Source organism: Terrapene carolina, unplaced genomic scaffold (genome assembly GCF_002925995.2).
Source record: "Terrapene carolina triunguis isolate 2854851 unplaced genomic scaffold, T_m_triunguis-2.0 Scaffold95, whole genome shotgun sequence".
Lineage (NCBI taxonomy): Eukaryota > Metazoa > Chordata > Testudines > Emydidae > Terrapene > Terrapene triunguis.
This window is the reverse complement of record NW_020664446.1, coordinates 44,060,234-44,132,322: the sequence shown is the minus strand read 5'-3', so window position 1 is coordinate 44,132,322 and position 72,089 is coordinate 44,060,234. Positions and strand designations below refer to the sequence as shown.

Sequence of the window (72,089 nt, the reverse complement as noted above, 5' to 3'; positions counted from 1 at the left end):
TAGATTTTAGGACTGGAATGGACCTCGAGAGGTCATCGAGTCCAGTCCCCTGCCCTCATGGCAGGACCAAATAGTGTCTAGACCATCCCTGATAGACATGTATCTAACCTACTCGTAAATATCTCCAGAGATGGAGATTCCACAACCTCCCTAGGCAATTTATTCCAATTTATTCTTTGTTGATGAAGATATTGAACAGAGCCGGTCCCAAAACAAACCCCTGCAGAACCCCACTTGTTATACCTTTCCAGCAGGATTGGGAACCATTAATAACTACTCTCTGAGTATGGTTATCCAGCCAGTTATGCACCGACCTTATAGTAGCCCCATCTAAGTTGTATTTGCCTAGTTTATTGATAAGAATATCATGCGAGACCATATCAAATGCCTTACTAAAGTCTAGGTATACCACATCTACCGCTTCTCCCTTATGCACAAGACTCGTTATCCTATCAAAGAAAGCTATCAGATTGGTTTGACATGATCTGTTCTTTACAAATCCATGCTGGCTATTCCCTATCACCTTACCACCTTCCAAGTGTTTGCAGATGATTTCCTTAATTACTTGCTCCATTATCTTCCCTGGCACAGAAGTTAAACTAACTGGTCTGTAGTTTCCTGGGTTGTTTTTATTTCCCTTTTTATAGATGGGCACTATATTTGCCCTTTTCCAGTCTTCTGGAATCTCTCCTGTCGCCCATGATTTTCCAAAGATAATAGCTAGAGGCTCAGATACCTCCTCTATTAGGTCCTTGAGTATTCTAGGATGCATTTCATCAGGCCCTGGTGACTTGCAGGCATCTAACTTTTCTAAGTGATTTTTAACTTGTTCTTTTTTTATTTTATCTTCCAAACCTACCCCCTTCCCATTAGCATTCACTATGTTAGGCATTCCTTCAGACTTCTCGGTGAAGACCAAAACAAAGAAGTCATTGAGCATCTCTGCCATTTCCAGGTTTCATAAGAACATACATAAAAACATAAGAACGGCCGTACCGGGTCTGACCAAAGGTCCATCTAGCCCAGTATCCTGTCTACCGACAGTGGCCAATGCCAGGTGCCCCTGAGGGAGTGGACCTAACAGGCAATGATCAAGTTACCTCTCTCCTGCCATCCATCTCCATCCTCTGACAAACAGAGGCTAGGGACACCATTCCTTACCCATCCTGGCTAATAGCCATTAATGGACTTAACCACCATGAATTCATCCAGTTCTCTTTTAAACGCTGTTGTAGTCCTAGCCTTCACAACCTCCTCAGGTAAGGAGTTCCACAAGTTGACTGTGCGCTGCGTGAAGAAGAACTTCCTTGTATTTGTTTTAAACTTGCTGCCTATTAATTTCATTTGGTGACCCCTAGTTCTTGTATTATGGGAATAAGTAAATAACTTTTCCTTATCCACTTTCTCCACATCACTCATGATTTTATATACCTCTATCATATCCCCCCTTAGTCTCCTCTTTTCCAAGCTGAAGATTCCTAGCCTCTTTAATCTCTCCTCATATGGGACCCGTTCCAAACTCCTAATCATTTTAGTTGCCCTTTTCTGAACCTTTTCTAGTGCCAGTATATCTTTTTTGAGATGAGGAGACCGCATCTGTACGCAGTATTCGAGATGCAGGCGTACCATCGATTTATATAAGGGCAATAATATATTCTCTGTCTTATTCTCTATCCCCTTTTTAATAATTCCTAACATCCTGTTTGCTTTTTTGACTGCCTCTGCACACTGCGTGGACATCTTCAGAGAACTATCCATGATGACTCCAAGATCTTTTTCCTGACTTGTTGTAGCTAAATTAGCCCCCATCATATTGTATGTATAGTTGGGGTTATTTTTTCCAATGTGCATTACTTTACATTTATCCACATTAAATTTCATTTGCCATTTTGTTGCCCAATCATTTAGTTTTGTGAGATCTTTTTGAAGTTCGTCACAGTCTGCTTTGGTCTTAACTATCTTGAGCAGTTTAGTATCATCTGCAAACTTTGCCACCTCACTGTTTACCCCTTTCTCCAGATCATTTATGAATAAGTTGAATAGGATTGGTCTGAGGACTGACCCCTGGGGAACACCACTAGTTACCCCTCTCCATTCTCAGAATTTACCATTCATTCCTACCCTTTGTTCCCTGTCTTTTAACCAGTTCTCAATCCATGAACGGACCTTCTCTTTTATCCCATGACAGCTTAATTTACATAAGAGCCTTTGGTGAGGGACCTTGTCAAAGGCTTTCTGGAAATCTAAGTATCAGAGGGGTAGCTGTGTTAGTCTGAATCTGTAAAAAGCAACAGAGGGTCCTGTGGCACCTTTAAGACTAACAGAAGTATTGGAGCATAAGCTTTCGTGGGTGAATGCCCGCTTCATCAGTATGCTCCAATACTTCTGTTAGTCTTAAAGGTGCCACAGGACCCTCTGGAAATCTAAGTACACTATGTCCACCGGATCCCCCTTGTCCACATGTTTATTGACCCCTTCAAAGAACTCTAAGGGTATGTCTACACTACGAGAGTAGTTCGATTTTAGTTAAATCGAATATGTGCAATCGATATTAGAAAGTCGAACGTGTGTGTCTACACTAAGGACAGTAATTCGACTTTGTCAGTCCACACTACCAGGGAAAGCGTCGACATTGGAAGCAGTGCACTGTGGGCAGCTATCCCACAGTTCCCGCAGTCCCCGCTGCCCATTGGAATTCTGGGTCGAGCCCCCAATGCCTTCTGGGTAAAAAAATGTGGCGAGGGTGCTTTTGGGTAACTGTCGTCATCCGTCAGTCACTACCGCCCTGCCTCCCTCCCTGAAAGCGCCGGCGGGAAATCAGTTCGCGCACTTTTTGATCAGTGACAGCGCGGACGCCACAGCACTGCGATCATGGATCCCGCTGCGACCATCGCTGCAGTTGTGGCCGTTCTCAACACCTCGCAGCTTATCATACACCTTTCCCTGAGGCAGATGCAGAGAAATCAGGCGAGGAGGCTACGGCACCGCCGTGAGGGCCTGAAGTCGGAGAGTAGCACAGAGCTGTCAGAAACCACGAGCCCCAGCACCCAGGACATCACGGTGGCAATGGGGCATGTGGATTTTGTTGAACGGCGATTCTGGGCCCGGGAAACAAGCACGGACTGGTGGGACCGCATAGTGCTTCAGGTCTGGGATGAATCCCAGTGGCTGCGAAACTTTCGCATGCGGAAGGGGACTTTCCTGGAACTTTGTGACTTGCTGTCCCCTGCCCTGAAGCGCAAGGACACCCGCATGCGAGCAGCCCTGACTGTCCAGAAGCGAGTGGCCATAGCCCTCTGGAAGCTTGCAACGCCGGACAGCTACCGGTCAGTCGCGAACCACTTTGGCGTGGGCAAATCTACCGTGGGGGTTGTTGTCATGCAAGTAGCCAAGGCAATCGTCAAGGTACTGCTGTCAAAGGTAGTGACCCTGGGAAACGCGCAGGCCATCATAGATGGCTTCGCTGCGATGGGATTCCCAAACTGCGGTGGGGCTATAGATGGGACTCACATCCCTATCCTGGGACCGGGCCACCAGGCCAGCCAGTACATCAACCGAAAGGGCTACTTTTCAATGGTGCTGCAAGCACTGGTGGACCATCGGGGACGGTTTACAAACATCTACGTCGGATGGCCGGGCAAGGTTCATGACGCTCGCGTGTTCAGGAACTCTGGTCTGTTTAGACGGCTGCAGGAAGGTATTTACTTCCCGGACCACAAGATAACTGTTGGGGATGTGGAGATGCCTACAGTGATCCTCGGGGACCCAGCCTACCCGCTAATGCCCTGGCTCATGAAGCCCTATACTGGCGCCCTGGACACAGAAAAAGAACTCTTCAACTACCGGCTGAGCAAGTGCAGAATGGTGGTGGAGTGTGCTTTTGGCCGTCTCAAAGGGAGATGGAGAAGCTTACTCACTCGCTGTGATCTCAGCGAAACCAATATCCCCATCGTTATTGCAGCTTGCTGTGTGCTCCACAATCTGTGTGAGAGCAAGGGGGAGACCTTTATGACGGGGTGGGAGGTTGAGGCAAATAGCCTGGCTGCTGATTACGCCCAGCCAGACAGCCGGGCGATTAGAAGAGCCCAGCGGGACGCGCTGTGCATCCGGGAGGCTTTGAAAGCCAGTTTCAAGGCTGAGCAGGGTACCCAGTGACTTTTAAGTTTGTGGACACAGAGGCAGAACTTGCCCCCGTTTCTTTACCCAGTTGCCGTCGACTATCCTCTCCACTTACATACCCCCTTCGCCCCCTTCCCAAAAAATAAAATCTGTTCTGTTTTGTTCATGGACACCGTTGTCTTTATTACTGTTTTCGCAGGAATGTTTTAAACCTGGGACGCAGACTGTGGCGGGGGGCGGGTTTAGGGTTGTGATGCAAATGATGCTTCTAAACTCCAGGAATGACAGGCTCCGCGGTGGTGGACTGGTTGTTTCAACGGAGCCTGCCAGCCCTCCTGGCCGGGACTGCGTGTATATGTCGGCTATGTGACTGTCTTGCAGGGGGAGGAGGGTTACAGATCCCCTGCTGCGCGGCTCTGTGATGCAGGGTAAGGACCGCTGCATAAGATCTGTAACTGCCCTCCCCCGCCACCAAGTCAGAGAGCAACACCACCGCCCCCACCACACAAAACATGAAAACCACCTCCCAGACTAACCAGGATAACTAGTCACTGCACTGTATATGTGCCCTGCTGCTGCACCTGCCCCCTGCTAAAGGTGACTGTCCTGTCCAATGACCAAGCCCCTTCCCCCCCCTTCAGACAGACTCCCCTCCAAAAGAAGAGGATGGAAACAGAAATGAACAGAAACGTATTCTTTATTAACAACCGCACATGGAACGGGGGGGTGAAACTTGGACGGGGTCTTGTGTGAGGCGGGTAGGAAAGGACTTTTCAAATTTTAGGGAATGAGAGCCTTCTAGTGCTAGAGCAGTCCGCAGGGGTGGAGTGAAATTTTTCACGGCCCCTTCCACCCCTCCGTGTTTGGACTTTGGGTGAGGGGGGTATGGGACTTGGTGGCGGGGCAGGGCAGTTACAGAGAGACTGCAGCGGGGCTCTCTCCTCCTGCCTCCGGTCCTGCAGAACATCCACAAGGCGGCGGAGCGTGTCCGTTTGCTCCCTCATTAGTCCAAGCAGCGTTTGAGTAGCCTGCCTGTCCTCCTGTCGCCACCTCTCCTCCCGTTCCATGTTTGCCCGGTGCATTTGGGACAAGTTCTCCCTCCACTGTGTCTGCTGGGCTGCCTGTGCTCGGGAGCATTCCATTAGTTCAGCAAACATGTCTTCCCGTGTCCTCTTCTTCCTCCTCCTAATGTGCGCTAGCCTCTGGGCAGATGTGGCTGTGGGAATTGGAAAAAGGGAGTGAATTCCTGAGACAGAGCAATGTATCTGTGAACAGAGAACATAGTCTTGCTCCGTGAACAAGACCATGCAGAGCACCTATCACACGCGCACTGAGGACAAGGTCAAATTTTCGGCCCTCGCCTACAGTGCCTGCGGTCTTGCTGTGGCGAGCTGAGGAGCAGGGCAGGACACCGGACTTTGTCTAGATGGCAAACATGGTAAGCCGTAGACTTGTGGCCGCTTAAAACTTTAAGAGTGGCACTGGCCTCCTTTCACATAGAAAGCAATGCGAGTCTCTGCTGGCAGCAATCCTGCAAGCATGAACTCTGGCCCTGTCCCACCCCCTCGCGGCTGTAAACCGCGTGGCTGTAAACCGGCGGTTGCAGTTCTGTAAAGGGACGAGCAAGCAGTCCCAATACTAACTTTCCCCTACCTAATTCACAGCAGGGAGTCATGCCTGACATCACCCTCCTGAAGGTCTCCGAGAGCCAGAAGGAGAAGATGCTACGGGACAGCCTGCAGAAACCGGGGCCATTTGCTGCACTGCTGTGCAAGGCCATGATCCCGGAGTACCTGCTGGCGTTGTGGCAGGGAAACGTGTCCTACCACGGGGGGCCTAATAAGCTCTCCCTGCCCAGGAACCTGCTGATGAGGCTGGAAAAACACCTGCAGGAGGTGTATGAGGAGTTCTCCCCGGAGGATCTCGCCTCTATCCCCGGTTACATTGACCAGTTCCTGGCTTAGGTGCCCTTGGAGGGACAAATGACTGCAGGGTTTTGGGCACTATAATCATGAAGCGGACATTGTGCAATTTTTTGAAAATGGTTCGGACTATATATTGAGGCGCCCAAAAAAAGACAAATCATGATACACTTTGCACTGATTCCCCTTTTGTTTGACTTTCCTGTTTACATGTTTTGAAGCACTTTACCCACTGTTCATATTTTCAATCTTCCTGTTTTGTTGCAAATAAATGTTTACATGTTTTAAAGCACTTTAGCTAATGTTAATATTTTAAATACGCCAGTTATGTTGTAAATAAATATTTAGATATTTAAAACACTTACAGCTTGATCCTTCCCCTGAATCTGTGTCTGGGGTAACGGCTGGGGAGGGTTGGTAGGGGATCTCTGTCAGGGTGATGAAGAGCTCCTGGCTGTCGGGCAAATCAGTGTTGTAAGCGCTGTCTACTGCCTCGTCCTCCTCATCTCCTTCCTCCTCTTCCCCGTCCGCTGAGGAACCGGTCGCGGACAATATCCCATCCTCCGAGTCCACGGTCACTGGTGGGGTAGTGGTGGCGGCCGCACCTAGGATGGAATGCAGTGCCTCGTAGAAACGGGATGTGTGGGGCTGGGATCCAGAGCGTCCGTTTGCCTCTTTGGTCTTCTGGTAGCCTTGTCTCAGCTCCTTGATTTTCACGCGGCACTGCGTTGCATCCCGGCTGTAGCCTCTCTCTGCCATGGCTTTAGAGATCTTCTCATAGATCTTTGCATTCCGTCTTTTGGAGCGCAGCTCTGAAAGCACGGACTCATCGCCCCACACTGCGATGAGATCCAAGACTTCCCGATCCGTCCATGCTGGGGCCCTCTTTCTATTGGATTGCACGGCCATCTCTGCTGGAGAGCTCTGCATCGTTGCCACTGCTGCTGAGCTCACCACGGTGTCCAAACAGAAACTGCGCTTCAAACTGCCCAGACAGGAAAAGGAATTCAAATTTTCCCGGGGGAGTGGCTGGTCAGAGCATCCGAGCTCGGACTGCTGTCCAGAGCGTCAACAGAGTGGTGCACTGTGGGATAGCTCCCGGAGCTATTAGCGTCGATTTCCATCCACACCTAGCCTAATTCGACATGGCCATGTCGAATTTAGCGCTACTCCTCTCGTTGGGGAGGATTACAGAAATCGATTTAAAGAGAGCTCTATGTCGAACTAAATGGCTTCCTGGTGTGGACGGGTGCAGGGTTAATTCGATATAACGGCGCTAAATTCGACATAAAAGCCTAGTGTAGACCAGGCCTAATAGATTAGTAAGACACGATTTCCCTTTACAGAAACCATGTTGACTATTGCTCAACAGTTTATGTTTTTCTATGTGTCTGACAATTTTATTCTTAACTATTGTTTTGACTAATTTGCCCGGTACCGACGTTAGACTTACCGGTCTGTAATTGCCGGGATCACCTCTAGAGCCCTTTTTAAATATTGGTGTTACATTAGCTAACTTCCAGTCATTGGGTACAGAAGCCGATTTAAAGGACAGGTTACTAAGGTTAATAGTTCCGCAACTTCACATTTGAGTTCTTTCAGAACTCTTGGGTGAATGCCATCTGGTCCCGGTGACTTGTTAATGTTAAGTTTATCAATTAATTCCAAAACCTCTAGTGACACTTCAATCTGTGACAGTTCCTCAGATTTGTCACCTACAAAAGCTGGCTCAGGTTTGGGAATCTCCCTAACATCCTCAGCCGTGAAGACTGAAGCAAAGAATCCATTTAGTTTCTCCGCGATGACTTTATCGTCTTTAAGCGCTCCTTTTCTATCTCTATCATCAAGGGGCCCCACTGGTTGTTTAGCAGGCTTCCTGCTTCTGATGTACTTAAAAAACATTTTGTTATTACCTTTGGAGTTTTTGGCTAGCCGTTCTTCAAACTCCTCTTTGGCTTTTCTTATTACATTCTTGCACTTAATTTGGCAGTGTTTATGCTCCTTTCTATTTGCCTCACTAGGATTTGACTTCCACTTTTTAAAGGAAGTCTTTTTATCTCTCACTGCTTCTTTTACATGGTTGTTAAGCCACGGTGGCTCTTTTTTAGTTCTTTTACTGTGTTTCTTAATTTGGGGTTTTACTGTGTTTCCTGTTACTGTTTCTCCCTCCTAACTGAGCAGTGGGCCTACCCTGTCCTTGATCTTCCTCTTGCTTCTAATGTATTGATAAAGTCATTTAAATTTATGATACTTCCAGTCTTTTACCTGAATCTGGTGTTTCTCTTCCCCTCCAAGGTTTTATTTCTTCTTTGTGGCGGTCAGGAGGGTCACTTCATTTCCAAACAGACTTCCGAGAGCACAATAGAGCATCCCTCTGTGAAACCTTGTATTTCACACAGACTCTTTGCATTGGGCGAATCAGATTTGTTTTCTGATGTTGCAAGATTGGTTGCATTGGGTTTTGTTATTCCTCTTTTGGCTAGACACTTCCCTCTTTATTTGAACCTTGCTTTTCCTTTTTAATGTTTACTATCTTTTTGGATAGTTAAACCTGTTATGATAACCCTCCTACAAAAACCTCTTTATACAGCAGGAATAAGGGAGCTCGGTTTTATAAAAAATATCTAGAATGCTTTTAAAATTTCTAGATGTTTTGTGAAACCTTCTAGGCCTTTTAATTTTAAAAAACTTAAATGTGTTTATGTTAATTTTCATTTTTAAAGGATGTGGATTCATATATCCATCGGTCTGGGCGCACAGGAAGAGCTGGACGGACTGGAATGTGTATCTGTTTTTATCAGCGAAAGGAAGAAGATCAATTAAGACACGTAGAACAAAAAGCGGTAAGAGTCTAGCTTTCTTTGGGGTTTGTTTTGTTTAATCAGTCATTGAACATCTAAAAATACAGTGTGCGCATATATTCTTGGGGACCTCACAGTCAAGTGCTGTGTAAGGCCAAACGGTTCCAACCCGGAAATAGGCAGGGCCTAAAATGGTAATACTAGTCTTTGAAAAGTTTTTATGTACTGTGCTGTGTTGTCTTTTGCAGGTTTTCTTATTCTTCAAATATAACTTTGAATATCCTTTCAAATATAACTTTGCCAAGGCTTGTTCATGTGAAACTTCATGTGTATACTTGTAGCAATTGGTGTCCGATAGATTGTGGAATGATTACATGTTCTTTCTGTGTACTACAAAAATCTATCTTTAAAGGAGAACTTGAAAGGCTGTTCTGAAAACAATGTCAAAGCATTGAAGGTACTGAATCAGTAATGTGCAGGCTTTTAAATTTACAAATTAAAATGAAATACTTGAAAATCCTCTCCTGTTTCACTTATCTGCCGAGGCTTGCATTTAGAGTTGTGTAATCCCTACAAAGATTAGATGGTAGAAATCCCACTTTTTGCATTTCTTGTTCTGTTTCAGGGTGTCATTAGCTGCTGAAGGCTAAACAGAGAATTTTGAACCCTAGGTTCTTTCTTTTTGGCATGTATTAAACATTCATCTTAGAACTTTACTTACTTCAGGAGTGTTTAATGGAAAGAGGTAAAAATTACACAATAAAAGTAGAGCCTTGAACCAACTATTGTCTCAGTTCCCTGGCTTAATTCTGTCCCTCATGTTTTCAGTTTCCTTTGAGGATTAAATACTCTTGCTCTGTAGGATTAAATTGTTTTCAGTGTCAATCCATTGACATTGCACAAACTATTATACTGGCTTTTGGCGAAGATCATTGTTATGTCTAAATCTGATACGTCTTGTGTTGTGGGGCTAGACTCTGATCTAATGAGTCTTTTCCATTTCTAATGTCTTTGATTCAAATATGTGATCATGACACAGGTACCCACACATGAACAAAGATAAGATTAATTTTAATGTATTCTATTTTATACAAGAGAGGCTTTTTATAGTTTTTAAATTATGGTTAAATAAAGATTGAACAAAGGATTTCCTGCTTAGGACTAGTAAGGGAATGGTGGCCTTGGAAACAGGACTTGACGAGAATTTGGTTCTGTTGAGTAATGTAGGGAAAAGACCTTGAGCTGTAATTCATTTTCTCTTCTCAATTTCAGGGCATTACATTTAAGCGTGTAGGTGTGCCTACAGCAACAGATATAATTAAAGCTTCCAGTAAAGATGCTATCAGGTAAGTTCATTATCTGTCCACAGTTACAAGATGTCTTGAACTTGTAGAAGAAAAATATTGATGCTAATATGGAGATGTAAGACTCAATCCTGTTACATATACAGTCATACATCTCTGTCTCTTATAAAATCAGTTGCCTTACATATGTACGCTGTCTGATTTTAGTAAGATATTAGCAGTAAGCCCCTGTGTATTTCATCCCCTCACACAGCAAAATGTCCTTTTTAAAAATATATGTTGTTAGGTTATAACTGAAAGTTACTTTTAACTACAAGTAATAGAATAGAAAATTACTTACATATAGGGAAACTGACTTATTCCTAGCAGTTGCTATTGATTTTTAAGAATTGTTACTATATTTAGTATAACTAGAGTAGCCTTTTAGTTAATGTGTCTGTTGCAGCTCACACTCTGCATTTTGTATCAGATTCATTATTAGTGTTGCTGTTTTCACTCTGTTCAGCTTCAGTCCTAGCTTTGTACACATCTAACACCTAGTTGGTGGAAATCGCTTCCAGGTGGCATTTTCCTCATGCTTCCCTGCAGGGGCGTGCACAGGAATAAAAATTTTACCCCCTTTAGGGAGGGCACATTCTGTGCTCCTGCCAGGACTGGAGGCGCTTGCTCTCGCCCTGGGGCCCCACTGGGGACCCTGTGCTCCCCTCTCCTACCCACCCCCACTACTGGGAACCCTGTGCTCCCCCTCGACTGACCCCTTCCTTGCCTGCACCACCCCCAGAAACTCTGTTCACTGACCCGCTACTATTGATTAGGAGGATTTTTGCACCATATCATCTCAGCTGCTGATTGGTGGAGGCAGAGAAGAGGGTGGGGTGGATGAGCTCCGGAGAACGCGACTCCTGGAGGAGGGAATCTGGCAGCCCAGCACTGCAGCTGAGAGCTCTGCCTGGGTGTACAGTGTGAGCAGACATCCAGTACGAAGTGGGGGTGGAGGGGACGACAGATACCCTCCCTAAATGGTGCCCCTGCCCTGGGGCCGGAGGAGCTTTCTCTTCCCCTGGGACCAGAGGAGTTTTCCCAAGAGAGATAATAATTGGTGGGGTCCATGCCCGTGCTTGGAAACCCTCCCGCCTCCTCTCCCCCCCCCATTCACGCCCCTACTTCGCTGTCTTGAAAGCTTTTTCCCCTGCGTATTTGTGAGTGATGTGTTGATGCTTTCCATACATCATTTTCATACAAGAGAGAGGTGGTTTACCACTAGTCAGTGTCAAATCTGACGTTCTTGAACATACATATCTGATACTTGTAAGTTTGGACCCAAATCAGCCTTCAGTTGTGCATCTACAACAGCCACTGAAGTCAATGATCGCTGCACCTATGTAACTGAGGGTCTCCTGTATCCATCAATAACTGCAGCGATAGGATCGACTAGCCAGCCAAATAGGCCCTTTCTAAATGTAATATTTATGACTCTTAACTAAGATGACTAGGTATAACATTTTATATTTCTAAGAATTTCCTTGAATACAGTCTAATAGTATGTATTTGCTGTATATCAAGAATAGACTTTGCCAGTGTAGTATGATTTAGAAATATTTGTTCAGTCTGAGATTAGCAGAGGTTTAATAATATAACTTGAGGGGCTTGATCTGGGGTTGTGACCACCCTACTCTTCCCATGTTGCTAAATGGGACTGGGAGTTCCAGCATGGAAGAGGTTGAGAACCATTTGCCTAGTGAGCTATTGGTATGCACTGCCGTGTTGGAGATGCAGGTTTAACCCCTCCACCTTCCCTCCCCCAGCTTCGCTCCCTGTGTCAGTGGTAAGTGTCAGTGTGTTGAAGCAGCCTCCTCTGGGAGTGGGAAGTACTTTGCTCAGCTCATCAGTGACATTATGGTGTGCTACAAAAGGCCATTGATAGATGCTAAACAGGGATCTATTTATTGCTCGTGATGAAATGATGGTCACTACATGATCTTCTGTGTGGAGCATAAAAGGAGGGAATCGGCTTCACTGGCAATACAGAGTATTCTTGGGGCAAAGGGCACTCTCTGCATATGTTATAGCCTTCTCTTGGGTGGTTAGCTCAAGATTTTCCAAGTGACTGTTTGGGTGCCAAACTAGGAGACACCTTAAAGAGGCTGGATTATCAGAAGATGGGGACTTGCCACTTGCAGAGTATCAGGCCCCTTTGAAGGTACCCAAGATTGGTGCACAAAAATTGAAGCACCCAACAATAACTAGTCACTTCTGAAATTCTTGGCCTTAACCTTTGAATTAGTCTTAACAAGTTAATGAAATTTCTCTCACACAATTGAATTTTGTAATGTTGGCTTTCTGTATATTGACCTATCAAATCTTTGCTGTAAATATGTAGGTTTTTGGATTCCGTTCCTCCTTCTGCCATCGACTATTTCAAACAATCAGCTCAGCGGCTGATAGAGGAAAAGGGGGCAGTGGAAGCTCTGGCTGCAGCATTAGCCCATATTTCTGGGGCTACTTCCATTGAACAGCGTTCCTTGCTCAACTCAGATGCGGTAAATAATAATGTTGCATGTCACTACTGTGCTCAGAGCACTGTATGAACTAATCCTCATAACACTTCTGAGAGAGGGGTAAATATTCTATCCATTTTAGAGAGAGAGATTATGTATTGAATGGTAAGCAGTGTTGCAAATTTACTGAATAAGTGTAACAAGGCCTGATGCCCTTCAGCTCCCTGTGTCTGAAACTAGCCTTCACCATCACTTTCTGGCACCGTTTAGTTATAGAGATTGTTGCCTCCATTCTCCTTTAATGAGGTACTCTCAAGTTGTTAGCCCAGTCCAAACAGAGCTTCCTTGTTGCTTTCCCAACTAGGTGCCTGAGCTGCAGCTATTGTTGACCTTGCATCAAATTCCAGTTTTCTTAACTAAAATCAAATCTTAGTGGCATAGTACAGAAAACAGAGGAACTTGAAACTAGTTAGTATATTTTGCTTTAACCGGCACTAAGAAAAGGACGCCTAAATTGTCTCAGATCTTAACTACAGAAAAGTGTGATACCATAATGGAAAACTTTAGTAAAGTTTCTTGAGCCAATAGGATGGTTTCTGCTGGTTTAGTCTGTCTTTCTGGAAAATGAAGTCCCAGCATATTTTAAGGAAAAAGAGAGTCCAGCAGGTAGTCTCTGGGAGTATCTTGTTACAGGAAAGACCCTGTAGAAAAAGCTCTCTTTGATGTGGGCAGAGGCTACCCAACTCCGGTTCATCTTTGGATGGTAACTGTTTTGAAGTCAGTACAGTAGATTTCATCTTGTTACATTGCCATCTGGATTTCCTTTCCTTATATTGGCCTGTACTAAGTTCTCATGTCTCTTCCTTTCGTTATTTTATAAATGGATATTGATGTGCACCTAATAACTGATCCCCCACTTCCAACGAATATATTCAGTCTAAAGACTGATACCAATGTGTGTTTCTAGCCAGTCTTCATTTTCTCTTGAAGGCTTTTATTATCATGTGAATGGAGGGTGCCTTTATTCCAGACAGCCTACTTGTTAGCGGAACAGTAGAGCCTTAAATATTACAGTAGTCACAAAGATTTATATAGGAATTAATATTCGACAGATTGGACACTATCTGCCACAGTCTGGTTTAGTCCTTCATTGTAAACACATTTCACTGTTTGTTTGTTTTTAAAGGGCTATGTGACAATGACATTACAATGTTCGGTAGAGATGCACAACCTTGGCTATGCCTGGCGAGGACTAAAAGAACAGCTTGGTGATGAAATAGACAATAAAGTTATCAGAATGCGTTTTCTCAAGGGAAAGATGGTGAGATGGTTTATCCTATTGTTTTGTATGATTGGTTTATTTGGGGCATTTAAGGGCATCTTCTCCTTTTAATGCAGGTGTTGGCTTCTACCATGACCGCATCAAAGTTGTCTATGAGGAGGGTTGTTTTTCTACATTTTTGCCTCTATTGTAATCCAATGACAGAGAAGTTAGGAAATTCACTTCATATAGGAACCCATCATGTTACACTAATGGGTTGAAATAGCTTCTCTTTCATCAATAAAATAGACAAGTAGTTCTTATTGCCCACACTCATCTGTAAATACTTTGCAATCAGCAGTTTAGGGACTTGGCTCAGTTGGGTCACTTGACTCCTGCGCAAAGAGCTTTGACAAAGAAGTTGCATTGCAGGAAGTTCATGCCCTACCTTTGAACAGATACCTTACTTTAGGGAAGTGGGGCTTCTGTCAGCACCAAGCATTTGATTCCTCATTTTTTGGCAAATCTAAAATTTTTATTTCCCACAGAATATAAAAAGGCACTCTCAAAATAGAGCAGGCACTCTGCTACAGTGTTACCTTCATACTTACTTGGAATTAATAAGCAGTGTTTCAGATGTAGTCTGTTATCTGAAGTTAGTGTTCCAATGTCTCTCTTTTTGGATGCCAGCTTGGAGAGTAAATGAATATTCTCTCTGTTGTGTTTAGGGTGTGTGCTTCGATGTCCCTACAGCTGAGCTAAATCGTATACAGGTATGTTCTTATTGCTGGAGGAATCCTTTAGAATCCTTTTTGGGTCGTTTAAGCCAAATACTGTAGCTGCTACTTATATGGTTAGACTATGGTAGTACACCTCTACCCCGATATAACGCTATCCTCGGGAGCCAAAAAATCTTACCGCGTTATAGATGAAACCGCATTATATTGAACTTGCTTTGATCCGCCAGAGTGCGCAGCCCCCCCGCCTGCCTCCGGAGCGCTGCTTTACCGCGTTATATCCGAATTCATGTTATATCGGGGTAGAGGTGTATTAAGGCTTGCAGTTTAATGCAGAGAGTCCAAAACTTTTGTGCATGAAGGGGGCTGCATATTCATTACAAAATATACTCTTTCCTGCTGTTCTCGTTAACTGAACATATTTTGCTGCTTCTGACTTTTTGCTTGTCTGTCCATTGCCTTCCTCCTCTTTACAAAATCCTGCGTTGTTTTCTACATTGTGTCTTGGCCTTTCGGTTGCTGCCAACCCCCCTAACTGAGGGCATTAATAACCCTGTGGTTATTAACTTACCCTGTGGTTATTCTCTCCTCTGTCCCATGACTGTGAATTGTAAGGGTTTTAAAGACTAATGTTGACCCTTGTCCATAAGATGGATCTGATGAACTAGTTTGGTGAGGATGAGGTTGGTTTTGAAATAACTTCTCTGAATGTGCTTGCATGCAAATTCAGTTCCTACGTTTTCATGATTTCTTTAAATGAATGCATTAAACTTGTTTGATCAGGAGCAATGGCAAGATTCAAGACGCTGGCAGCTGTCCATAGCAACGGAGTTACCTGAGCTAGAAGAAACTCCGCGTGAAGCAGGCCGAGGTTTCTCTAACTTCAGGAACGGGAGGCAAGGAGGCGGTGGCTTTAACAAAAATAACAGATTCAAAAACGGAGGCCAGAAACGAAGTTTTCACAGAGCATTTTAGTAACTAATTCAGTTCATGTAGCTATGGGACTACATAATGCCTGCTTTATTGAAATTAAAATCTCTTGAACTTTCCCGTTTGTTTTTGTTACTTGCTTAAACGAGTCACTTGTCTGTAAGTGAGGATGGCAACAAAATCTACTTGTTGAAGTGACATAACGTTCATTTTAAAAGAAGATCTTGCTGTTTTCTTCCACTGACTTCCACTCCTGATGGACATGTTTGAAATGTGTAGTTCTAAAAATATAAGCCAACAATTCACATTTTTGAATGAAATTTCTTTCTGCCTATATGTATCAGGACTGACTGTCACACTAAGAACCTGCCTCTTTGGGTATGTCTACACAGCAGCTGTGAATGACTGACTTGCATTAAAACAGTAAAAATAGCAGCATGGAGGTTGCATAGCCCAAGCTCCAGCCCAAGCCACCATGTCCACAGTGCTGTTTTTAGCACGAGCCCTACTAGTGCAAGTCTGCCTTCTCAGGCTGGGAGCTCGCTCCAAGCTGCAGTGTAAGTATATACTTTAAGAGGCAAATGGTATAGAATTGGTATACTGATAACGTGAATTTCCTTTGTTACAGTCTCTTCTACTATGCTTATGCTGTGTTAAGTGGACAAATTTGAACATAGCTGCCATAACAGACTTCATTTTTTCATTTTCTTTTAATGTTACAATTTAAAGTCTTTCTTAAAAATACCCCTGTGGGATAAAGAGACATCCCGGCCCCTGCAGGCATTAAAGCTTACCCTGAGAGTTCTCTAATCTGATGCTATTTTCTCACCATACTGTAGCTTAGCTCCTGCTCTCCTTTGGCGTCTGATGCAATCTGGATTTTAAATTGACAATTCTCAAGGTTCTCAGTGAAATTGACTGTTTGCCTTGCCATCCCATCCTCACAAAACATCCACAAAGGTGAAAGATGTGGATAATTTTAAAAATCATGGGATCTGAGGGCCACCAGGGGGCCCTTGAAGAACATGGTAGAACGAACCCCTGAGTGCTCTGGGGCAGTCCATCAGCATCCACCCCTATCTGCCACTGGTCACGCACCATCCTTTCTTCTCTACAAGCAAAAAACATACACCTTAAATCTCAAACTGGGGGTCAGGACCCTTCAGGGGGTCGCAAGGTTATTACATGGGGCGTCGCAAGCTGTCAGCCACCATCCCAAACCCCCCATTGCCTCCAGCATTTATAATGGTGTTAAATATATTAAAAAGTGTTTTTAATTTATAAGGGGGGTCGCACTCAGAGGCTTGCTATGTGAAAGGGGTCACCAGTACAAAAGTTTGAGAACCGCTGCCTTAAACTGTGCTCATGCCATCTAGTGGCTCAACAGCAAAAGCAAGCTCCTCTTCGATCTGCAGATCCAGGAAAGAGAGATGCCCCTAGCCAAGATGTCCGCCACTGAAGCCAGCGAGAGAGTGCTCACTCTACTGAAAAAGGCGGCTGCAGACACCCTTACAATTAAAGCTACAGTCGCCACGCTCCAACCAACAGTGTTTGCTATTGAATCTTCCTTGCAGCTACTATCAGATAGTATGTCAAAAGCCAAGGACCCTATTTCCTCAGTAGAAGATCAAATGCAGGGCATGGCTGCCCAAACTGAGAAACACCTCAAAAAATTAATTAAAGGGAATTAGCTGATCTGGAAAGCAGATCATGCAGAAACAACCTTAGAATCAGAGGAGTTCCTGAGGGAGCAGAACAACGGAAACCTCTGGATTTTATCTCCAGCCTTTTAACAGAAATTCTTGATCTGCCTGAGGAAGAACCTGCAGGTATTCGTCACCAAAGCCTGCCCCTGGGGCTAAGCCCAGAGCACTGATCATTAAATTTCTCAGGTTTACAACCAAACAATCCATCTATTCAAGGCCAGGGGGAAGAAAGCTCTGGGGCAATGGTTTCTCAAGATTTTGCAAGGGATATTGTGGATAGAGGGCAGTTTTGTCAGGCCTAGGGGAGAACAAAAAGGGCTAACATACTGCATGGTGGTTTTCTCCATTGTTTCATGTAGTATCGGGAGGAGTGACCTAATCATTCCAAAAACCTCAGGAGGTGGAAAGCTTCATAAATAAACGATAAACTACTTTTGATGTAGTTTGTTTCTGATTATTCTAACTGCTGGCACTTTTTCTTTGACAGCCGTGCAGATCTAACTAGCCCCCATTATGTTTACTCTCCACATACTTTGCCCAGAACTGGGTGTGGTGAAGTTGGATCCCATATATATACGCTGTGTGTTTTCTCTATGGGGGTTTTGCTGAATCCTGAATGCCACAGCCTTGCTAACTGTAAATCATCATGCCTGTGATTGCTTTAATGAGCTGCCTGATGCTGAGGGAGTAGAAACATAAAACTCCCTCATCCAAACCCTGCACTGGTAGGCAACAGGAATCCTGACTGAACCATTTCCTAACAACCACTAGGTTGCTTTATGCATGGAAAGCTGGCGTCTAGTAAAGGTAGTGATGTTGAAAAGCTGCTTCTGCTGCTGCACAGAGGAGCTGAGGAATCTGAAGACACAGAGACTACAGTGAACAGCGGTGACTCAGGGCTGTCTGCACATTGTTGGGAATCCTGAGAACAGATCTCTGATTTAGATTGTCGTTCCATTGCTGGTGGATAGCTGCAGCATGGACCTAGGGATGATAGTAAGGGAAGTTCCCATGCTCGCTTTTGCTTATCTCCTTACATTGTTGCAAGATAGTAATGTAACCATCAAACACCTTTAGTGTGCACACTTGTGTCTGGGGATACTGGCTTACCTACCTGCACTTCAGGTTGGGGTAATAGTTGTTGGATTGTTTGTTTGAAATACAGGAGATGGTAATTCCAGCAGGAATTACTTGTAATCATTTGGTGTAGAGGGTCCCTGACCCAAAACCCTACTGAGTCCATTGCATCCTACACAACTCAGAGACTGATATAACCCATCAGTGGAATGCTTGTTGCATTATGGAATATAAACATCAAACCTTCCAGATCTTCTTTGTTGGGGATGTATCCTGTGTGCAGTTGTTATTTATAATACTTTTCAAAGCCATTTAAGGGTTTGGATGGTGGGGGGGTAGACGACAACCCTGGTGAGCAGTGACAAGCTGCCTATGCCTGCACCTGCTGGAGTATCAGAGCATTTTAGCTATACTTAGCTTGAAGTGTTCTTTCAGTGCCTGATAATGGATGACATTGATCCCATGTGTTGCCAAGTATGTGAATGTTCATATGTTGCTATAATTTTTTTTCATTTTGTTACGTTCCATTTGGGTCTCTTTTGTGCCCCCTTTGCAGTGTCTTTCCCCACCCCTGTCTTTCCCCTTCTTCCCTCCTGATCTTTATACTCAGGAAAATTCCACCCTTCATGACAATGATTTCTATCAAGCTTCTGCAGGTGCCTGTAACTAACACTGACATCTCTCCCCAATTTTTCTGCACCTACCTTGTTCTCTGGAGGTCTGGCAGGTGGTGAGCATCTAGCAAGATAATGCTAAATCTGTGGAATAAGTGTCATGGGGCATTTAACTGATAGACTGCCCCTCTCGGGGAGTCCTCTGTGGGGAGTAGAATGAGATGCAATAGAGCACATGACACAAAATTCCATTACTCTCGTTTGTAAGATCATGCATGACAAAAAATAATTCTGAACAAATTTGTCCTGAATCTGTTTTATTTCCTGGACTATAAAGGGACTTAACACTCCAATTAGAAGAAGAAAGTATTTATTATTTAAGAGAGGAAAGGCAGATGCAGTGCTTTAGTAGGAGATACCTCTGATGAGACTGCTAAATTAGAACGTGACTGCTTCCCATCCAGATCCAGAGGGCTAGTCATACTCTTCTATATGTATGTATCCACTGTATGTGTACATATAAAGCACTGATCTGAGTCAAGTTCAGATGATCAGGGCAGATTTTTAACATTTAAAGTCACCATAAATGGATCTGAACTAATCATTGCTAATATGAATGAGCCTGATCTTGATGATCCTGAAACCTTTCATCGGTTATTTTACTAAATTGACAGAGAACACCATATCCCTATTGTGATGGCTGGGGATTTGAATTAAGGGCTTGATCCTTCTGTGGACAAATCTTGCCCTCACTGTCATAAACCAACTAAAACCAGAATGGCTCTGGAATTGCACATTAAAGATCTGGGACTATATTATAGCTGGCAGCTCATACATCCAACGAGTTGGGATTATTCATACTTTTCCCCAATATATGCATCCCATTCCCCTCTAGATTTTTTTCCCTTCTCCAGGGACTTGGTTAATTCTGTAGTTGATTCCTGCATGGATAAAATTACTGTCTTTGATCATATCCCTGTAACTCGGAATAGCAACAGATCCAAGTAAGTAACAGCCATGTATATGGAGATTTAATTCTTCATGTTTATTAGATCCCTATTTCAACATTTTTATTGGAAAATATATTTGCCTGTTGTTGGAGACAAACGGACTTTCAACATCTTCGAGCAGCCTATTGTGATAGACACCCAAGCCCTCTGTGAGGGGTAGAATTATTAGTTTCACTTTTTCCAAGAAGAGGGAACATGGAGAAAATATGATGGCTCTTGAGGAAAAAAGTAAAAGAGCTTGATTTGTCTTATGCCACAGCCTCAGCTTCCGATTTGTTGTGATCCCTGATCAATTATAGATATGAACTCAACAAGCTTCACTTGGCACAGGCTGAGTTTGCCCTATTTTGACTCAGGTAGGATTTCTGGGAATAAGGTGGAAAAGCTGGCAAGTTGCTGGCATACCACCTAAGACAAAGGGTCTCAGCATGTGGCATGCCAACTATCTGTATAAACATGGTAAATTATGTACATTATCTAAAGATTATTAATAGTTCTTTAATTTCTCTAATATCTGTACAAACTGGATGCAAACTCCTGCAGAGATACTTTGGATAATTTTTTAGAAACATTACCACAAATTATCATAGCCCAACATGGAAATCTTGATGCTCCCCCTAACAGAGGATGAGTTAATTAAGATGATTAAGAATATAAAAGTGAGGAAAGCTCCAGACCAGCTGGCTTCCCTGCTGAATTCTGTAGACACTTCCTTGAACTCCTGTCTGACAAGAGAACTGAAATGTTTAATGAGTCATTTCCAGAGGGCACCCTTCTCCCTGAGGGAAGTCCTAATTTCAGTTAGTCTTAAACCAGGAAGTGATGCCATGCTATGTTCTAATTATAGGCCAGTTTTACTTATTAACAGTAATGTCAGAATATTGTCAAAAGTTCTGGTAGTGAAGCTGAAGAAGGGTTGGAGCTCTTTCATACACCCAAATGAAGTTGGGCTTCTCAGAAGCTGTTGTGGCTCTGATAACCTTTGACAGCTTATTGGTATCACAGCAAGTGAAATATAATGACCCCAAACCACAAGCCATTTGAGCCTTAGATGCAGAAAAGCCTTTTGAAAGGGTGGGCTGGAGGTATGTGTTTTATATGCTATAAAAATTTAGATTTGGACCCTTGTATAGTTCCAGGATCCAACAATTATACTCTCATTCAACTTCTTGCATCACTACTCACAATGTGATCTCTTCAGGGGTACTAGGCACAGATGCCCACTGTTTCCATTATGTTTTGATTTGGCTCTTGAGCCCCAGGCAGTAGCTGTATGGGCTCAAGCTATTGGAAACATACAATTCATTTCCCGGGGGTATAAATTGATGTTATGAGCAGATGATGCCCCTTTATTTACATCCAAGCCAGAAACCACAATTCCAGCCCTTTTATCATTAAGTCAAAAATTCAGATCAATATCTGGTTACAAAATTAATTGGGGGGAAATCAGAGCTATTGGAAATTGCCCAGTTATCGTGTAGCGTAGCTTTCTCTCAATGGAATTTCCATAGGCAAATTGATGCTATTAAGTGCCTAGGTATAAAAGTACCAAAAAGATTAACAAACTAGTGAAGATAAATTTATATCCTGTGATCTCTTACATAGTGATACAAACGGGTGGCATCCTCTCTCCATCTGCCTGTGGGGGAGGGTTAATGCAATAAAAATGAATATTCTGCCTCGGGACCACTATATTCTCAGTGGCCTACCTGTATGTATCCCTCCACCTTATTTTTGAAAATTTAGTAACCTTGCTAGAGTTATTTTTATGGAGCCTTGATCAGTGCCTACAACTATCATTTAATAAACTCCAACTCCCTATGGGAAAGGGGGAGGGTTCCTAGACCCACATAATTATTATTATGCCTTTATTGTGTCACAGATATACTGGTTACAGCATCCTAACACCCTTATATCCACACAGGTGGAAACTGAACATGTATTAATACAGCCAATTTTCCCTACAGGTCTCCTTGGTTCTGTTTTTGTCCACTCAAGAAAAATAAGGTGCCTACAATGGTGGCTGCATGAAGGTGTAACTGTGCCTTCGTGGGTCACAACTGAGAATACCAAATTCAGGAATAATTGCTGAGAAATAGAGTAGACACACCCCAAAACTGGTGTTTATTCTCCCATAAGATATACGAGACTTCAGTTTCACCACACTGGCTAACGAAGTCAGAAAAGCAGTTTCCTTAGGTATGACAGTCCTTGTATCACCACCAAAAACGCTAGACTTAAAGAGGAGTGGTTCTTTAAAACCAATTTAATCAAATAAGAGGTTCTTCTGATCTCAAATGACCAGCCACACACCCAGGTCAATATATAACTCAGATCTTACCCAATAATCATGCGGTTGTCAATCTTTTAGTATCTAAAATCTAAAGGTTTATTTATAGAAAGAAAGGTGAGAGTTCAAGTTGGTTAAAGGAATCAAATACATACAATAATTGCAAAGTTTTTGGTTCAGGCTTGTAGCAGTGATGGAATAAACTGCTGGCTTCAGTCAAGTCTCTGTTGCTTCCAAATCATTGGAAGGTCCTCAGTCCCTGTTTTAGAATGCTCCTATTAGTATAAATCCATAGTCAAGAGGTTTGAGCAGGAAAGAGGCAAAATAGAGATGTTTCCAGCACCTTTTATAGCTTCTGCCATGTGGAGGGAAATCTATTGTTTCAAACAAAGCCCTCAGCACAGCTAGTGGAAAATTACAGGTAAAAGATGGAGTTTGGAATCACATGGGCAAGTTTCATGTCCATGCATGACATCACTTAATCATAGCAGGAAAGTCCCTTAAGGGCAGATGGGCGTTCCCCATGGTCCATTGTGAATACTTTGTGGGCGTTACCCCAGGAGCAAACATTTGAAATCCAGGTATAGAGCTAATACTCATAACTTCAAATACAAAAAAATGATACTTAAACTCCCCAAGATTGTGTCCACTATGTATACTTTGTTAATGAAGAGGAACTCTTGGTCCAGGGGTGGGCAAACTATGGCCCGCGGGCCATTTTAATCTGGCCCTTGAGCTCCTGCTGGGGAGTGGGGTTGGGGGCTGCTCCACACAGCTCCCAGAAGCAGTGGCATGTCCCTCCCTCGGGCTCCTATGCGGAGGTGTGGCCAGGGGGCTCGCCTCCACATGCTGCCCCCGCAGCTCCCATTGGCCGGGAACCACGGCCAATGGGAGCTGCAGAGGCAGCGCCTGCAGACGGGGCACTGCACAGCAGAGCCGCCTGGCCACAGCTCTGTGTAGAAGCGGGGTGGGGGGGAGAAAGAGACATGCTGCTGCTTCTGGGAGCTCAGCCCTGATCCCCCTCCTGCCCGCCGAACTCCTCGGTCCCAGCTCAGAGAACGCTTCTGCACCCCAAACCCCCCAGCCCCACCCCAGAGCCTGCACCCCCAGCTGGAGCCCTCATCCCCCCATACCCCAACCCCTGCCCTATCCTGATCCCCCTCCCACCATCTGAACCCCTTGATCCCAGCCCAGAGCACCCTCCTACACCCCAAACCCCTCATCCCCAACCCCACCTGTAACAGAGCACTTCACTGCTCCATTCCAAAAATCAGTTGGAGACCACTTAATATGCAAGCACCAGTGTCCTTTTATTCTTTGTGTCAGTTCCCACCACAGTTTATATGCAGTCCATTCCAGCCAGCTCCCTGGGAGACAGCTAGCTGGGAACTACAGCCACAAGCTTCTCCCTTTCCTGTTCCCCCCTCTGCTTCCTTCCTGCCAGCTTTCTATAGCCTCCTGGCTAACAAGGCCTGCCGGTGTTTTTCCTTAAACCCTTTGGCGAGCCACACCCAGCCAGTACCAATTACTACCCCTTAATTGGAGCTGGGCTAATAGGGGCCTGGCCAGAACCTTTTTGGCCAGCACCCTCACCCCTTCCCGCTCCCCAACCCCAATTTTGTGACTATTCATGGCCCGCCATACAATTTTCATATCCAGATGTGGCCCTTGGGCCAAAAAGTTTGCCCACCCCTGTCTGAAGTTTTGTGAAAATCTGGGAAGGGGATTTATCACAGCCCTTAAAAGAATGCCAGTGGCAGAGTATATTATGTAATGTTAAAAATGCTTCTGTGGATCTCAGGTTCTGCTTGATACAAGAAAAGATTTTATTCAAAATGCATTGGATGCCACAGCGGTTGAACAAGAGCAAGGCCTTATCCTCTGAAGTTTATTGGTCTTGTAACAAAGAAAAAGGTACCCTGATGCATGTGCTATGGGACTGTCCAGAATCAGGTAGCTGTGGAAAGAGGTGGATGCAAGAGTTTAAACTGCTCAGCTTCAGCAGGTGAATGTCAGCTGAAAATTATATCCTAGGTTGTTTACTTGCTAGGTTGGGTTTAATTCTGCCACAAAGACTTTGGTTCTTGAGGGATGCAGAGATCACCAAGTGTGTGATTTTACAAAAATGGAAGAGTAGGCTTATGCCCAAAATAAGAGCAGTGGTATTTGGACCTATCTGAGAATCCAAAGGAAGAATAGCTTCTCACCATAAAGAGCAATTATGTGAATTTGAAGAAACATGGACCTTGGTTCTAGATACATTTGGATAAAAATGTTGAGATGGCTCAAAGAATGCCAGACTCCATTCTACATAACCCTTCCTCTCCGTCCCCCCACCAGTCCTTTCTTCCTCTCCCTAGTCACATATGTCTTCTCTTATTTTATTACTGTTACCTCTGCCATAATGTTGTGTATGTAGTATTGTCCAGTCTTACAGCTTTGACAAGTTGTAAAATTGTATAATTCCATAATTCTTTTAGAGATCCTGTGAAGTATGAGTACACCTCTACCTTGATATAACGCTGTCCTCGGGAGCCAAAAAATCTTACCGCGTTATAGGTGAAACCGCGTTATATCGAACTTGCTTTGATCCACCGGAGTGCGCAGCCCCGCCCCCCCAGAGCACTGCTTTACCGCGTTATAGCTGAATTCATGTTATATTGGGTCGCGTTATATCGGGGTAGAGGTGTATTTGGAAACATATACCAGCTGGACTTATGTTTTGTACTTCTCATTGTTTCTTTATGAAAATCAATCAAAAATTAATCATAAACATTTACAAAATCATGGAAACAAGGACTTTGATATCAGTTGGTAAATTCAGCCTTATCAATAATATCCTATCCATGCTAACAAAACTACTATGTTGCCAGATCCAGTTACAGCGGGTAATGTGCTAATTAGTGGTTTAAACACAGTTCAGCTCTGCTTGCTGTAGACAGGACTGAAGTGTGTTTTAACTATGTTTGCTATTCATCCTGCATACTTGAACACTGCACTACTCCTTTTAGGAAGAAACTAAACAATTCTGAATAGAACAAGGACAATCATTTTCTTAAACAATTTTTTATTCTCCTTTTTTGGGGTCCTGTCAGCATGAAGTTTATAAACTTGTTATAATGCTGCATAGGTACATTGTTTCCAGCAGGATTCTAATCGAGCTTCCCTGACCTGAATGGACAAATTTATTTCTGCCCAGGCACCCACCCGGCTCTATGAGACTCTCTCCTTAGGTAGGCTGCAGCACAGTTATAGTTCAGTTCTTAAATATAAATCTTATCAGTGCTGGTTGAGAATCAGTACTATGATGATGGTGAGCCATAGCCATGTTTTAGAGAGAGAGAGATGATTGTCTAGTGTTTCAAATCCATGTGCTTAGAGGCAGGCAGCACAATCCAATGGATGGTACACTGGATTGGAAATAAGGGATTGTGGGTTCTGTTTCCGTCTTTGATATAGACTTCCTCTATCAACTTGGACAAATCACTGCACCTTTGTACCTCACTTTGCTTGCCTTTAAAATTGGGATAATGCTTACTTGCCTTTTGCAAAGCTTTTGGAGATCTGTGGATGAAAAAGCTATGTAAATGCTATGTTTTTATATTTGCTATTGATTCTTTAATGTGTCGTTTACAGGGAATTAGTGGTATACAAGTTGCCACTTGCTGGAGCTGATAGTGGGGTCCACTTAAATCTTAGTGTATCCTGCCATTTGAGATATTTCCCACCACATCTGAGAGACCGCATCACCTAAATGCTCAAGAGTCTGGCTCTCATGAAAAGAGAGGAGGGATGTTAGTCTGGAAATGCTTGAGCAGGACAGAAATATAATGGAGCGTTACAAGGGTTAGAGCGGTGGTGCCCAAACTTTTCCTCTCGCGCCTTCCCTTTACAATAATGGAATCTATCCGCGTTTTCTCTCCCTCTCCCCCACACTCCAATTACTGCACAGTTGGCTCAGCAAAGAAGCTTAGGCTGAAGGTGGAGCTATATGCTGGGCCTACTGTGATTTCAACACCCAGAAATTAACCCTCATCCTGATACAATGCCTGGAATTCATAGGGGCTGACCTCAATTCATTACAGGCCAAAGTGCTCCTACCCCCCACAGGTTCTTCTCCTTGGTCATACTCATAGAGACAATATAAAACAGCCCCCAAATATCAGCCAGACACTGCCTCTAACTCTTGGGGCATATCGCAGCCAGCACAGCGGTGATACCTCATGCCAGGCTTCACATGCGGTGAAATGTGGTTCAGCTTGGTCTACAGACCAAACAGAGAGACACTAAACAAACCTCTGTTGCTGCCCACCATGGTCAAAAACTCCCTGGATTGGTGGAAAAACCCAGCAAATGTTTGCAAACGTTTCACAAACTTCTCTCTCGTTACTTCTCACCACTGACACATCACTCATAGGTGGGGCGCACAGCTAAATGACCTTACAACACAAGGAAAATGGTTATCCACAAAGACATCCCTCCACATAGAATCATAGGACTGGAAGGGACCTTGAGAGATCATTTAGTCCAACCCCCTGCACCCATGGCAGGACTAAGTATTATCTAGACCATTCCTGACAAGTATTTGTCTAACCAACTCTTAAAAAATCTCCAATGATGGAGCTTCCACAACCTTCCTAGGCAATTTATTCCAGCGCTTAACCACCCTGACAGTTAGGAAATTTTTCCTAATGTCCAACCTAAATCTCCCTTGCTGCAATTTAGGCCTATTACTTCTTGTTCTAGCCTCAGAGGTTAAGAAGAACACATTTCTTCCTCCTCCTTGTAACAACCTTTTACATACTTGAAAACTGTTATGTCTCCTTTCAGTTTTCTCTTTTCCAGACTAAACAAACCCAATTTTTTCAATCTTCCCTCACAGGTCATGTTTTCTAGACCTTTAATAATTTTTCTCGCTCTTCTCTGGACTCTCCCCAATTTGTCCACATCCTTCCTGAAATATGGCGCCCAGAACTGGACACAATACTCCAGTTGACGCCCAATCAGTGCAGAGTAGAGTGGAAGAATTACTTCTCGTGTCTTGCTTGCAACACTCCTGCTAATACATCCCAGAATGAGGTTTGCTTTTTTTGCAAAGCGTTACACTGTTGACTCATTTTTTGCTTGTGGTCCACTATGACCCCCAGATCTCTTTCCGCAGTACTCCTTCCTAGGCAGTCATTTCCCATTTTGTATGTGTGCAACTGATTGTTCCTTCCTAAGTGGAGTTCTTTGCATTTGTCTTTATTGAATTTCATCCTATTTACTTCAGACCATTTTTCCAGTTTGTCCAGATCAATTTGAATTATAATCCTATCCTCTAGGTACTTGCAACCTTTCCCAGCTCGGTATCGTCCGCAAACTTTATAAGTGTATTCTATGCCATTATCTAAATCATTGATGAAGATATTGAACAGAACCGGACCCAGAACTGATCCCTGCGGGACCCCACTCGTTATGTTCTTCCAGCATGACTGTCAGCCACTGATAACTATGCTCTGGGAATGGTTTTCCAACCAGTTTTGCACCCACTTTATAGTAGCTCCATCTAGGTTGCATTTTCCTAGTTTGTTATCAGAAGATCATGTGAGACAGTATCCTTGAGCTCAGGGTAGTCAGGAATGCCTGGATCCATTTCCTCTCACTGGTCAAGGGAACACACACGAGAGTCCTAATGACAACATAGCTTGTATATATTACATAAATCGAAAAGTAGAAGTCAGGTCGCCCTTTCTTTGCACAAAGCACTAAAGTAATTGCACTGGTGAATCTCCCATAACATTACACTATCAGTGGCCTACCTTCCCGGCACACAAAACTCGATGGTGGACAGTCTCAGTTGCAAGTTCCCACACAACTACAAATGGGAGATAAACCCAGTTGTGCTTCACAACATATTCAGGTGGTGGGGGACACTGAAAACAGACCTGTTCGCCACTTACCTGAACAGGAAATTGCCATGCTACTGCTGGGCCAGTATCCCCAGAGCAGGGATAGGACAGCACTCTCTGGGCAACGCTCTCTTTCTTCTGTGGGAAAAGGACCTTCTCTATGCCTTTCCCTTGTTTCCCCTACTGTTGAAAGTCCTATTCAAAATAAAAAGAGAAGGAGCACACATCATACTAATTGCTTCCACCTGGCCAAGACAGACTTGGTAGTCTTACCTGTCACAACTTGAGACGTGCCTGTCAATCTGTCTTCAATCCACTCCATACCTCCTCTCGCAGAATGAAGGACACACTCTACATCTCAACCTCGGGATTTTCCGCCTCAAGACTTGACTCCTTCATGGTTCCAACGCATAGAAAGCTCCTGCTCAGGGGAGGTACAAGAGGTATTACTACACATTAGAAAAGCCACAACACGCTGTACGTACCTGCAAAAGTGGCCCTGGTTTCAGGCTTGGTGTAATTCCCAACAAATTTCTCCGCCACTCACTACTCTTCCAAAGATCCTAGACTGTGTACTGACTCTTAAAAAATCGGGACTATCTCTCAGTTCACTCAAGGTCCACCTAGTGGCTATCGGAGCCTTCTATCGACATGTAGAGGGATACTCAGTGCTATCACATCTAACCACAAAATGATTCCTCAAGGTATAGTAAACCTTTTCCTACAACCCTGACATCCCACCCCTAGATGGGATCTAAACCTAGTGTTGAAAAACCTGACTAGACCTCCCTTCAAACCCATGGTTTACATACCTGTAAATGAAAACTGCCTTCCTGGTGGCGATCACCTTGGCTAGGAGAATAGGGGAAATAGCAGCTCTGATGGCACGCATCCCCTCTACACAGTATTCTTTTGGGGCAAGGTCACACACAAACTGCAGCTGAAGTTTACCCCCAAGGTGACCTCCCCTTTTCACATGAACCAACTGATCCACCTTCCAACTTTTTACCCTAAGCCTCACTGTGATAAAAGGGAGGCTATACTAGAGACATTATATGTTAGGAGAGTCCTGGCCTTTTACCTGGATAGGACGAAGGCTTTTAGGAAGTCTCCCAAGATTTTCCTTTTTATTGTGGAAGGATCCAGTGGGGACACACATCTCAAAGAACCATTGTTACTGCAGAAAGTGAGTAACTTCTTTGTTTCTTATGATATATAATTGAAATCTAGACATTAAACATACCTTTAAATATTTCTCTTGCTCATTAAAAATAAAATCTAAATTCTCCAGATTTCTCATTTTATGTTGTTCAAGTGTGCAATTTGCAATGAGAGCTGCTTGGGCCTACTCTGACATTTTTCTGATTGTTTCTTGAGGTCAAAGAATAAAGAAAAAATGTATTAAAAAAGAAAAATATTTATCTTGTTGAACAATAGGATGTCATTACCAGATCTAAGAACCCCAGAACAAAATTATTTAAATAGACTGCGCTCTTGCATTTCCCCATGGGCCCTTTGGGGTTTAAGAGAGAAATAATAGGGAGGCAGTGTTAATGGGCACTTCTTCTCTTCTAGTTCTGTGAAACTTACAACTAGCAAAGGAAGATGCTCAGTACTGGGAAATCGTTAGCAATTCATTCCTGGGATGATGGCACCTGACAGACATCCTGTGTTCCTGCAGGTGCTGCAGCTGCCTTCCCCCAGAGCAGTGGTTCTCAACCAGGGGTATGGGAGTAAATCAACTCATCTAGATATTTGCCTAGTTTTACAACAGGTTACATAAACAGCACAGCACTAACAAAGTCAAAACAAACTAAAAATTTCACACCAGTTGTTTGTACTGTGCTATACTGTATGCTGAAATGTAATTGTAAATATATATTCCAATTGATTGGTTTTAAAATTATATGTAAAAAGAAGAAATTAAGCACTTTTTTTTTACTAATAGGGTATTTGTGACACGTTTTTATTTTTGTGTGAGCTTGTAAGCAAGTAGTTTTTAAGTGAGGTAAAACTTCAGGTACACAAGACGAATCCGATTCCTAAGAGGCCTAGCGAAGTCTGGGAAGGTTAAGAGCCAGTGCCCCGGAGCACTTCATGGGCGTGTTTTGCGCAGAGCTGGGGCTGTGGTAATGTGACGATCCAGGCATATTTGGCATCTGTTTATTCACGTGTCCCTGGCCCTGTGCTAGGCTGCCCCTGAGGCGGGCACAGGTTGGGCACTGAGCGCCCTGCGGCTCTGAGAACGAGGCGCGGGCGCTCGGCGAAAGCGCGCCGCCTGTACTGAGGGTGGGGCGTGGTACGAGCCGAACGGTAGGGTCGGGCGTCATGACAGTAGAGGGCAGACGCCCCTAGCGTCCTGATTGCTCGCTGAGTGTCACGTGTCCGCTGTAAAACGCCGAGCCGAGCCGGCGGCGGGTCGCAGTTGCGGGTGGCGTTGGGCCCGGCGAGGAAGATGGCAGCGCCCGCCGGCTGGGCCTCGCTCTGTGAGAAGTTCCGCAGCTCGCTGAGTCTCTCCAACGTGGAGTCCAAGAAGGACCCGGAGAACGAGCCCTACCGCTCCAAGTACGGCGCCCGGGAGCTGCTGGAGGAGATCCGGCAGCTGCTGGGCTCGGAGGAGGCGGCCGAGGCCGAGGGCGCCCCCGCGGGGGAGGCGGCGGCGCTGCGGGCCGTGCGGCTGGCCGTGGTGGAGTACGAGCTGGGGGTGAATCACACCGAGACCGAGGAGCTCTCTGCCGGCGAGGAGCACCTGCTGAAGTGCACCCGGCTGCTGGAGCGCCACCGCCTCTCCCGGGACTGCGTCTCCCTCTACATCCAGGCCCAGGTAGGGAGCGGCCGCAGCCCTGGGCGCCCCGGGACGGGCCGTGCCGATGAGCTTCTGCCGCGGCTCGAGGCGAGTGGGCGCCCGTAGGCGGATGGCAGGCCCTGGCTTGATTCTCCTGGCGGGCGAGGGTTTGACTGAGTTGCCCTCTGGGTCCCACTGTGGTGACTTGTCTCGCCGTGGACGGCGGCCAGCACCTCTGGGCAGCGGGGGGCGGACTCGCTCTAGACTCCGGGTGGTCGGAGTGTGATTCTGGATGGGGGGAGTCTCCAATCGATATGGAGCATCGTACTATTTGGGACTTGAAGTAGGTTTGCGTAGATACCCCATTTGCACAGTTGAGGTGTTCCTGACCTTAGGCAGCGTAGCATATAAACCTTTCCAGATCTGGGCCCGTTTTATTTGTGATGCTTAGGATTAACAGTGTAAGTGGCGATATGAGCTATTGAAATGCTGCAATCTTAGGGCTATGCTAGTTAATATTTAAACAGTGCTTTGAAAATATAAAGTTGCATTGCAAAATTGTGATGAGAATTTATTGTTGCAGTTAATCTGTTTGCCTGCTCTTTAACGTTAGGGTAATATAATACCTTAGGTATATTACCCTACCCGAGTGAGTAGAGTTTTGCAAATACTGTTAATTTCCTTACAATAATTTCATTCTCCTCTGTATATTCCCTTCAGAATAGTTACCAAATACATGTACGTTCTCAGAGATGTTCCAGTCTTTACTCAATTTTTACATCGCCTAAAAGAAGCAGTCTTAAAAGAAGATGTCTTAAACATAACGACTGTTCAGATGTCCTTACAACAGTTAGCTGATCTAACCATAACAGACAACCTAATAATAACTGTCTCCTTGTGAAGCCTTGCAGTATTATTATAATAGGGCAGGGGTGGCCAGCCTGAGAAGGAGCCAAATTTACCAATGTACATTGCCAAAGAAATACATCAGCTGCCCCCCATCCACTCCCTAGTGCTTCCTGCCTGCTGGCAGACCTCCCCCCCATCAGCTGTTTCATGTGAGCAGGAGGCTATGTGGGGGAGGGGCAAGGAGCGAGGGCACGGCAAGGCAGGGGTGTTGGGGGAAGGAATGGATTCATAGAATATCAGGGTTGGAAGGGACCTCAGGAGATCATCTAGTCCAACCCCCTGCTCAAAGCAGGACTAATCCCAGCCAGGGCTTTGTCAAGCCTGACCTTAAAAAAAAAAACCAAAAAAACTCTTGTGGAATGGGGGCAGAGCAGGGGGTTGAGCAGTGAGCACCTCCAGCACATTGGAAAGTTAGCATCTATAGCTCCAGCCCTGGAATCAGTGCCTAGGTAAGGAGCTGCATATTAACCTCTGAAGAGCCGCATGCGGCTCTGGAGCCACAGGTTGGGCACCCCGTAATAGGGGATAATGGAGAGAGACTACATACCAGTCAGAAAAAATGACTACTTGTAGTCAAGTGGGTTACCTGAAATTTTCAAGGTTGCATTTGCGTGTGGTCACTGTCTTCCAGTGTGACAACTTGGGGTCATACTCAACACTATAAACCTGTCATTTAAAAGTTACAGGCTTATTCAGAAACCATTCAAAATGGGTTAGTGTCCCACCAGTAACTAAAAGGGTCACAACTACACAAGTTTACATCATGCCAGAGTTTTTTAATTTTTATTGCCTTAGGCCAAGGATTCAGCTCTGCTTCTGACTTGACTTTTGTAAATGTTGCTTGTTTGTAACAGACAGGTGCTATCTTCTGGATACACTGTCTTTTTTCCTGCTGTTTCAGACCTCTCTTTTTTGCTATATCCAGAGCTGTTTCCAATGCTATTAGAAGTTCTGTTGCCAGATGATGCTCTTGTTCCTAGCATTGGACAATGTATGCAAAATAACACAACTAGAAATCGTGGTGTCTAACACAATCTCACAGGCTGTAACAAACCTTGGACATTTAAAGGAAGACAACGTAAATACTGCAGTACAAGCAATAATCTACAGAATTGGCTTTTTTTTTAAGTGCTTTATATGCTTTCTTTGTACTGACCTCTATTGTGGAAGCACTGGTACAGAGTTCCTTTTATCAAGTCAATTCCTATGGCCCTGTCTCTGATTTGTGCCCTTCTGCATAGGGCCGTACGAGATGATTGCTGTCTGATTTTGCCTGTTACACTGTACATCCAGTCCCATGGACTTAGTGTTTCTCTTCATGAGCACCACACAGTCTGATGCTCCTAAAAGAAGGCTAATTTGAGTGGGCCAGCTGCAGAGGCAACTTGATAGAATTCCACTTTTACCCCTCTTTAGTTATATATTAAGACTTGCCTTTTCAAATGAGCAAATATAGAAACTAAATTAGTGTGTGTCCAACTTGGAATGTTTATGAATGCTATATTCTTAATGATACACTTGGAGAAGCTCTTTGAAATTGGAGAGCCTCCAGAAGCAATGTAAGAAATGTTGCCATGTGAATTGTGTTTTAGGTCTAAAATACCCATCCCTTAACTTCTACTTCTTAACTTTTCTTGCCACCTTTGCCTATCAATGAAGATGCTTATTTAAACATCATCTGCTCTTTCCTAGCTCAACTTCTCATCCTATTTTATCCAGCCTTGAAGTCATAATACTGAATTTCTAACTTCCTGGTCATTTTTATGACCACACTGATGCTATGACTTAATTGCAGGGTGAATCAGAAACAGAACTATGAGAGAGAGAGAGAGAGTATCTGTTTAAACATACACCTGAAAATTACATGTTTTTATATGTTTGGGTCTTTATTTTCATGTTTGCTATAGTGTGATAAGGCATCTTTAAACAACTCAAGGTAAGAACTATGGGCCAAGTACAATCCTTTTTCTCCAAAGGCAGTAACTCCCATTGACTCAAATAGGCTGTGTGTGTTGTGGTGGAATTTGGTTGTGTTTAGAGAACTTTGTTGTTGAGAATGGGAAATACTGGAAAATAACTTCTTTTTTTTTCTTTTTCCCTTTTTCCCCTTTCTTCCTTTTACATTTATAGAACAATTTGGGTATCCTGTGGTCTGAAAGAGGTGAAATTAAAACAGCACAGACTTACTTGGAATCTGCAGAGGCGTTGTATAATCAGTACATGAAAGAGGTACTGTTAACAGCTTATTTTACACATGCACTGCACTATTATTTATTTGTGTTATGGCAGCACCTAGAGATGCTAGTCAGCACTGGGGATTATGCTGAGTGCTGTAGACGATAAAAGATGGCCATTTTCCTGAAGACTGCATCTGGCAGAAGAACATCATTTTTAAGCCTTCACATGCAGAGGCATTTCTTGTTAAGTATACATAGTGAATATTTTTTTCTGAAAAACATCTTCGTGAAGCATGAATTTCTGAGCTTCCTGCTGGCAGCTACTGTGCTTCTGAAAAGTGACATAATGTGTGTTGCTAGCACTACGAGGAACTGAGATCTGTGATTCATGATAGTTTCAATGCTGGTTTAATAATCAGCAAATGAACTCTGCTTAAATACTAAAATAAGTAAAATAATCAATGCTGGAAGTTTTTTAGCCAGAATTAAAACCAGCTGGAATCTAGCTTCCACTAACTCTACTTAACTTCATACTGATAGTACTGCAGAGCCATGAGAGACTTCAAACCATTTCTTTTAGTTAACAAGGAAAAGGGTTAATCTTAAATACTCCTGAACTGTCTGCATCGATTTGCTGTGACAATTTATAGTGCTGCATGCATTTAGCTTTCTTTCAGAAAGGTTCTTGTGTGTCTCAGGCAGTCTTGTTAATGACCAAACTCCTTATGCATATTAAACAATCTAAGGGCATGTCTTCACTGTTAAAGCGCTGCCGTGACAGTGCTTTAATGTGGCTGTGTAGTCATGGCACCAGCACTGGGAGAGAGCTCTCCCAGCACTATTAAAAAAACCCACCTACACGAGGGGAGTAGCTACCAGCACTGGGAACACTGTCCACGCTGCCACGTTACAGCGCTGAAACTTGCAGCGCTCTGGGGTGTGTTTTTTCACACCCCTGACTGAAAAAGTTGCCGCGCTGTAAAGTGGCAGTGTAGACAAGGCCTGAGTTGTTGACTCTGCTGTGTGATAGCAGTGGCACAACAGGGCTTTTGTTATGCTCTTGGCAGAGCTATTTATACATTGTGATTGCCTCAAAGACCGCTTTCTGCATTAATAATTCACCTTTTGTGACTTTGAAGAAAACCATAGTACACTGCAATTCAATGCACTGGTAGGTGGGGAAATCCCTCCAATTACAGTTTGGTATTTACACATTTTTGACCTCTCTGTCTTTGTGAGGACTGAACTTTTACAAAATGTCTCCTAGTTAATACCGGACACTCATTTCTGGCATTGATGCTGTGTACATGACAACCTGTATTCAATACTCCTGAGGGCATTCTGCACCAAAAAATTAAATTCTGCACACAATTGTTTAAAATTCTGCATGTTTTATTTGTCAATAAATAAATGTGGAGGCTCCAGCAGTGCAATAGGGAGCACAGACCATTGGCTGGTGGGAGATCACTCTGCAGCCTCCCCACCCCTGGGACACGGATTCAGCGGTGAGGCTGCACCCGACCCTGACACAGCACAAGGCCTGGGCCTGTCCCAGAAACACCCTGGGGCCCTGCTCCTCTGTGCTAGGCACACCAGGTGTGGGGCAGGAAGGCTCAGCCAGGCAGGATCCAAGTGTGAAGGGGCTCAGTATGGGGGCATCCAGATGTGTGGTGAGAGGGTTCTGTGTGGGACAATCTGGGTGCCCGCAACTCAGTGGGAGGTCTAGGTGTGGGGGGATCTGCATGCACAGGCTTGGGGGTGGGGTTTCAGGTGCGGGGATGTAGTGAGCTCAGTGGGGGGTGGTCTAGGGTGCAGGGATGGGGGTCTGGAGGCAGGGGGTCTGGGTTCGGGGGGCTCCAAATGAAGGGGTTGAGGTATGGAGTGCTGGAGGGGTTCTGGGTGTATGGGGTGAGGCTCGGCAGGAGTATCTGGGTATGGAAGGTCTGGACCCCATGCGCAGTGGTGCAGAATTCCCCCAGGAGTAATTCAAGGTTTTGACCATAAGCATGATCCTGAAGCAGAGGTTGGTTCTATCTCTGATGTTAGAAACTGGATTACCGTTTTGTTCTTCTTTTAACTCCATGGAGCTCTTCCAATGTTTCTCTGAAAAGACTGAATTGAGATGGAAAGCTGGAATAATAGTCAGTTTGGGAAGATTGTTTTGTGGGATTAGTTTTAACATGCATTTAAATTTTGAGAAGGTCTGTGCAGTTGTGGATTTACTGCCTGATTGGTAGGATCTGAGATTTGAATATTAAAAATAACGTACAAAGAACTTTTAAAATCAAGTTTATTCACTTTTTGCTGCTTTATGAGGTGTAAAAAAGGTTTGAAAGCTTTCAAGTTTCTTGTGACAGAATTGGAGTTTTAAGATTCTGTATCCTGGCTTCAGACAGCTTAACTAGTTCTGGCCAATAAGGCAAAAAGCCCAGGAACTCACAAGAACAAAGGAGACCTGGCAGGATTAAAAATAATTATTCAGAGGAGTGAGACAGAGACATGGGAACCCTGCTGGGATGTCTGAAGAAGCTAGGCCTGCCTAGGTCACCATCACAGGATGGTAGGGCTTTTTAAGTAAGATAACAAACACTCTACACACATCTGTCTTAAAATGCTTTGTTCCTACAGCAAAATAAACAATGCTTTGGTTGCTATTTACATCACTGATCAGACTCCCAAAGAGAAGAACCACAGGTGCTGAGACCAGTTGGACCTGCTCGCTTACCACGGTTGATTCAAAGGGTACTGGGGCCTGGTCTAAGAGTGGGAGAATCCTGGAACTCCATCCAGCATAGGTAAAGGTATGAGGCCTGAGATCTGAAGGGAGCACTCAGAGACCGGAAAGAGCCAGTGCAGATAGTCCTGTAACTTTTTAAACTTCAGAAATGTCACCTCTGATCTCCTGGAGTTTGCTGAAGAACTTGTTGGGAGTCTCTGAGGGAATGTATTATGAGCTCTTGCACCTCAGTTGAACTGGTGGGAATCTTTAATAAATAATTTTTATTTAAAAAAGTTAGTTATTGATCCTAAACAAGCGTAACCAAAAAAAAGCATTGATGAAACAAATTGACTCTAAAAATCCTTTCCTCCCTGGGTTATTTAGCTTTTGCAGTCTTGTGATGTCATCACTTCATTAGTTCTTCAATCACCATCCTTTTTCCAGGCTAGACAGAACCTGAATTAAAGACCAGCAGTATATAAGTGTGTACACACACCTTTCAGGGTTGTTTTAATAAAGAAGCAAGCAAAGGCACAAGCCTATTGCGCTGTGCCATCCCCCCCCCCCCAATTTGTGGGGGGAAAGGGTAGCTATATTACGCCTTCTCCCAGCCCCTACCCCACTTCTCATGAAGAATGTTTCTCTGAGCTGCTCCATCTTTCTCTGCAGTCTCTGTCCAGGAGGCAGAGGGAGGTAGGTGGATTGCCACAGAGAGAGTTCCATTCTGGCCACGTCTTCAGTTTTATTCTAAGTGTAAAGAACAGAATTACTTGAATGTGTCAATCCTGTTCTATGTTAATATCATGAGCTTGATCCAGATTCCCTCTGCCTCATGGGACGTCTTGAGAATGTAGACAAATAAAGCCTGTTACAGAAGTTCCTGCCTCTTGACATTATTCTCTTAGCTTGGCAGAGACCATGTGGCCCAACAAATAAGGTACTGAGCTTTGCATCTGGAGATTTGGATTCTAGTTCCAGCTCTTCCACTGAGCTGTGGAGACCTTAGGTAAGTTGTTTTGCCTCTTTGTGTCTCAGTTTCCGCACCTGTAACAGGAGGGTAGTGATATTTATCCTCCCTTGAGAGAGATGGATGAAAAATCCATGTAGAGCTAAGTACTGTTATTACAGGAACATTTATCTGCTGTTCATTTTTGAAGTGATCAAGCAATAAGCTTGTAAACTACTATGTACACTAGTACAGCAAGTTGCACTGCTAAACTGATCTCAGGCCTGGTCTACGCTGGGGGGGGATCGATCTAAGATATGTCGACTTCAGCTACGCTATTCTCGTAGCTGAAGTTGCGTATCTTAGATCGACTTCGCGACCTCGCGGTGCAGGATCGATGGCCGCCGTTCCCCCGTCGACTCCACTTCCGCCTCTCGCAGTGTTGGAGTTCCAGAGTTGACGGGGAGCGTGTTCGGGGATCAATTTATTGCATCTAGACGAGACATGATAAATCGATCCCCGATAGATTGATCACTACCCGCCGATCCGGTGGGTAGTGTAGACGTACCCTCAGTGTTGAAAATGCTCATAATGTCATGTAACACGTGACTAGCTAATATATTGGCATGCTTAAAAACTTCCAGAATGGTAAGTGATATGAGGAAGCCATCTTGGAAAAATATCTACAGTCCTCAGCCTGTGCCACCAGCAGTTGAGGTACTATTGGGTAGGTGTACAGAATTTTCATAAAAAGCAGGCACATACATAGCTATGAAGCAAGTTAGGTGCAGACAGACAAAGTTGTGCCATAAACTGTGTTGGCATGGTATGGCCCAATCGTGCTAGCTATAACTGTGTCTGACAGCTGTCTTACAGCAAGGTGGAACGGACACAATGGTAAGATGCTGTATACAGGACCATTGTATAAACCCCAGAAATCATCTCCATAAAGAGAGTGAACAAAAACTAGTTAATGTAGAACAAAACTACATTTACTTCCCACACATCCTAAATATATCTTTAAATCCATCTAAATCAGTACTCAAAGCTATGACTTCCCCCTTTGAAAACTGGTGGAAGAGAGATGCTTTCCTCTTTGGTTCAGTCTCTTCAGGAAGCATGGTGTCTCTTTGGAATGAATGTTTTGTTGTTCTCTGTTGAACCTAATAAACTGAAATTGATACATCAATGGAGCTTTTCTTTAAAATGAATTGCACTTTACCTGTGGTCATGCAGCTAGATTTGTGTGGTATCCTTTCACTCTTTGCCTCTTTCTTGTCCTTGTATAGATGACAGTAGGGACCTGAAATAGCAAATGCTGTGAACTGCACCTTGTTAGAAATGGCATGCCATATGGGGATTTGATATGCTGTGGATCTCAAGCTTTCCTGGCCCCTGGGGAGTGTGTTCTTTATTCCCTTCTAGTGGCTAGACCACATACAGAGATTTTTGAGTCTGTTGCCTCCCATGTTAACGGGCTGATGTGCTGTAGTTTAAGCAGTAGAGACTCATGCTTCTAAGGCTTGTCTAAACACAAATGCTGTAGTGCTTTAAGTATACTGGTATAATATAAAGTGATACACCCTCCTCTAGTATGGACACAATATCAGCATAAAGGTGCTTTAGACCAGTACAGATTTTCCCATATGGGAAGGGGAACAAGATATATTGGAATAAGGCACCCTTATATCCACACCATGACTTGTACCAGTATAACTATTTTGATTTAAAAAAAATAATTCCTAGCCAAAATAGTTTTACCATTTCAAAAACAGTGTGTGGACTGGCCTGAGATTGTTCATGGGGAGTGAACCCGTAATCTCTCTAGGGACAATGTTATGCTTTCACACATGAGTGACATTGCTCTCACAAAGTAGTTCATTGACTTCTGTGTGACTGCTCCTGATTAAAGCTACTCACATGTGTAAATGCTAACAGGATCAGACCTCACGATAGGGTCTGCTAGGCATTTTCTATGCCTATACTGCAGGAAATATTGTGAAGGATACTTGTGTGTGTGCTGGTAGTGTATCTTGGTAAATGAATTCTTTATTTGATATTTGTAGACATATTTAATAACTTCTCATGAGATCAATATGAATCCAGAGTAAATTAGTTTGTCGCAATGTAATATTCTAAAAAATACACTGTAGTTGTATATGAGAAAAGCAGTTTTATAACACAGTAGAAAAAGTGAGGCATACTGTTTGCCTTTTTTCTAAAAACATCTCATGGACTTCAGGAAATCACATTAAATGCAACATTCAGAAGTTCTGTGGAAAATCAACAGTCTAGCGTTGAATTTGGGATTGAAAAACTGCAAATGCTCACCAGTCTTTATGGTCTTACATTGTGTGTTTCACACTGCAGCCAGCAGAGGGAGCACAATATCACCAAATAAATTATAGTTTGTGTATTGGATATACTGCTTATTCTTTTTCAGAATGGGAACCCTCCTCTTGATCCCAACGAACACTTCATGGCTGAAGAAGAAAAACTTACAGATCAAGAAAGATCAAAAAGGTGGGTGCTGACTAGAGCATACATTTGAAACGAGTGTGTGATGGCTGTTTTTAAAAATAAATCTAAAGTAAGACCCAAATTGTCTTCCCAGATTTGAAAAGGCCTATACCCATACATTGTATTATCTGGCTCAAGTCTACCAACACCTGGAAATGATTGAAAAGGCTGCCCAGTATTGCCATACCACCCTTAAACGACAGCTTGAGTACAGCGGCTACTATCCAGTAGAATGGGCTCTGAATGCTGCTACCTTGTCACAATATTATCTCACTAAGGTAACCATTTAAATGTTCTCTGCTATTGTTATGACTTATTAATCTGCAATCATAAAAAGTAACTACAAAGTCAGAGTTGCCGTTCCAGTAGCTCATCGAGATATGGGACCTACTGGATTTTAAAATGCCCTCCTTTAAACACACACATAGTCCTCAGATGTCAAACATCTGTCTTAAGGGAGTGCAGTGGTTCCACTTCCTATGGTAGCATGTTGCCAAAAGTGAGCAGGGGATAAACTTAAGAACTAAAGCACAAGTGGGCCCGGTAGTACAAATAATTCATAATAATGATGGTTTGTGATGTGCTTATGAGGGTTTTTTTTTTTTTTAAGGTGAAACATAAGGGAAAATAATTATTTTTAAACTACCTACTACTAGTACTTAGTTCTTATCTAGCCAAAGCAAAAAATTCAGGTTTGAGTCTTACACTGCACACTTTAAGTAATTGTTCTTGGATATTTTAGCATGTGCACAAAATTTGTTGAAGGTTGTGAGAGCACTAGAATTAATCATATAATGGATGTTGTGTTTGCCTCCAAAGTCTCTGCACTGTCACTAAACAACTCACTGCTTTGTGACGTACTTCTGTTTTTGAGACCTTTCATACTCAAGACAACTCAAATTCTCTTGTGTTCTGTAAAACAGTTTGGTGCTTTGGAGACTTCTGCAATACCACTTAGTTAAGGATAGAGTTTCAGCAGTAACTTTTCACTCCTGTACCTTTTGAGGAGATAAATTGAAGGAATTAACCATGAAGTAAAGTACTACTCAATGTGAGAGTAAGGGAATCAGAATCTGACTCATAGTGTATACTCAGTTTATGTTCAGCTCAGGGCTGTGTTATGCCCCACAACACAGTGTTTACCACACACCTCAGGAAGTGACAGTAGCATAAGTCAGAGCAGCATGGAAAGAATTTATAATGTTCGTGCTTTGGTCCTGCTATAAAAGGCAGTGACTATCTCTGTGGGGGTTGTTGGTTGAGATGGGATATGTGGAAGCAGAGATACTTGGTGGGAAGGTGCTATATTCCATAGTAGATGTAAAAAATCATCTTTCCTTTCAAATTGCACCGTATTACACCTATATTTTCTAGTGTCCAAAGGAAAATGCCCCTGGATCTCTCAATTCTGCAATTTCCCCATCTTCACATGTCCTAACTATACAAATTGAGGGACTTAGTTAAGTCTAAAGTAGCAGCTCATTGGCTGTTTTGTACCTATGATGGAACACTGCTCTTTCTCTCCCCCACAGCAATGCTTTATGGAGTCTCGACACTGTTTAGCAGCTGCCAATGTCATCTTTAGCCAAGCTGGACAGGTTCCTTCTTCAGAGGACAGTAAGCTTTGTGTTTTTGTTTTAATGGTAGTTAGCTTCAATCAAGTAGCTTTGAAATAAGCATTGTTAGTATGGATGTTAAATGCTCTTGTGCTCCTCAGTTGGGAGCTCTAATAGTAGTTCCAGTTCCTTTTAAGAGAATTAATTATCTTTCCTTATACCAGTACTACTATTAAACCAAGATTTTAAGTTGTACGCACAACAGTTCTTAAGATTTGGTACATGTAAATACCTTGAGAAAAGCTCAGATACTTATTGCTGCTTATTCAGGAATTTCACCAGAGTCAGGTGATACTTTAGTGGGTTGTGTTTTGTAAAATTGACAGATGTTAGAAGTTGCCAGGAGGATGGGGAAAAACATTGGGGCAGGTCTAAAATTTGAACAGCTCCACCCAGATGTTTTCAGGAGTATGGGGGGATATTTCTCACCCTTAATTTTTTTTTAATTAAATTCTGGCTCTCACATTTACAATACAGTGTATAATCTGTTTAGAGCAATCCCTAAATGAAAACTGTTAAACGAATCTTATGCGAGAAGACATTTCCTAAGAATAGGCTTAAAATGAAGACTTCAGCATAAAAGCAGTTCCATGTAAAACACCCTACAATTTGTCACTTGACGTGATGCAATCTCATTAAATGGTACTTATGAAGTTGTCATCATCCTTGACTAACTTCGTATTGGTGTAATGAAATAACTCTTAAATTAACAAAATCAAGTGGAAAAGAACGTACCCTCCTAAAGAGACAGCCATACTTCTGAGGGGTCATGGTCCTATGACTATAGCTGTGCTACTTGAAACATCCTACCTCTCCCATTACTTCCTGTAAAACAGTAAGCTTTGGTTTCCACATCTGCAGCACAGCCCTGGGCATTTCAAAGTCTTGGACAACTGAAAGCTTCAGATAAATGAGGCTTTAGACTCATGGCAGATTGTGCTAGCATTCAAAAGGGCTGCATTTTTTGGATTCCCCTAGCCTGCCGTTGCTGCAGCGAATGTTAGCTAGTTTTAAAGGGTTCATGCTAATTGGAATGTTGTCCCCTTAAATCCAATTGGCATTGTTATTCAAGGGTAAAATGCAGCTGAAGGGAACACTGCCAAACTTCCTTTAACCAGAGTTCAGTCAGCTGGGTTGCACAATGTATAAATGTCATCACTTACGACATTTTTTGGAAACTTGAAAATGGACAAAAACCTATATAGAGTCACCCATTATATCTCATCTAGCCAATTTAGCTACATTTTTAGGAGGCAGGCTGTGCAAGAGCCATTTTAGATAAGGAAACCTAAGACTTTACAAAATATTGGGTTGTACTAATTGTAGAGGTCTGTCAAGACGTCTTGGAATAAATATGAAATATTTGACAGCTGTGAATTCACGCATCTAGATTGCCATGGTCACTTGACTGTTACTGTCTGGATGACTAGGGGACATTGGGGTCAGAAATGTGGTATGCTTTCACCAAGAAAGCCACCCAGAGACTCTAGCTGGTAGGAGTAGAAGCAGCCAAAGCTGGAACTGCTGCACTGTGGCGGGGAGGGGTAAAATGGGACCCAGCCAGAGCCACCTTTCCCTCCCAGAATCTTGCAGTACCCAGAACTGTGCAGGGGAGGCCACATGTTCACAGCTGTGGGGCCTGCATCTCTCCTACTGTCCTGTGGGTTGCAGAGAGGAGACTCCATCTGGTAGGAACCAAAGAAGGAATCTTTGGACATTGAGAACTCTACAGTTGTGACTGGACTTCCTCTGCTCTGTGCTGATTGACTCTCACTCCCACCCTCAGTCTCTTCACCTGAGCTTCATTCCACACTTGACATCTTACCTTCTTTTCCCCCTTCCCTTCTTGCTTATCTCCTCCAAACTAAACCTTCCCCCTCAAAAAAATATATATATAATGGTGGAACTAACATGATGTTTGCTGCCATCATGCTGTTCACTTTGCTTGTGTGTCAGACCCTTTCCTCCACCCTAAAAAAACGAGGAGTCCACCCTATGTCTGTCTTGTTTATTTAGATAGTATGCTCTTCAGGGCAAGGGTCGTTGTCTACTCTGTACAGAACCGAGCACAGTGGGGGCCCTTTTCTTGGCTGTCCCTTAGTCACTACTGTAATAAACACGATTACATCATAACAGAGAAGTATATGGTTAGTGATGGTCTCTACATCCAGTACAGGACTGAGAGTTTAGAGACAAGGGTCCTCTTTCCAACTCTGCCAAAATCTTCCTGTGTGACTTTGGGCAAATTGCTTAACCTCCCTGTGCCTCAGTTTCTCATCTGTTAAATAGGAATAATGATACTTCTGTCACATAGATGAGGAGACTAATGACTTGAGATCATTGGATGGAAGATGCTATATAAGTGCAAAGTGATATTTATTACAGCATGCTGGGAATTGCTTCTGGTTTTTTTTTTTTTTCTTTTTTTTCTCCTCCCTTCCTCTTAAGTTTTATATCCTGAGCCACTGTACTATGAAAATCATCATATGGAAAATTCTGGGATCTAAAACATGGGAATAAGTTCCACTCACTCAGATTTTCAAGGTAGGAGCTTTATCAGTCAGTGATGTGTCACACTTCTGCATATGAAATAGCTGTAATTCATCAAATCTCTTTTAAAGGAGAAAAGGCTGGATTGGTCAGTAAAGGTCTAGAGTTACTTCACCTTAGTACTTGCTAATAAGAACACCTGCTTAAAGAACAGACACCCGCAAGCATGTGAATGGAACATATCTAAATTCTGTTGTTAGTAAAACAAAGCCAAAACCATCCGCTGTGTACAGTGCAGGGATTCTTAAACTAATGAACAAATGGAGGTCACTTTGAGGCTATTGAGAATTCTCCTTCTCCAACTCTTTCCTGCCGTGCCCGTCCCTACCCCCCTCCCCCCCCCCCCCCCCCCCCCAAAAAAAAAAAAAGTGAATGTAGTGCCTGTGAAAGGTACCAATTTAACAGCACTGGAGACTGAAGCATCCTTTGTATCCAGAGAACAAGAATGGCGGTGTCAGCAGTTGAAGCTTCCCCACACTGGCCCACTAATTTGTCTCCACTTCCCCTAGAGGTGATTGGATAGTTCAGTTTTAACGTCCGTTCAATCTTTGGTGCCTGTGTTGAGACGTCAACAGTGTTGCAAATTGTGACTGTGGTGGGGAACTTGGGGAGAGGAGGAGAGCGTAAGAGTTTGTGGGCTAGCAAGTCTTCCTGTTCCTATACTTTTGATTGGCCACGGACTCTACTTCCTCAATTTGACACTCTCTATTTCACTATAATTCTTAGGGCTGTTGCAAGAGCAAACAGTGTGTTAATCATTCTAGAGAGCAGCTTTGCTGTTACAGTTGTTTTTGAAGGGCAGATGGGCTCTCACTTTAGAACAGAAAACAAATCTGTTTGTTATACTCTGGAAAAACTCCAAGACCAGGTGGTCTTCCTGTTACATATCTAAACTGTTTTTTAAAGGCAATACTTGATAGAGCCACAGTAATCCATCTTCTGAGTCTGCTAGGGTTAGGGATTACAACCTTTGCACTCTTAAAACTATAAGGGAAAGACAGAAAAATATCCTGATCAACGTAAATGATCGTTCTTTCATTTAATGTAACATTTGAGCTGGAATACTTCACTTCTCCCCTGCTTTTATTTGATATGTGTATTTCTCAGATGAAACAGAACAAGACCAACAGGATCTTCGACAGAGAAAAGCTGAAATTGCAAGATGTTGGATTAAGTACTGCTTGACTCTTTTGCAGAGTGCTCGTAAATCACTTGAGGTAATCAACGATTACTTTTAAACAATTGTGAACAGAATCAACAAAAACTTCGTTTATAAATAACAGGAATAACTTCACTACCAGTCATTAAGGATGCATAGTTGCACAGCCAGTAATCAAGAGACAAATATTTGAACTCTAGGCTGTACATATTCTAAAAACTGCTAACCCTTGAATAAAGCTGTTCTATTACTAGTAAGTCTGGAGACTGGATCAGAAACAAGCTCTTTGCTTAGCCCTGCCGGGTGATTAATGGAACATAGCAACTTCACAAGTCTCCCTGATCTTCGCCCACAAAGCCCCATTCTTAGGCTTTAATTCAGCAGAGCACACAAGTATTTGTTTGAGGCCTTGTCTACACTGCAAAGTTTTTGTTTTTGTTTTTGTTTTTGTTTTGGCAAAAGCTGCCTTTTGCTGACAAAACGGGAGGGCATACACACTAAAAAGCTACTTTTGGTGGCAAAACAAAACCACCTTAACAAGAGGACTAAAGCTTTTTGCGGCAGAGTTAAAGCGACAGAGTAGACACTGCTGTTTGTTTTGTCCACATAACTGGCTTCCACCATTATATCACAATGCCTGCCCTGACTGCTCTGCTCACTGTTTTGATCTCTGCTGCCCTGCAGGCATGTGCCCCTCCCCTTTCAAAGCTCTGGGGAAGTATCTGACAGCTGAGCGGGCTGCTCCCTTTGGGGAACAAAGAGCAAATCATTAACGTGGAATGCTCCTGTCTGCTCTGCACTAGGAACACCGTGGCAGGCAGACTGCTGCTGGGGGGAAGGGGGGGTGAGGTTGGGGAAAAGGGACTGCTGTGCTGCTTTGACATTCCTCAGCATGTAGAGCTCACAGAGCTGCTCAGGATGCTGCTCCCAGCAGCTGCGGAGGCTGTGGGAGAACTCGGAGGGAATCACAGAACTGCAGGCAGGCAGAGTGGGCTGCTTCGGGAGAGAGTACTGTGCTGAGCAGAGCCAAGGGCTGACGTGGAAGAGGTGTTTCTCTCTTCTCCCCTCCCCCCCCCCCCCATGCCTTAGGATAGGTCGGTCAGCCTGCTGTCTCCCCTGCCCCAGACACACCACTCTCCTCTCCCTCCCCCCACGCACTTCAGTTGAAAAAGCGGCTAACAATCTACTAGGATGCCACTGGAAGGATGGGATTGAGAAACATGCATCATGTGATGCTGTACCTGCCCCATGAGTCATTGCAGACCCTTCCCAAAACACCCTGCAGCCAATTGCACTGTGGGATAGCTACCCACTGTGCACTGCTCTCTGTTGATGTAAGAGCTGTTAGTGTGGATGTGCTCTGCCGACATAAGGAGTTAGTGTGGACATGCAACAGCGGTTTTATTTAAAGCGCTTTAATTAAAGCGGCATAACTTTTGCCGACAAAACTTTGTATTGTAGGCAAGAACGAAGTGTAAGCATGTGGGTAATGTGATCCTTATTCAGCACTTAAGCATTCAAATAGTTCCATTGACTTCCAATGGGACTATACAGTGCCCATTAAGAAGGTGCTGAAAGTACTTCGTTGAATTGAGGCCTTAAAGGGCTCCAGCTCCAATGTCTGTCTGGATACAAAAACCCCGTGGGGTGGAGACATACTTCTAAAATATCCATGTTAAATAAATCTCATGCACTACAGAGTTAAGATCATAATTTGTTTAGTGAGCATAAGTTTTAATATGTTAGCATGCCCACTCTCTTGTCTTGCTGTTGCAAACTTCTGTTTGCATTGAGGACTGTAATTAAAAGCAGCTTCAATGCATATTATTCTCTGTAGCCACATGTATTTTAAACTAACATGCTCTGTCATTTTTAGGATAATATCGGAGAGTTGGATCCAGACAGGCAATCAGAACTTAAAGTCCAAAGGAAAAAAGAGGAAGATGAAAAAGAGAAGGGCAGGAAGAAAGCTGTCCTCTTTGGAACCAGTGATCTATGTGACTCTATATTAGCCACAGAAGAGAAAGTGAGCTGTATATGTCCTTTAGATTTTCAAGAAGCCAGAGAAGTCTTCCTAGTGGGTCAGAATTATGTTCATGAAGCAAAAGAGTTCTTTCAGTTTGATGGCTATGTTACTGACCATATTGAAATTGTTCAGGACCACAGTGCCTTGTTTAAGGTGCTTGCTTTCTTTGAAGAAGATTATGAGAGACGCTGCAAGATGCACAAGCGTAGAATAGATATGCTGGAGCCCATGTATGTGGATTTGAATCCACAGTATTACCTGCTGATAAGTAGGCAGCTTCAGTTTGAATTAGCGGACACCTATTATGAGATGATGGATTTAAAGGTAGCTATTGGTAACAGGCTAGAGGAACTCGACTCTCATACTATAAAAAAAATTAATTCTCTGGCTCAGTTAGCAGTCAAGTACTATGAACTCTTCTTAGATTCTTTGAGGAACCCAGATAAGATATTTCCTGAAAAACTTGAGGATGATGTTCTTCGCCCTGCAATGGTGGCCAAATTTCACATTGCACGATTATATGGCAAGCTTATTACTTCTGATGGCAAGAAACAACTGGAGAATATGCAGACCTCATTGGAATATTACACATTTCTAGTAGACTATTGTGAGAAGCATCCAGAAGCTGTCCAGGCCATAGAAACTGAACTAGAACTCAGTAAAGAAATGGTCGGTCTGCTTCCAACAAGAATGGAGAGGCTAAAAGCCAAACTGTCTCCGTTCAGTTAAACCCTTGTCTTCAATGAATGGAAATGTGCAATATTAAAATGATCTCTGTCAAACATACTTTGGGACAGTTTCCATACCTTGTTGTTGCCCTTAGCAGTCAGATGTCTGCAGCTATAAGATCCAATTATGGTAGGCACCATAGAACCTTTTTAAAATTGAGAACTGTCTAGTTTAGTTCCTCACCCATGCTAACAGTATAAACTCTAAATGTAAAATGAATGTCCATTTGATGATCTGTATTGCATGCTCTTTATGTAAATACAAGCCCTTCCTGCCTTACTTTCTTCCTCCAGTACATAATTCAATTTCTAAATGTAGTGTTGTACTTCAGATGTTTCTTTTAAGGGAACCTTTTGGGTAGCTTGACTGGTCCTAGAAACCTTTTCTAAGAATCAGGCTTTAGGCATGCATTCTGTCTACTAGACAGGATTTTAGTCTTTCTAACCCATGCTCCCAAGATTATCCATATGGAAAAGAGCCTTATCATAATTGTGTCCTGTATTTATTTTGTATGTTGCGAAGTGACTTTTGTTGCAGTTAAAACAGAGACCTCTTAGAGGCTCAATAAATGGACTTGCTTGACTAAACTTTTTCACTGAGTCCTTCTGATGATTTAATTTTTGTTTAAGACCTGATTAACAGTAGAATCCTGTCCCACTTTTTGCAGGAAACTAAAATATCTTAAGTTTTAACTAGCTGAAAAACTCTATAATCCTGTATGACTTTTAACGGTTGTACCAATAGACAAGCACCAACATATCCAGAACAGGAAAATAAGAAATAAATGATCAAATACACCATGAAAGGTGTGCTGGTTCTATGCCACCTCAGGAGATTGACAGGGCACGGGGCATCCCTCTATTTCAGTGATCTCCAACTGCCAGAACAGCATTTTGACTAACTAGGCATAAGTTACAGTATTGCAATAGCTGTTCTAATTTTCATGAAGGGCCAGCTCAGACCTTGGCCAGCTCAGACCCAGGCCAGCCCTAGGATTGAAAGAGTATAAAGGTGTCTTAAAACTGCCTTTGCCTCACCTATCCCAGTGTTGCACTGAGAAGAGTTTTTCCTGGATTGGAAGTTCTGGCCCAGTATGTGTAAAATGAATGTAGCCAGCAGATATCAACTAGTGCCTCAAGTAAAGACAACCGGTAGACAGTGTACCATCCTGAAAACCGTTCTTCCCTAGAAGAGAAGTAGCTAGTTGTGCCAACAGTTATGTAGATGCACACAGCTGAGGAATTTTCATGTCTTTAGCTACTGAAGGGCTCGCACACTTCATAGCTTGTCTAGGTTGAGCTCATTGCATATACCAGGGCCTCCTTTCATTCCTCCATTGCCCCCATGAGCTCTGTGTGACCCTCCCATCCCATTCTGTTTTAGGGACTCCCTGCAGCCCTCCACCATGCCTGGGGCTCTGGATGTGCCCCATTCTCTGTGCCAGGGCTCCTGTGTGCACCCTGTTCCCACTTCTCCCATGCCAGCAGCTCTGTCTGCCCCGCTGTGCTAGGGCCCCGATTTTCACCCAACTAAAAGTTGTGTACCTTTGCCACATTGGGGGGCCACCGTTCTCTCCCCTCACCCCCCGGTTGTTCCCCATCCCAAGGGCTGTGTGCATGTCTCCATTTCCCCCTCCCCACCACCATTATTATTTATCTGGGAATAGGTCATTGAGAGTGTCAGTATATTAAACTCTCTGGGGAGGATGAGCAGAGATGAGATAATGTACTGTCATGCTGAAAGTTTTTATGGTTGCTGTCAACCAGTTTGATGCGTAGACAATTGCAGAGGTGCTTGAAGCTGTGGCTATGCTAAATAGATGGCAGGGCTCAATGCATCCCCGTTATTTGTCTCCCTTGTGGCTTTCTGATTTTCCCAAAATCAGTATGGTTCTGGCCACTCATGCCTAGAACATTCCCTGAAATTTTGGAATTTATCAGATGTGGTGTTCAATAGTTAGTTGTTACAGACAGATGGAATAATGTCAACAAGTTGAGTGTATGGCTTCACAAGATTGGCCAATAACTAGTCAAGTGTAGAGAGAGAGAGAGATGCCTTTGCCCCACATGTAAGGGCAGAGAAATATACTTCACAGGCTTTTTGTATGTATTGAAGTCCCCTAATTGTGTGCAAAAATTCTGGTAAAAGCACAGAGGACTGATTGTCTTCCACACTCTTGTGTATATGCTCAAGTTTAAGTTCTGCCATCTGTAATTTCCAGGGCATCTGGTTAGCACTAACCACAGACAGAAATAGGTCAGAAATCAGACAGTCTGCTATGTAGATGGACTTACTCAGCCTTCAAGATCTTCCTCCTCTAGTGTCCTACCTTGATTATTCAGTCTTTCCTGTGACACTAATGTAGACCATCTACTATTTCTGAATGATAAAGTCCTCACTGAACCGTGCTATGATTATTTATATTTCAGGGCTTGTTTAAAGCTAGTATGTTTTTGTGTGTGATTATTTGGGGAATCTCTATAAAAGTAATTAATTCTATGTGATATTATGAACTCTGTATGTATCTTTACCAAGCTGAAAACTCAATTTTCAAGGGGCCTGCCTCCCTACCTTCCTAAATACAGATGGTTCCCCCAAGGACTCCCAAGAGAAGGGTGCGCTATGAGGAACATTGCAGTTAGGAATTACTTTCCTAACTGATCTGTACTCTCTTATGGTGGGATTCTGGGAGAAGGTGTATCTAAGATATGGGGGAGTTTGAACAAGTGAGTGCTGGAGCCAGAGGCTAGGCAGTTGGACAGTAAGTTCCAGCTGTCACGATGGGATGCTATTCAGAAAGTTTGCTGCACCCTGAGAATGTGCCCCGGGACCCCAAGAGTGGGGCAGTAGCTGGGCTCCATTCAGACGCTGGAGGCTTAAACCACCTAGGGGTTTCAGTGGCTGGGTTCCTCACAGTAGTCTAGTGAATGAACGAGAGGGGCTTGACTGGGAATTTGACAGCTTTATATTCTCAAGAATTCCTCTTGCTCTGTGTTTAAATATACAACTTTGGATTTATACATGGTAAGTGTTCTTCACTGCTTGGGTTTTCCTTGTTTTGTTTTTGCTCCTTCCCCCCCCCCAAAAGGGGCTCTTTTAAACAAATACTAGCGGTTGTACAAAACTGCTTTTATTATGTAGGTCACAGAAGGAACCATTAAACTCATTCTACTTATAACCCAATGAAGGATTTGAAGTCAAAACTGTGTGTGTGCTAAACTAGTACACCAATCAGTCCATAATTAATATTTTCCTACTGTTATTTCAAACAGAATAAACCTAATATCACCCTTCAAATGTTCGTCCTAGTGGGCCAGTGTTAAAGTGAACTACAAAGTAATCAAAATTAAGATAATGGGAAGTGTATGTGCTGAATGTCCCTTCTAGCCAGACTGTGGCATGTACTGAGGGGCAAAAATTGACTACTTTTCTTATTTTTTTTTTTTTTTTTCCCCTCTGAAATTCTCTTTGTACTTCTTAGATCTTTTGAAGAGATCCCCAAATGCATGCGTCAGTGACAGTACAAAATACCATGGATTGCATGGGTAGCATGGGACATTGTCATCCAAAAAAGTACAAATGCATTCATGGCTATTGCCAGTGAATTGGATAGCACCTAAGAAGGTGTCACAGAAATTTTTTAGAAAGTGAGTTAAAATTCCTTTAAGTGCTGAATGGGCTCTCCTCCACCCCCTGGCCTTGCTAGGATGCTGGGTTTAACTCTGGTTTTGCTTTGTAATGTTCCTTTAAAAGGGTGCAGGGCAATGTAACTAAAAACAGGCTTTTACCCTTTGCTGACTGTTGATCAAAAGCTTGAAGCCCTTTAGCTCAAAGAGCAAGCAGCTGTTCAGTGTCAAGAAGTGTAAAATAACCCCATTCTTGCTAGTTTCTTAAATCCTGGTGAACATTCTTTGAAGTTGAATTTGAAAGGCTATTAATCTCCAGAAAATTAGACGCCAATTCTTCATCTCTTCTAAAGAACATTCAAAATTATGACTAGCAAAGCGTATTCTGCTACAAGACACGATCATACCAGATGTCCAGCAACGCTCATGGTGTTGCAGTACTTTAAAAAAAAAAAAATTATATATATTATTGGCAGCCCTTCTGATACTTTCCATGTGGACAATCACTCTTTAGCATGAATTTAGATAAATCTAATATTTAGTAATCTCTAAACGACGGGTCTCAAATTCAATTTACCTTAGGGCCAGTGCCAGTCCTCAAATCTTCCCAGTGGGCCAATGTCACTCATGCTTCCTAGAACCCCCCCCACCCCCGCCAAAAAAAAACTCCGCCCCCACCTGCCCAAGGCTCTGGGATGGAGTTTAGGTGGGGGAAGAGGTCTGGGGTAGGGGATTGGGGTGCAGGCGGGGTGAGAGGTTGGGCTATGGGAGGGAGTTTGGGTGGGGGAGGGGGTCAGGTGCAGGCCCTGGGAGGGAGTTTGGGGGGTGTGGGGATGCGGCGCAGGCATTGGGAGGGAGATTGGGGGTGCGTGGAAGGGGAAGAGGGTGCAGCGCTTACCTGGGGCTCCAAGGCAGGGTGGGCTGGGGGGCCTCTGTGCGCTTCTGCTCCCAGGCACCGCCCCCGCAGCATCCCATTGGCTGCAGGGGCGCTTGGGACGGAGACAGCGTGTGGAGGCACGGCACAGCCCCGCCCCTGGGCCACAGGGAGGGACTAGCAGCCACTAGAGCGAGCAGGCAGACGCCGCTCAGCTCCACTGTGCTGCCGGGGCCCCTGAGGGGGGAGCGCCTGGGGGAGGCAGGTGGTGCCAAGGGAGAGACCCGGCCCCAAAACTGCTAGAGCCCTGCGGGCCACATTGCAGCCCACTAGCCTCCCCAGATGGCCCGCGGGCTGAGAGTTTGAGACCCCTGCTCTAAACTGGTATTAGATTAGGTGGCAAAGCTCCCTTCAGGAATGTTGAGTTTTAACTACAAAGACTGTGTGAGGTCAGGTGTTTATTTCAAAGATTAATTAAAGATTAGGTTTCTGTGAACTCAATTTAACCTCCTGGGTTTTTGTTCCTTTTTGTGCCTCAAAAATCTTACCAATTAAACCATCACACTCCTTTCTGCTGGTACTATGATTCTGTTTTTTCTTCCCAAGATAAAACCGGTTTAATGAGTATTATTTATTTTATAAGAAGCTCACTGATTGGTGCAGAATTCATGTTGTGTGATAATAAAGGCCATCTAAACTCAAAGGCTCTTCAGTTTTTTAATAGTTCAAAACTTGTAAGATTTCATTAATTACAATTCATGTTTCCACAAAGGTCTTTGCTATCCTGGATGAAAAGCAACATATACAGTAGGGACATCATTTTATCTGATTATAAATGCACTCCTTTAAGTGAAATGTCCAGCTCTGATAGCAGGCAGTTGCATGTTAAATTTTGTAAAATGGCTTGAATGAAGGCTGTGGGCTGATTAAATTGATGAGACATCCAAGCAAAGGGCCAAATGTCTGCCTTGCTTTGCAGCGTGGCCAGAAATGAAACATTACAAAAGGGCAGGAAGGCCCATGAATTCATGGAAGGGGAGAATGGAGCCCACTCTCTGTGCTTCATCCGTCCCTGGAAACCTCTCGTTTGAATGCCATGTGGGCTATGGTGTATGTATTGGATTGGAGGAGAGTGGATGTGGAGAACTACCATTCTTCATGGCGTTCTTCACCTAGCAGAAATACTGCCAGGAAAACTGAGAGAAGTCAGTAGTGCTGGTAGCAGCCCTACCATCCCCTTCACATCTGGAAAGGTAGAGTTCAAGTGTTCAGAATTTGGCCTGGTGGATTGCCCCTCAGCATGCCAAGAGGTAGAGAGGGTGATGAAGATGAGTAAAGGCGCTTGATTTCCTTGATACCCCAGCAACCATGGGGTTGAAGTCTGTTTTCCTTCTTCAGGTTTGGAAGACATTAGGGCATGCTCTGGCACAGACTTTTGTGTCCTTGACAAGTCACCTAACCTACCACAGTAGCTGCAAAATGAGGATAATCATGCCTGCCTCAGAGGATGTGAGGATTAATGCATTATTCAGTGCTTTGTATGTGTGTTAAGTATTATTGTGTTTATAGTTCAACAACAGGAAATATTGGAAGAGTCTGGTTAAACCCCACCCAATATAATGAGAAGAAAGACTGATACGTCATCTTGACGCTGGGAGTTAGATGTTTTGGTTTTGATTAGCGTTTGCTTTTCATCCAGCATCATGAATAAGAGGGTCAGCTTTAGTTGGTCACGTTGCTTTTTGAGGGACTACAGAGGACCATTAATGTTACTTAAGCATATTGTTGAGCTAATAATTTTTTGCTTTATATATTATTCTGTGAAAAACATGCAAAGGAAGACTGACTTAGTGTGGCAGACCATTCAACTAACCTTGCTATATTCTTGACATTTCAGAGACCAAAACTGTTATGTTAAAATCAAGTGTGTAAACTTGTGGTTAGAAGCATTGAGCAACTTTCTTTCCTCTTCATTTGCAACATTATAGGCCACTTTGAGCTTGACACAAGTAATGCAGATATTGGACTTTGCTTGAGTGATTGATTTATGCATTTCCTAATGTTTCCTAACTGCATTTCTTAGTTTTTAAAATAATTCAGCTGACGCATTTGAAATCTTCATTGCAAGAGCCAGTCAATGCTGAAATTGGGGATTTTCTAAATGGAATAATTTGCCTGACTCTGTCACTCGATGAAGTCAATGCAAATACATCTTTTAAGCCAAATATAGGCTAAAGTATTAGGGAGATGGTTCATATGCTTAGTGAATTGAGTAAATACTAAACCACGACACGATGCAACCATGCAATTTCCTCTCAAACTGAAAATTCTCACAACAGTACTGAAGGCTTGTTTCAGGAAACTAGGTTCTGATCACCAAAGCAGTAAATACAATGTAAAGTGGTACATGTCAGAACATTAGTCATTCTACTATTATATCTATATATATATCTATATATAGCTATAGATTTAAAGATGTAATTCTTAATTTTTCAGGGTACAGTACATACAGAACAGATGCTTTACAAAGTGATAATTTACCAATTATTACCAGATGATGGTAGCTGAGATGTTGCCATATTCCCTTGATAGGCAATAAAGTGTCTCAGCTACTGTGGTTTGGTAACTCGTGGAAATATATCTCTGCCTTTCACGTTTAGGTTACAAGTTTGAATCCTGTCCATGTTGAGGAATCCTAGAAATTATTACCTATCCAATGGCTGTTTTGTGACCTATATGAAAATGAAATGACTTTAGTGGTCTCAGTCGAATTCCTAGAGAAGAGATGGCCATATCAAAGAGCCTGCCATCAATATTGGCTTGCATGTTGGCATACTCAGCACAGGACAAAGGCAGAATAGGCACAAAGAACTAACTATCCTCTCCTCCTTTAGAGATGGTTGCTGTATGTCAGGGTTGAGTAAGCATGGGGAAGCACGCACTGACACTGTCTGGGTTCGACTTGTTCTCAAGATGAAGTGCCCTACCACTCCCAGTCTGATGTCTATTACAAGTACTACATTCACTTACAAAAATCACTCACACCCATCTATAGATGTGATAACTGTCCATACTATGGGCCAGATTCAGATCTCAGTTACACTGATATAAACCTGAAGTTGGTGGAATTACTTTGGCTTTACAGTGATGTAACAGAGATCCAAATCCACCATGTGAATATTGTATATACTTTTACACGGTCCATTTTCATTTCTATAAATAATATTCTACCATAGGCTGTGACAAATGTATATTTACCAGGGGCCAAATTCTGCCCTCAAGTTTGATTCCCACCAACTCCAGTATATGGCCCCATGTGAAGACTTTGGTCCCTACAGTGAAGCCTGCATATCAGAATTACTGGTTAAAAAATTGTGATATCAATGTTCTACATTGCTAATCATTTTATCTATTCCTCAGATATAAATGAAAATATCAAAAGAACTTTGTTCGGTGAATAAATTGTAAAAATTCTCTCCTTCCCCAGTCCTTCATTCTCCTGGTTTGTTTGAAAAATTGAACTCTATCCATACTTAAACCAAGCAAAATGCCACATATTAAGGAAATAAGCAGAAGAGGGCCAAAATTCACTGGCCCTGATCCTCGGGTCTGGCCAACAGGATCTGAGCCACCCCCACGCAAGTTAGAGCAGGCCTAGGGGTGCTCTGATTTATGCCATCTGTATGGCCTGCAAGGGCTAGTTACTCCAGAATTGCTAGACCACACAGGTGTTCTAGTCACACCCCTCTCCTAGGCTTACCACTTATGTTGGGGAAATATGGGTGGATTCCCTCACACTGGTGGAATCCTCAACTGCTAAGGGCAGCTTTATGGACCATTTGCACTACTGGCATGATACAAAAGAGATGCATCATGAGCCAAGCTCTGGCCCAGGGTTTCAAAGGGTGTCTTAAGGAGCTGTATGTTTGTGTTTCTTAAGAAACTTGCTCAGTAGCAGTTCAGTGGTTCTCACCTCCCAAAGGGCAAGGCTGGGTATAATTCACACTTCTGCTGCTTCTGTTTAGCTAGACAGTTTTCAACAAGGTTTAGAGCAGCAATGCACTGATTTACATAGAGGAAGCTCTTTTCAATGAGCTATGTCAACTAAAGCACTCATCTGTCTACACCAGAGATTTTTTCAGCATAGCTGGTGGTAAGATTCAGAGGTGGGATCAAATGATCATGGTTTATTATGTGGCTATTAAAGTAGTTAGCAGCTAGAGAGGGAGAATCTGCACTTAATTCAAATAGTCTGGCAAGTACTAGTAATTTGTAAAATAACACCAAAGTTAGAGATGTTTGGAAACTGAAGTTGAATAAAAGAAATATTAATGGGCTAAACAATCTACACAAATGCAATTAATATGGGAAATAAGCAAGAACAACTAGATGTGTTACTAAGTGAAAGAAACTGTGATGGGCATATCTGAAACTGGTGAGTTGATATTCATAGAATCGTAAAAATGGGCTGAAAAGGACTTGAGAGGGCTGCACTGAGGCAGAACCAAGTAAACAGAGACCATCCCTATACTGGTGTTTGTCCAACCTGTTCATAAAAACCTTTAATGATGGGGATTCCATGACCTCCCTTGGAAGCTTATTCCAGAACTCAACTAACCTTATAACTAGAAACTTTCCCCTAATATCAAACCTAAATCTCCCTTGCTGCAGATTAAGCTCATTTCTTATCCTACCTCCATGGACATGGAGAACAATTGGTCACCATCCTCTTTAAAACAGTTCTTAACATAGTTGGAGACTGTTATCAAGTCCCCCCTCAGTTTTCTTTCTCAAGGCTAACCATACTCTTTTTTTTTTTTTTAACCTTTCCTCATAGATCATGTTTTCTAAAGCTTCTATCACTTTTGTTGCTCTCTGGACTCTCTCTGATTTAGCCATCTTTCCTAAAGTGTGGCACCCAGCATTGGATGCAGTACTCCAGCTGAGGCCTGACCAGTGCTTAGTAGAGCAGGACAACTACCTTTCATGTCTTACATAGGCCTGGTCTACACTAGGAGTTTATCTCGAATTTAGCAGCGTTAAACCAAAGTAACCCTGCACGCGTCCACACAACGAAGCCCTTTACTTCGATATAAAGGGCTCTTAATATCGATATCTGTACTCCTCCCCGACGAGGGGAGTAGCACTGAAATCGGTATTGCCATTTCGAATTAGGGTTAGTGTGGCCGCAATTCGACGGTATTGGCCTTCGGGAGCTATCCCACAGTGCACCATTGTGACCGCTCTGGACAGCAATCTGAACTCGGATGCGCTGGCCAGGTAGACAGGAAAAGCCCCGCAAACTTTTGAATTACATTTCCTGTTTGCCCAGCGTGCAGAGCACAGGTGACCATGCAGAGCTCATCAGCACAGGTAACCATGCAGTCCGAGAATCGAAAAAGAGCACCAGCATGGACCGTACGGGAGGTACTGGATCTGATTGCTATATGGGGAGAGGATTCCGTGCTAGCAGAACTACGTTCCAAAAGACGAAATGCCAAAACATTTGAAAAGATCTCCAAGGGCATGATGGAGAGAGGTCACAATAGGGACTCACTGCAGTGCCGCGTGAAAGTTAAGGAGCTGAGACAAGCCTATCAAAAAACAAAGGAGGCAAACGGTCGCTCTGGGTCAGAGCCGCAGACATGCCGCTTCTACGCTGAGCTGCATGCAATTCTAGGGGGGGCCGCCACCACTACCCCACCTCTGACCGTGGATTCCGAGGAGGGGGTAATCTCAGCCATGCCTGAGGATTCTGTGAATGGGGAAGATGAGGAGGAGGAGGATGACGACGAGCTTCCAGAGAGCACACAGCACTCTATTCTCCCCAACAGCCAGGATCTTTTTCTCAGCCTGACTGAAGCACCCTCCCAACCCTCAGACAATGAGGCCATGGAAGGGACCTCCGGTAAGTGTACCTTTGTAAATATAAAACATGGTTTAAAAGCAAGCGTTTTTTAATGATTAATTTGCCCTGAGGACTTGGGATGCATTCACAGCCAGTGCAGCTACTGGAAAAGTCTGTTAATGGAGCGGAAATCCTCCAGGGACATCTCCATGAAGCTCTCCTGGAGGTATTCCAAAAGCCTTTCCACAAAGTTTCTTGGCAGTGCAGCCTTATTCCGTCCTCCATGGTAGGACACTTGACCACGCCATGCTAGTAGCAAGTAATCTGGTATCATTGCATGACAGCGTATGGTCCCGGTGTTTGCTGGCCTTCAAGCAACATCCGTTCTTTATCTCGCTATGTTATCCTCAGGAGAGTGATATCGTTCATGGTAACCTGGTTGAAATATGGGAATTTAATTAAGGGGACAGAGGTGGCCGTTCCTACTGGGCTGTTTGCCTGTGGCTGAAAAGAAAAGATGCAAAATGCGACCTTGTACCGAAATCACATGTGCTATGTAATGTGAATAGTGTTGTTCACCGTGAAAGAGTATAAGCATTGTTCTGTAAAATGTATCTTTTTAAATACTTCTCTCCCTTTTTTCCCTCCCTCCCGCAGCTGCAAATTTTTCAAGCCTCCCTCCTCCGTCCCGAAGGCTATCTCAGATAAGGCATCGAAAAAAAAGGACGCGAGACGAAATGTTCTCGGAAATCATGGAATCCACCCGCAATGAAAGAGCTCATCTGAATGAGTGGAAGGACATGGTATCCAAGTACAGGAAAGATGCCAGTGAACATGAGGCCATGAGGGACGCTTGAGATGAGAGGTGGCAGGCTGCAACGCTGGGGCTGCTGCGTGATCAAACAGACATGCTCCGGCGTCTGGTGGAGCTTCAGGAACGGCAGCAGGAGGACAGAGTGCCGCTGCAGCCGCTGTATAACCTCCCTCCCCCCTCACCATGTTCCATAGCCTCCTCACCCAGACATGTAAGAATGCCGGGGGGTGGGGGGGAGGCTCCGTGCACCCTCCCACTCCACCCCGGTGGACAGCCCAACCAAAAGGCTGTCATTATATTGAACATTTTTAGTGGCCTTTTCCTTCCCTCCTATCCTCCTCCCAAACCCCACCCGGGCTACCTTGTCAGTTCTCTCCCTCTTTTTATAATTAACTAATAAAGAATGCATGATTTTTAAATGATAGTGACTTTATTTCCTTTGAAAGCAAGCTGGGATCGAAGGGGGAGGGTGGGTTGCTTACAGAGAACGAGTCAATCAAGGGGGTGGGTTTGCATCAAGGAGAAACAAACAGAACTTTCACACAGTAGCCTGGCCAGTCATGAAACTGGTTTTCAAAGCTTCTCTGATGCGCAGCGCTTCCTGGTGTGCTCTTCTAATCGCCCTGGTGTCTGGCTGCATGTAATCAGCGGCCAGGCGATTTGCCTCAGCCTCCCACCCCACCATAAAGGTCTCCCCCTTACTCTCACAGAGATTGTGGAGCACACAGCAAGCAGCAATAACAATGGGAATATTGGTTTGGCTAAGGTCTGAGCGAGTCAGTAAAGTGTGCCAGCGACCTTTTAAACGTCCAAATGCACATTCTACCACCATTCTGCACTTGCTCAGCCTGTAGTTGAACAGGTCCTGACTACTGTCCAGGCTGCCTGTGTATGGCTTCATGAGCCATGGCATTAAGGGTTAGGCTGGGTCCCCAAGGATAACTAGAGGCATTTCAACATCCCCAACGGTTATTTTCTGGTCTGGGAAGTAAGTCCCTTGCTGCAGCCGTTTAAACAGAGTAGTGTTCCCAAAGACGCGAGCGTCATGAACCCTTCCTGGCCATCCCACGTTGATGCTGGTGAAACGTCCCTTGTGATCCACCAGTGCTTGCAGCACCATTGAAAAGTATCCCTTGCGGTTTACGTACTGGCTGCCCTGGTGCTCCGGTGCCAAGATAGGGATATGTGTTCCATCTATCACCCCACCGCAGTTAGGGAATCCCACTGCAGCAAAGCCATCGACTATGACCTGCACGTTTCCCAGAGTCACTATCTTTGGTAGCAGCAGCTCAGTGATTGCTTTGGCTACTTGGATCACAGCAGCCCCCACAGTAGATTTGCCCACTCCAAATTGATTCCCGACTGACCGGTAGCTGTCTGGTGTTGCAAGCTTCCACAGGGCTATCGCCACTTGCTTCTCAACTGTGAGGGCTGCTCTCATCTTGGTATTCTGGTGCTTCAGGGCAGGGGAAAGCAAGTCACAAAGTTCCATGAAAGTGCCCTTACGCATGCGAAAGTTTCGCAGCCACTGGAAATCATCCCACACCTGCAACACTATATGGTCCCACAAGTCCGTACTTGTTTCCCGGGCCCAGAATCGGCGTTCCACGGCATGAACCTGCCCCATTAACAGCATGATCTCCAAAGTGCCAGGGCCTGTGGTTTGATAGAATTCCATGTCCATGTCCTCATCACTCTCGTCACCACGCTGCCGTAGCCTACTCCTCGTTGCCTGGTTTTGCAGGTTCTGGTTCAGCATAAATTGCATGATAACGCGCGAGGTGTTACAATGTTCATGACTGCTGTCTTGAGCTGAGCGGGCAAAATGCTTGCCACGGTATGGTGTCTGCACTGTTCACCCAGGAAAAAGGCGCGAAACGGTTGTCTGTCATTGCTTTCCCGGATGGAAGGGGAGGATGTACCCAGAACCACCTGCGACAATGTTTTTGGCCCCATCAGGCATTGGGATCTCAACCCAGAATTCCAATGGGCGGAGGAGACTGTGGGAACTATGGGATAGCTATGGGATAGCTACCCACAGTGCAACGCTCCAGAAATCGACACTAGCCCTGGTACATGGACGCACACCGCCGAATTAATGTGCTTAGTGTGGCCACATACATTCGACTTTATACAATCTGTTGCCAAAAATCGAATTCTGTAAATTCGGATTAATCCCATAGTGTAGACATACCCATAGAATCATAGACTTGTCGGACTGGAAGGGACTTCAGTAGATCATTTAGTTCAGTCCCCTGCATTCAAGGCAGGACTACATAATAACTAGACCATTCCCTGACAGGTGTTTGTCTAGCCTGTTCTTAAAAACCTTCAGTGAAGGAGATTCCACAACCTCCATAGGCAATTTGTTCCACTGCTTACCTACTCTGACAGTTAGGAAGTTTTTCCTAATGTCCAGCCTAAGTCTTTCTTGCTGTGATTTAAGCCTGTTGCTTCTTATCCTATCCTCAGAGGTTAACAAGAACAATTCTTCACCCTCCTCATAGCAACTTTTTATGTTATCATGTCCCCTCCTCAGACTTTTCCAGACTAAATAAACCCAATTTTTAAAATCTTTCCTCATAGGTCATGTTTTAAAGACCTTTAATCATTTTTGTTGCTCTCTTCTAGACTTTCTCCAGTTTGTCCACATCTTTCCTGAAATGTAGCACCTGGAACTGGACACAGTAGTCCAGCTGAGACCTTATCAGCGTGGAGTAGAGGGGAAGAATTATTTCTCGTGTCTTGCTTACAACATTTCTGCAAATACATCCCAGAATGTTTGCTTTTTTTGCAACAGTGTTACACTGCTGACTCATATTTACTTTGTGATCCACTGTAACCCCCAGATCCCGTTCCTCAGTAATCCTTTCTAGGCAGTCATTCCCCATTTTGTATGTGTGCAGTTGATTGTTCCTTCCTAAGTGGAGTACTTTGCATTTGTCCTTATTGAATTTCATCGTATTTACTTCAGACCATTTCTCCAGTTTGTCCAGATCATTTTGAATTTTAATCCTATTCTCCAAGGCACTTGCAACCCCTCCCAACTTGGGGTGGAGTAAACAGCAAAACAAATGGAGTAAACAACAACAAAAAAAGGCGTAAACAGCAAAACAACATGTCTGAGAGCAAACTATCAACAATATTGACTATTTTTTAAATTCACATTTATTTTACAGAGTTAAAAACAAAATCACACATATACCTAAAGAAACTCGGAAACGTTTCTAAGGAAAAAATCCAGAGCTTTGTTATTTCTCAAAATAAAAGAAAACTAAAATAAATTGTAATTACAAACTTAAAAGACACATTCTACCCTACATATGATACTCCTGTTAATACACCCCAGAATAATAGTCTTTTTTGTAACTGCATCACATTGTTGACTCAGATTCAATATGTGATCCAGTATAACCCCCCAGATCCTTTTCAGCAGTACTGCCACTTCGCCACTTATTCCCTGTTTTGTAGTTGTGTCTTTGATTTTTCCTTCCCAAGTGAAGTACTTTGCACTTATTTTTATTGAATTTCATCTTGTTGATTTCAGACCAGTTCTCTAATTAGTCAAGGTCATTTTGAATTCTAGTCCTACCCACCAAAGTGCATGCAATCTCTCCCAGCTTGGTGTCACCTGCAGATTTTATAAGCATACTCCCTACTCCATCATCCAAGTCATTAATAAAAATATTGACTAGTACCAAGACTCACTGCTGTGGGACCCCACTAGCTATGCCCTCCCAATTTTGCAACTAACCATTGATAACTACCCTTTGAATGAGGACTTTCAACCAGTTGTGCACCCACCTTATAGTAATTTCATCAAGACCACATTTCCTAGTTTGCTTATGAGAATGGCATGTGGGATTGTGTCACAAGCCTTACTAAAATCAAGCTGTTCACCCGCATCCACAAGGCCAGTAACCCTGTCAAAGAAGAAATTTAGGTTGGTTGGGCATTATTTGTTCTTGACAAATCCATGCTGGCTATTCCTTATAACCCTATTATCTTCTAACTGCATACAAATTGATTGTTTAATAAGTTGTTCCAGTATCTTTCCAGGTATCAAAGTTAGTCTGACTGGTCTATAATTCCCTTGTCTCCTTTGCTCCCCTTTTTAAAGATAGGTACTATGTTTGCCCTTTTCCAGCCTCTGGGATCTCACCTGTCCTCCATAAGTTCTCAAAGGTAATTTTTTACTGTTCTGAGATTGCTTCAGCTAATTCCTTAAGTACCCTAGGATGAATTTTATCAGGCCATGCTGACTTGAATACATAGAATCATAGGACTGGCAGGGACCTTGAGAGGTCATCTAGTCCAGTCCCCTGCACTCATGGCAGGACTAAGTATTATCTAGACCAGGGGTGGACAAACTTTTTGGCCCAAGGGCCATATCTGGGTATGGAAATTGTATGGTGGGCCAGGAATGCTCACAAAATTGGGAGTTGGGGTGTGGGAGGGGGTGAGGGCTTCAGCTGTGGGTGCGGGCTCTGGGGTGGGGCCAGAAATGAGGAGTTCGGGGTGCAGAAGGGTGCTCCGGACTGGAGCTGAGGGGTTTGGAGGGTGGGAGGGGGATCAGGGCTGTGGCAGGGGGTTGGGGCACAGGAGGGGGTCAGGGGTGCAGGCTCCGGGCGGTGCTTACCTCAAGCAGCGGAGGCACGGCCAGGCGGCTCTGCGCACTGCCCTGTCCGCAGGCATCGCCCCTGCAACTCCCATTGGCCACGGTTCCCGGACAATGGGAAATGCGGGGGCAGCGCTTCAGGCAGGGGCAGCATGTGAAGCCCCCTGGCTGCCCCTACTCATAGGAGCCAGAGGGGGGACATGCCGCTGCTTCTGGGAGCTGCATGGAGCGGGGCAAGCCCTGGACCCTGCTCCCCAGCTGGAACTTGAGGGCCAGATTAAAACGTCTGGAGGGCTGGATGCGGCCCCTGGGCCATAGAGTGCCCACCCCTGATCTAGACCATCCCTGACAGGTATTTGTCTAACCTGCTCTTAAAAATCTCAATGATGGCGATTCCACAACCTCCCTAGGGAATTTATTCCAGTGCTTAACCACCCTGACATTTTGGAAGTTTTTCCTAATGTCCAACCTAAACCTTCCTTGCTGCAATTTAAGCCCATTGCTTCTTGTCCTATCCTCAGAGGTTAAGAAGAACAATTTTTCTCTCTCCTCCTTGTAGCAACCTTTTACATACTTTAAAACTGTTATGTCCCCTCTCGGTCTTCTCTTGTCTTTTCCAGACTAAAGAACCCAATTTTTTCAATCTTCCCTCATAGGTCATGTTTTCTAGACCTTTAATCATTTTTGTTGCTCTTCTCTGGACCGTCTCCAATTTGTCCACATCTTTCCTGAAATGTGGCACCCAGAACTGGATACAATACTCCAATTGAAGCTTAATCAGCACGGAATAGAGCAGAAGAATTACTTGTCATGTCTTGATTACAACACTCCTGCTAATAAATCCCAAAATGATGTTCACTTATTTTGCAACAGTGCTACACTGTTGACTCATATTTAGCTTGTGGTCCACTATGACCCCCATATCCCTTTCCGCAGTACTCCTTCCTTGTCAGTCATTTCCCATTTTGTATGTGTGCAATTGATTGTTCCTTCCTAAGTGGAGTTCTTTGCATTTGTCCTTATTGAATTTCATCGTATTTACTTCAGACCATTTGTCTAGTTTGTCCAGATCATTTTGAATTATAATCCTATCCTCCAAAGCGCTTGCAACCCCTCCCAGCTTGGTATTGTCCGCAAACTTTATAAGTGTACTCTCTATGCCATTATCTAAATCATTGATGAAGATATTGAACAGAACCAGACCCAGAACTGATCCCTGCGGGACCCCACTTGTTATGTCCTTCCAGCATGACTGTGAACCACTGATAACTATGCTCTGGGAACAGTTTTCCAACCAGTTATGCACCCACAAGGCTTGTTACCCTGTCAAAGAAAGCTATCGGGTTGCTTTGACATGATTTGTTCTTGACATCTAATTTACCTAAATATTCTTTATCCTGTTCTTTCCCTATTTGGCTTGCATTCCTTTCCCCTTGTTGTTAATATTAAGTGAATTGATTATCTGGTCACCATTAACCTTAATAAGAAATAATGAAACAAAATAGATATTAAACACCTTTTGATGTAATCAATTATTAGCTCTTTGTCCCTGCTAAGTAGAGGACCTACACTTTCCTTGATTTTTCTCCTGCTCCTAATGTATTTAAAGGATTTCTTCTTATTGCCTTTTATGTCCCTTGCTAAGTGAAACTAATTTTGTGCCATAGCCTTTCTGATTTTGTACCTACATGCTTGTGTTATCCTTTTGTACTCCTCCTTAGCAATTTGTCCATGTCCCACTTTTTGTAGGATTCTTTTTTGATTTTCAGGTCATTAAAGAGCTCTTGATGAAGCCATTTTGGCCTCATGCTATCCTTCCTATCATTACTTCGCATTGGGATAATTTGCAGTTGTGCCTTTAATGTTGTCTCCTTGAGAAACTGCCAGCTCTCTCAAACACCTTTTTCCTTTAGATTTGCTTCCCATGGGACCCTACCTGCCAGTTCTCTGAGTTTGTTACAGTCTGCTTTTTTGAAGTCCATTGTTCTTGTTCTGCTACTCTCATTACTTCCTTTCCACAGAACCATGAAATATATAATTTCATAATCACTTTAACCCAAATAGCTTTCCATGTTCAGATTCACAATCACTTCCTCCCTATTGATCAGAATCAATTGCAGACAGGCAGCTTCTCTATTCTCACAGCTGCTACGGCTTGTCCCTTTCCCAAGAAGCTGCAAAGGGAAACTGACAAGACTCTGCCTCGTGGTATCATTGAGGTCTAGAATGACGGCATTGAGGGCAACCAGAATATCCAGTTAGAATAGTAAACACTAAAAATGAGCAAGAGGTTTGGAAGGATATGAATCCTCATCCTTCAGGGTATAAGCCAACTACTTAGGAGAGTCTTCGCAGGGGCCCGTTATCCCATAACTGCCTATTGCAGCTTTTCTTGAAGCTTTGTCTGAAGCATCTGGTACCAGCCACTGTCAGTGACTGGATATGGGATTAGATGGATCCCTGGTCTGATCTTGAATGGCATGTCAAGGGAGACTTGGACCCAATCCCTGCTCTGTCATCAGGGCTGGCTCCAGGCACCAGCTTACTAAGCAGGTGCTTGGGGCGGCCGCTCCGGAGAGGGGTGGCAGGTCCAGCTGTTCGGCGGCAATTCGGCGGATGGTCCCTCACTCCTGCTCGGAACGAAGGACCTCCCGCCGAATTGCCGCCACAGATTGCGATTGCAATCGTGGCTTTTTTGTTTGTTTGTTTGTTTGGCTGCTTGGGGCAGCCAAAACCCTGGAGCTGGCCCTGACTGCCACAAACATCCTGTGTAACCTGGGCAGGTCACTTAGTCTTGCTGGGCCACAATTCTCTATCTGTAAAAGGGAAATAATAGCACTTCCCTATTTCTCAGGGTTGTTGTGAGGAGAAATACATCAGTTGTTGGGTTTAGTGTGTGGGTGCAGGGTGATGTTAATAGCCTGTGATATTCAGGAGGTCAGACTTGATCTGGTGATCCCTTCTGGCCTTAAACTCTGACTCTAAAATGGCTGTTCCCCTGATTACTTTCTGAAATAAATATTGCTAACTGGAATGTCAGCAAATGGATACAAGCTATAAGGAGAGCTAGAAAGGCAAGCTAAGGCAGAATGTTGGCTTAATAGATCTTAAATATTTACAATATTGAGCTACAATAAGGATTTTGGTGGTTAAATACTTTATGTAAAAGGACTATAGGAATTAAAAACAAAGGGGGAAAGTGTGGGCATCTCCTACAGGCCACTGGGGTTGGAGGACAGCAAGACTGAACAATTCCCAGACCAGTTCTCAAACTACTTATTGAAACCACAGAATGCCAGAGTCCTGGGGCTGTAGGTATAGTAGCTGTAAAAGCTATATTCTGACCAAAAATTCAGTTAAGCAAACATCAAAGAGGTTCCTATATTGCACAGAAGTCAGCCTTGTCATCCAGAAACTCGAGAGTCCAACCAAAGAAGTCTGGATCAACTTCTTACCAATAGATGGGAACTGATTGAAAATCATGGAGACATTTGGTACCAGCAATTGCAAGCTACTTGCATTTTTGGTAATAATGACTGGATCATAGGAATTGCCACACTAGATCAGACCAAAGTTCCATCCAGTCTGGTGTGCTCACTCTACTAGTGATTGCATTTCTGAGGGGGCTGAGAAAAATGCAGTTTTCCAATGTAAATACATTAGTGAAGGGCCAGGTTCACCAAAATTGTTACCAAAAGCTGGGCAGCCCAGTTTAAATATGTTGTTTTGCCTAAGAGAAGACTAATATTTAAAAGTAGGCAGGGAGATGCAGCTCCGAGCAGGTAAAATTCCAGCTGTCTAGCACATCAACTAGTTCAAGTTGGCTTTCTTTAATTTATTACTATGCTCTTGGGCCATCTGTTTAGTCATAGTCTGGTCAGTTGTTTTTTCCTTGAGGCTGTTTAATTGAAATCTTTTTTTAAGTCAACAATTTTTTCTTAGTTTAGGAGAGGGAAAGAAGCTTGTTTTCCATTTCTCAGTCTTTGTTCTTACATTTGTGCAGCATAAATTGATGGCATGCTGAAGACCTTGTTTATAATACCTTTACATATACTACCCCCAAGACAGTGGCTCTAACTAGGAGCAAGTGTAATTTAAAACCCTATTATGGGTAGCAGGTAAAAAGACTTCATCATTTTGACTGAAATACAGTAACTTTCTCAGTAGCTGAGTTATCCTTCAAAAAGATCTGTTTACAAGGTTGATGGCCAGATCTTGTATTGGTTAAAAGTGAAAAGTGTACTAATCTCTCTTTGGCTCCATAGTTGCTTCCAGCAATTAGGTTACCTAATGCCAATCTTCTATGTATGTGTATAATATACACAGTAATTAGTCTGTCATTTAAAGATACCTCCCAGGAAGTACTGGAGGACAGGCTTGCTGATCTAATCTTTGCCTTTAAAACACCTCCCTTTCCAGAAACCAGCCTTTCTGACTTCTAAATTAGATAAATTGAATTCCATATAGTTTATGATTGGGATGTTTTTCACTTGTGGTTGTGTGTGAGACATTAAAGAGCCTATTGCTCTTTTTGCAAGTGCAGAGGATTAGGGGTTTGTCTTTGTGTCCTTAGCCAAATTTCTCTCATCAGTGATTTTATGTAGCATGCTGTATGCTGGTTGAACAAGCAATCATTGAATGATCCATCCCCTATTGTCCACTCCTAGCTTATGGCAGTCAGAGGCGAGGGACACCCAGAGCATGGGGTTGCTTCCCTGCTACATCCCTGATAGCCATAGATAGACCTTTCTTCCACGAACTTATCTAATTCTTTTTTGAGCCCAGTTATACTTTTGGCCTTCACAACATCCCCTGGCAGGGAGTTCCACAAGTTGACTATGCATTGTGTGAAGAAGTACTTCCTTTTGTTTGTTTTCAACCTGCTGCCTATTAATTTCATTGGGTGACTCCTGGTTCTTATGTGAATGAGTAAATAACTCTTCCTGATTCACTTTCTCCACACCATTCATAATTTTATAGGCCTCTATCATATCCCCCCTTAGTCGTCTCTTTTCCAAGATGAAAAGTGCCAGTCTTTTTAATCTCTCCTCATATAGAAGCTGTTCCATACCCTTAATCATTTTTGTTGCCCTTCTCTGCATCTTTTCCAATTCTAATATATCTTTTTTGAGATGGGGTGACCAGAACTTCATGCAGTATTCAAGGTGTGGGTGTACCATGGATTTATATAGTGGCATTATTAAATTTACTGTCTTCTTATCTATCCCTTTCCTAATGGTTCCTAACATTCTGTTAACTTTTTTGACTGCCGCTGCATATTAAGCAGATGTTTTCAGAGAACTATCCACAATGAGTCCAAAACCTCTTTCTTGAGTGGTAACAGCTAATTTAGACCCCATCATTTTGTATGTGTAGTTGGGATTATGTTTTCCAATGTGGATTACTTTGCATTTATCAACAGTGAATTTCATCTGTCATTCTGTTGTCCATTCACTCAGTTTTATGAGATCCCTTTGTAACTCTTTGCAGTCTGCTTTAGATTAAACTCTCTTCAGTAATTTTGTATTGTCTGCAAATTTTGCCATCTCACTGTTTACCCCTTTTTCCAGATCATTTATGAATACAGTAGAACCTCAGAGTTACGAACACCAGCATTACGAATTGACCAGTCAACCACACACCTGATTTGGAACTGGAAGTATGGAATCAGGCTGCAGCAGCAGACCAAAAAAAAAAAAAAGGGCAAATACAGTACAGTACTGTGTTAAATGTAAACTACTAAAAAAAATGGAAAGTTTTAAAAAAAAAGATTTGACAAGATAAGGAAACTGTTTCTGTGTTTGTTTCATTTAAATTAAGATGGTTAAAGATAGCATTTTTCTTCTGCATAGTAAAATTTGAAAGCTGTATTAAGTCTATGTTCAGTTGTAAACATTTGATGTTTTGTTCAGCCTTACAAACATTACAGAATTATGAACACCCTCCATTCCCAAGATGTTTGTAACTCTGAGGTTTTACTGTATGTTGAACAGCATTGGTCCCAGTACAGATCCCTGGGGACACCATTGTTTACTTTGTTTCCTAGTCTTTCAACCAGCTATTGATCCATGAAAGGACCTTCTCTCTTATCCCATGACTGCTTACTTTGCTTAAGAGCCTTTCGTGATGGACCTCATCAAAGGCTTTCTGAAAGTCAAGTACACTGTATCCACAGGATCACTCCTGTCCACGTGACTGTTAACCTCCTCAAAGAATTCCAGTAGTTTGGTGAGGCATGATTTCCGTTTACAAAAGCCATGTTACTCTTCTCCGACAAATCGTGTTCATCTGTATGACTGATAATTCTGTTCTTTACTATAATTTCAATCAATTTGCCTGGAACCGAAGTTAGGCTTACCGGCCTGTAATTGCCAGGATTGCCTCTGGAGCCTTTTTAAAAAATTGGCAACACATTAGCTATCCTCCAGTCATCTGGTGCAAAAGCTGATTCAAATGGTTTGTTACATACCATACTTAGTAGTTCTGCAATTTCATATTTGAGTTCCTTTGGAACTCTTGGATGAATATAATCTGGTCCTGGTGACTTCTTACTGTTTAATTTATCAAGTTCCAAAACTTCCTCTATTGATACCTCAATCTGGGACAGTTCCTCAGATTTGTCACCTAAAAAGAATGGCTCAGATGTTAAAGGCTCTCTCACATCGTCTGCAGTGAAGACTGATGCAAAGAATTCATTTAGCTTCTCCACAATAGCCTTGTCTTCCTTGAGTGCTCCTTTAGCACCTGGATCGTCCATGGTCCTACTGATTGTTTGGCATGCTTCCTGCTTCTGATGTACTTAAAATGTTTTTTGTTGTTAGTTTTTGAGTCCTTGGCTATTTGCTCTTCACATTATTTTTTGGCCTGCCTAATTATACTTTTACACTTGACTTGCCAGAGTTTATACTTTACACTTCAATTTGGGTAGAAAGTTAGTTGGAACTAACTAAGAATTTTGAGGTAGAAAGTTAGTTGGAATGCTTTGGAGTTAAAGGTTTTAAAAGATTGTACTTCAAGACACAAAAGGAAAACAACTTGCTTCTTTCTGTCTGACAGACTCATCTCCTGGTTAACATTTTTGATAGAGATTTGATCAGAGTTTTTGAAAAGCTGTTTGACGTTGATCTTATGAACTTCCTGTCATTCACTATCAGTGTTTGGTTTAAAATGTATTTGTGGTTTTCAAGCTCACATCTCTCAGTGTGTGCTCACTGCTCGTTATTGTTTGGGTTTATTTTCTGTGATGGAGGTGGGACTGGATTTAAAATTTTCTGTTGAATGTTATTAATTTTAATTATTTCTTATGTGACTGAAAATATCCAGGGTAAGATATTGATAACTTTCCTCACACTGAATAATCTTTATACCTCAAGTTGCTGCATTGAAATCAATGAGATTACACATGCTATTCAAAGTGAACAAGGGCATCAGAATATTACATTAATTGAAACCAGGATAACAAAGGTCAAGCATTTGCCTTAGTCCAAAACTGTGTTCATTAATGAAATAGAACGACTGTAACTCAAGTGAGTTGTGAAAAGGCTGGTTTTCTATCCCAGGATTGGAGCCATTTTTACTGATAAGTTTGCAGTCCACAAACAAATGGTTGGTTGATTACCGCAAGTTGTAGAAACTGTCTTTGAATCTAACTAAGCTGCACACAACCTACATAGAGAGGAACTCACTCTTAAACGAGTTCAGGTGACTTTAAAGTAACCATATGGTAGAGTCCAACAAAGGGACCACCTAACTTGGTTGGAGCTTTCCAGAGAAGAGATGTAATGTAGGAGAAAGGTTGTGTAGATCCAAACAAAGGATTCTCATCCAGATTCTCCCGTTTCCTCCCAGATGCATGAATTCCCAAAGAGAAGGATTGTGGAAGCTTTATTTAAGTATATCTGTCACACACACACAGCTCTGGGACAGCTCCCCTTGGCTGGCCACTCACCCAGCTGCTGTGTTTGGGCCAGCCACACTAGGCCCTGTCTGCTTTTAAGCTTCCCTGGGTCTCAG

At 43.4% G+C, this 72,089-nt stretch overlaps 2 protein-coding genes across 2 annotated transcripts in view; both read left to right on the top strand.

The window, feature by feature from the left end:
- Positions 1–15,691, top strand: part of DDX21 (DExD-box helicase 21) — a 31,635-nt gene extending 15,944 nt beyond the window's left edge. Inside the window, exons 10-15 of the mRNA XM_024198117.3 lie at positions 8,765–8,884; positions 10,115–10,188; positions 12,527–12,686; positions 13,831–13,965; positions 14,634–14,678; positions 15,426–15,691. Of these exons, the coding sequence (XP_024053885.1) occupies positions 8,765–8,884; positions 10,115–10,188; positions 12,527–12,686; positions 13,831–13,965; positions 14,634–14,678; positions 15,426–15,617 (726 nt within the window). The 3' untranslated portion in view covers positions 15,618–15,691. The remainder of the gene's footprint in view (positions 1–8,764; positions 8,885–10,114; positions 10,189–12,526; positions 12,687–13,830; positions 13,966–14,633; positions 14,679–15,425) is intronic.
- Positions 15,692–30,560: 14,869 nt separating this feature from the next.
- KIF1BP (KIF1 binding protein) lies at positions 30,561–48,883 on the top strand. The gene is made up of 7 exons (XM_024198118.2): positions 30,561–30,984; positions 33,985–34,083; positions 40,140–40,219; positions 40,311–40,494; positions 41,749–41,833; positions 45,490–45,599; positions 47,418–48,883. The coding sequence occupies exons 1-7, from the start codon at positions 30,616–30,618 to the stop codon at positions 48,294–48,296; spliced, it is 1,806 nt and encodes a 601-aa protein (XP_024053886.1). The 5' UTR covers positions 30,561–30,615; the 3' UTR covers positions 48,297–48,883.
- Positions 48,884–72,089: the final 23,206 nt, after the last annotated feature.

Bases quoted from the DNA above. Each gene is read 5' to 3' on its own strand.
- KIF1BP (XM_024198118.2), top strand. From the start codon at position 30,616: ATGGCAGCGCCCGCCGGCTGGGCCTCGCTCTGTGAGAAGTTCCGCAGC. The intron at 34,084-40,139 runs GTACTGTTAACA...ATTCTTTTTCAG, and splicing joins ATAATCAGTACATGAAAGAG to AATGGGAACCCTCCTCTTGA. The intron at 40,220-40,310 runs GTGGGTGCTGAC...TTGTCTTCCCAG, and splicing joins GATCAAGAAAGATCAAAAAG to ATTTGAAAAGGCCTATACCC.